Source organism: Patiria miniata, unplaced genomic scaffold (assembly GCF_015706575.1).
Source record: "Patiria miniata isolate m_02_andy unplaced genomic scaffold, ASM1570657v1 HiC_scaffold_19, whole genome shotgun sequence".
NCBI lineage: Eukaryota > Metazoa > Echinodermata > Asteroidea > Valvatida > Asterinidae > Patiria > Patiria miniata.
In genome coordinates this window covers 5,515,272-5,587,360 of record NW_024037057.1, presented here as the reverse complement: position 1 = coordinate 5,587,360, position 72,089 = coordinate 5,515,272, and the positions used below count along the sequence as shown (strand labels likewise).

At 40.6% G+C, this 72,089-nt stretch overlaps 2 protein-coding genes across 2 annotated transcripts; both read right to left on the bottom strand.

Annotated features, from left to right (window-relative positions):
* Window positions 1–11,928: 11,928 nt before the first annotated feature.
* On the bottom strand, window positions 11,929–27,626 carry LOC119725500 (secreted frizzled-related protein 3-like). The gene is made up of 7 exons (XM_038196905.1): window positions 26,509–27,626; window positions 17,144–17,218; window positions 16,663–16,731; window positions 16,161–16,273; window positions 15,389–15,550; window positions 14,223–14,374; window positions 11,929–13,279 (listed from the first exon to the last, which is right to left on the bottom strand). Exons 1-7 carry the CDS (start codon window positions 26,966–26,968, stop codon window positions 13,225–13,227), a joined length of 1,086 nt encoding a protein of 361 aa, XP_038052833.1. The 5' UTR covers window positions 26,969–27,626; the 3' UTR covers window positions 11,929–13,224.
* Window positions 27,324–51,126, bottom strand: LOC119726064. Its single transcript, XM_038197682.1, has 9 exons — window positions 50,802–51,126; window positions 50,426–50,585; window positions 50,040–50,217; window positions 49,622–49,721; window positions 47,814–49,340; window positions 46,558–46,680; window positions 44,538–45,506; window positions 43,969–44,069; window positions 27,324–27,755 (listed from the first exon to the last, which is right to left on the bottom strand). Exons 1-9 carry the CDS (start codon window positions 51,124–51,126, stop codon window positions 27,324–27,326), a joined length of 3,915 nt encoding a protein of 1,304 aa, XP_038053610.1.
* Between the last annotated feature and the right edge of the window lie 20,963 nt (window positions 51,127–72,089).

Sequence of the window (72,089 nt, the reverse complement as noted above, 5' to 3'; positions counted from 1 at the left end):
TTAAAATGTGCTCTTGTATAGTGCTAACTTATAGGCTAGAAAGAACTCTAATAATATTATTACATAATGTAAATGGACACCGAGGTGTAGACCTTGAGTTTGTTATCTGTGTTGTTTCCACTCGTTTGAGAAAACCAGATTTGACGATAAGGCCAAAAGAAAAAAGTCTCCGGTTTCTGGTATGCGCGCACGTCGCCGTAGCCATGCGCGTCGGCAAAATGAAAACGTTTTTTTTTTCAATGAAAGATGATGTCTCAAAACCGCCAAACTCACTGGTTTGACTGGAATCCTGCTGTTGCACAATTTTAACGTGTTTTTAGATGGGGTTATGATCGAGAATAAGCTTTATGTGGCCTCTCTGGTCTCCCATAATATTTGCACTAAGTTTAGTCGGGCACCATTTGCAGTCATCACCCGACATTTGAAGAAAAAAAAACAGGTAAAAAAAAAAAGCCGCGTCGCCGCACCACTTTTTGGGCAAGCTCCATACCAAAAACCGGAGACTTTTTTTTTGGGGGGGGGCCTAAGCCTATTATTTTGGTAAATGGCAGACCGAATAGGAGGAGGGCGCTGTTTGATTTTGGGTGAACTCTTTTGGTTGCACCAGAGTACATAAATTCCCATATAGCACCACTGATAAATCACCATACTTCAACAGTCTTTTAAAAATACTTGAAACTCTCACGGCTTTTTTAGGCTCCACAGAAAAATGAGGAACATGTCGTCTTTCATTTTTCGTTTCATTGTTTGGTGGGTTGACCTTTGACTTTTTGAAATATTCTCACCCAAAGAAGAACACCCCTAAAACGAATGATGTTTCCCCAACTGGAAAAGTAGCCATTTTGAAAAAGGATCCCTCCACAACATGGCTAAATAGCCCTACTTTCGGACCCAATTGCATCCAAAATGCTCAGAATTGGAAGCCCCAGGTCCAGGCCAGAGGTTCAGTGCCACGTGTCTTCAATTCCCCAATTCCATGGCTCTCAGAACTCTGTAATGTTGAATAATTTTGAGTGTATAACTTTTATTCGTGAGCTCGACGGACGGCTTTTTGGCAGATTTACTTGGGTGCACCCTTTTGTATTTTTCCAAACCAAACGCGCCCCTTGTGTCAAGTGGTGTCCCCCCCCCCCCCCCCCCCCCCCCCCCGCTTTTCGAATCTCTCCGGCACAGTCCCCGGCACAGATTTTTGGCCGACAGGGAGGGCTGACCGACTATCATTATCGATGTCAACAAATGTGAACACTTTCATTTATGTGCCACATACATGTACATGTACATGTACATGTACATGTACATGCAAGAGCGCCATCTATCTCATTCTCGCGGAGACCGGGCACAGAGGGCGCTGTTTTTATTTGCAGCACACATTGCCAATGGATCATGATTATGCAGCTAGTTCGATGTTTATTCATAGGAAAATTACAATGACGTCACACTTTTGGTTGTCACTCAGTCATGCATAATTATTATGTACATCAGCAAAGTATTTCAAAGGACGATTTTCATCGAGCTGCCACAGTGGCCTACTAGTGGATTGTGGGATTAACTATGGATCGCAAGATGTGTGGTTCGAACCTATGTCCATTTCTATCAAAAAGCTGGTTGGGATAGGTTTAATTGAAGGGAAAACACTACGACAACCCGTGCACAGCGTGATAAATATTCATGTCAGGGTGCGTGATGTGATTGGTTAAAATACGATGCATGCTGCAGAAAAAATACACGCACAGGGGACACATGTAAAACCGTTTTTCCTTCCTCCATGGTAAAACTCATTGGACCACAGGGGTCCACTGTACTAATTCAAGCCCCATTGAAAACAGTGTCAAATCAACAAAGTTCAGGGCCAAGTAACATGCAAGCCAACATCACTGGGGTTTCTCAAACAAAAATAAAATCATTGTCTTGTCTTTCATCTTTGCATTTCTTTTCAATTTAAGGGACATTAGCCAATTACATTTTTAAATATTCACACCCAAATAAAATCACCTCCCGAAAAGTGATAGTTTTCCAAGCCTGCATGTAGCCATTTTACAAGTGGCATCCTTCCACTTTCACCGGCAAATAGGACCCATTTTTCATCCGTGATTTTATCAAGCCTGCCCTCAGATGGATACCCAAAAACCAGGGAGTTGATCCTTGGGTATATTTACACAATTCCACCGTTTTTAAAGCCAAACGGTCTCCGTTTTCAAACGAAATTGCACTTTTTATGCTAATCAGCTGGCGTAGAAATTCTCGCTTGAATTAGTTTAGTGCACCCACAACGTCCGAGATCATTTCGAGCTGGTTGAAAATGGAGTATAATTAGGTTCAGATCTGGAAATGTCTCCCCCAAATCGTCGACAATGAAAGACGATTAATGAGCTTTAATTTGATGTATGTCTCAAATTAGACACCTTGGTGTAATAACTAGTGTTTATTCTGGCGAAGATGGCATTGGAAGACGATTTCTTCAATCATTGGAGTGTATTCGTACAGTCTGAAGAGGGCGCTATTACAACTTACTGTACCATATTCGCCATCATGTTGGGGGAAAGGAAGCGGTGTTGGATTAGTTGCAAGGGGTTAACCTTGAAAGATTTTAATTTTCCTTGGAAATTTTAAATTATAAGGGGTTAACCTTTCATTTTCATCAAAATTGGGCACTATTTGACATTTATGACAAGGTTTAAATTGTAAGGGGTCAAGGTTACACTTTCATGAACATTTGGCAAATCTTGACCTTTTTTTCAAAAGTTTACAATTGCAAAATTTGAAGTTTCTGTAAAAATTTAAATTGTAAGAGGATAGCCTTGCATTATATCAAACTTGGGCAAAATTTGACTTTTCTATGAAAATTAAAATTGTAAGGGGTTAACATTGCATTTTAATCAAAAATTGGGCAAAATTTGACTGCTCTGTGAAGATTAAAATTGCAACGGGTTAGCCTTGCATTTTCATCAAAATTGGGCAAAATTTCCCTTTTCTGTGAAAATGAAACTTGTAAGGGGTTATCCTTACATTTTCACTGTTCTGTGCAGATTAAAATTGCAAGGGGTTAGCCTTGCATTTTATTCAAAATCGGGACAAATTTGACTTTTCTGTGAAAATAAAAATTGTAAGTGTTAGCCTTGCACTTTCATCAAAATCGGGCAAAATTTGACTTTTCTGTGAAGATTAAAGTTGCAAGGGGTAAGTCTTGCATTTTCATCAAAACTGGGTTAAAATTTCAATTTTCTGTGAAGATTAAACTTGTTAGTGGTTAGCCTTGTATGTTCATCTAAATTGGGCAAAATTTGACTTTTTCTGTGAGGAGTAATATTGCAAGGGGTTAGCCTTGCATTTTCACCAAAATTGGCCAAAATTTGACTTTTGTGGAAAAAATTATAGTGCAAGGGGTTACCTTGCATTTTCATCACACTTGGGCAAAATTTGATTTTTCTGTAAAATTACGATTGCAAGGGGTTAGCCTTGCATTTTCATCAAAATAGGGCAGAATGTCCCTTTTCTGTGAGGATTAAAAGTCCAAGGGGTTGGCCTTGCATTTTCATCAATTTTGGGCACCATTTGACTGTTCTGTGAAAATTGAACTTGTCAGGGGTTAGGCTTGCATTTTAATCAAAATTGGGCAAAATTTGACTTTCTTTGAAAATTTAACTGGTAAATGGTTAGCCTTGCATTTATATCAAAATCGGGCAAAATGTCAATTTTCTGTGAATATTAAAATTGCAAGGGGTTAGCTTTGCATTTTAATCAATTTTGGGAAAAATTTGATTGTTTTGTGAAAATTCAACTTCTTAGGGGTTAACCTTCCATTTTCATCAAAATAGGGTAATATTTCAGTTTTTTTCTGAGGATTAAAATTGCAAGGGGTTAGCCTTGCAGTTTCATCAAAATTGGGCAAAATTTGACTTTTGTGGGAAAATTAAAATTGCAAGGGGTTGGCCTTGCATTTTCATCAAAATTGGGCAATATTTGACTTTCTTTAAAAAATTAACTTGTAAAGGGTTAGCCTTGCATTTTCATCAAAATTGGGCAAAATTATACTTTTTTGGGCGGATTAAAATTGCAAGGGGTTAGCCTTGCATTCTCATCAAACTTTGGCAAAATTTGACTTCTTTTTGAAAATTAAAAATTGCAAGGGGTTAGCCTTTCATTTTCATCAAAATTGGGCAAATTTGACTTTTCTGTGAGAATTGAAATTGTAAAGGGGTAGCCTTGCATTTTCATCAAAATTGGGCAAAAAGGAATTTTTCTGTGAATATAAAAAAATGTAAGGGGTTAGCCTTGCATATTCAAAAATAGGGCAAAATGTCACTTTTCTGTGAGGATTAAAATTGCAAGGGGTTAGCCTTGCATTTTCATCAAATTTGTGCAAAGTTTGTCTTTCTTTTAAAATTTTACTTGTAAGGGGTTAGCCTTTCATTTTCATCAAAATCGGGCAAAATTTGATTTTTCTGTGAATATTCAAATTGTAATGGGTTAGCCTCGGATTTTCATCAAAATTGGGCAAAATTTGACTTTTTTGGGAGGATTAAAATTGCAAGGGGTTAGCCTTGCATTCTCATCAAACTTTGGCAAAATTTGACTTCTTTTTGAAAATTAAAAATTGCAAGGGGTTAGCCTTTCATTTTCATCAAAATTGGGCAAATTTGACTTTTCTGTGAGAATTGAAATTGTAAAGGGGTAGCCTTGCATTTTCATCAAAATTGGGCAAAATGGAATTTTTCTGTGAATATAAAAAAATGTAAGGGGTTAGAATTTCATTTTCATCAAAATTGGGCAAATTTGACTTTTCTGTGAGAATTGAAATTGTAAAGGGGTAGCCTTGCATTTTCAGCAAAATAAGGCAAAATTTCACTTTTCTGTTAGGATTACAAGTGCAAGGTGTTAGCATTGCAGTTTCATAAAAATGGGCAAAATTTGACTTTTGTGGGAAAATTAAAATTGCAAGGGGTTAGCATTGCATTTTCATTAGAATTGGGCAAAATTTGACCTTTTTTTGGGGGGGGGAATAAAATTGCAAGGGGTTAGCCTTTCATTTTCATTAAAATTGAGCAAAGTTTGACTTCTTTGTGAAAATTAAAATTGCAAGGGGTTAGCTTTGCATTTGTATCAAACTCGGTGAAAATTGGATTTTTCTGTGAATATTTAAATTGTAACGGGTTAGCCTTGCAGTTTCATCAAAATTGGACAATATTTGACTTTTGTGGGAAAATTAAAATTGCAAGGGGTTAGCCTTGCATTTTCATTAAATTTGGGCAAAATTTGACTTTCTTTAAAAATTTAACTTGTAAGGGGTTAGCCTTGCATTCTCATCAAAATAGGGCAAAATGTCACTTTTTCTGTGAGCATTAAAATTGTGAGGTAAGCCTTGCATTTTCATAAAAATTGGGCAAAATTTGACTTTTTTGTGAGGATTTTTCTGCAAGGGGTTAGCCTTGCATTTTCACCAAAATTGGGCAAAGATGGACTTTTGTGAAAATATTAAATTGCAAGGGGTTAGCCTTGCATTTTCATCAAAATTGGGCACAATTTGACTTCTCTGTGAGTATTAAAATTGCAAGCGGTTAGCCTTGCATTTTCATCAATTTTCGGCAAAATTTGACTGTTCTGTAAAACTTTAACTTGTAAGGGGTTAGCCTTGCATTTTTCATCAAAATTTGGCACAATTTAATTGTTCTATGAAAATGAACTTGTGAGGGGTTAGGCTTGCATTTTCAGCAAAATAAGGCAAAATTTCACTTTTCTGTTAGGATTACAAGTGCAAGGTGTTAGCATTGCAGTTTCATAAAAATGGGCAAAATTTGACTTTTGTGGGAAAATTAAAATTGCAAGGGGTTAGCCTTGCATTTTCATTAGAATTGGGCAAAATTTGACTTTTTTGGGGGGGGGGGAATAAAATTGCAAGGGGTTAGCCTTGCATTTTCATTAAAATTGAGCAAAGTTTGACTTCTTTGTGAAAATTAAAATTGCAAGGGGTTAGCTTTGCATTTGTATCAAACTCGGGGAAAATTGGATTTTTCTGTGAATATTTAAATTGTAACGGGTTAGCCTTGCAGTTTCATCAAAATTGGACAATATTTGACTTTTGTGGGAAAATTAAAATTGCAAGGGGTTAGCCTTGCATTTTCATTAAATTTGGGCAAAATTTGACTTTCTTTAAAAATTTAACTTGTAAGGGGTTAGCCTTGCATTTTCATCAAAATAGGGCAAAATGTCACTTTTCTGGGAGCATTAAAATTGTAAGGGGTAAGCCTTGCATTTTCATAAAAATTGGGCAAAATTTGACTTTTTTGTGAGGATTTTTCTGCAAGGGGTTAGCCTTGCATTTTCACCAAAATGAGGCAAAGATGGACTTTTTGTGAAAATATTAAATTGCAAGGGGTAAGCCTTGCATTTTCATCAAAAGTGGGCAAAATTTGACTTCTCTGTGAGTATTGAAATTGCAAGGGGTTAGCCTTGCATTTTCATCAAATTGCGCAAAATTTGATTTTTCTGTGAATATTAAATTGTAAGGGGTTCGCCTTGCATTTTCATCAAAATTGGGCAAAATTTCAATTTTCTATGAATATTCAAATTGTAAGGGGTTAGACTTGCATTTTCATGAAAATTTGGCACAATTTGACTTCTCTGTGAAAATTAAAATTGCAAAAGGTGAGCATTGCATTTTCATCAAAATTGGGCAAAATGTAATTTTTCTGTGAATATTAATATGGTCAGGGGTTAGCCTTGCATTTTCATCAAATTTGCGCAAAATTTGATTTTTCTTTGAATATTCAAATTGTAAGGGGTTAGCCTTGCATTTTCATCAAAATTGGGCAAAATTTGACTTTTTTGGAGGATTAAAATTGCAAGGGGTTAGCCTTGCATTCTCACCAAAATTGGGCAAAATTTCAATTTTCTGTGAATACTCAAATTGTAAGGGGTTAGCCTTGCATTTCATCAAAATTGGGCAAAATTGGAATTCTTTTTGAAAATAAAAATTGCAAGGGGTTAGCCTTGCAGTTTCATCAAAATTGGGCAAGATTTGACTTTTGTGGGAAAATTACAATTGCAAGGAGTAAGCCTTGCATTTTCATCAAATTTGGGCGAAATTTGACTTTCTTTAAAAATTTAATTTGTAAGGGGTAAGCCTTTCATATTCATCAAAATTGGGCAAAATTTGACCTTTTGGGGGGGAATAAAATTGCAAGGGGTTAGCCTTGCATTTTCACCAAAATTGGGCAACGATGGACATGTGGAAAAATTATAATTGTAACGGGTAAGCCTTGCATTTTCATGAAAATTGGGCAAATTTTCAATTTTCTATGAATATTAAAATTGTAAGGGGTTAGCCTTGCATTTTCATCAAAATTTGGCAAAATTTGACTTATTTGGAAGGATTAAAATTTCAAGGGCTTAGCCTTGCATTTTCAAAATTGGGCAAAGATGGACTTTTGTGGAAAAATTAAAATTGCAAGGGGTTAGCTTTGCAGTTTCCTCAAAATTGTGGAAAATTTGACTTTTCTGTGTAAATTCAAATTGCAAGGGGTTAACCTCGCATTTTCATCAAAAGAGGGCAAAATGTCACTTTTCTGTGAGGATTAAAATTGCAAGGGGTTGGCCTTGCATTTTCAGTAATTTTTGGCAACATTTGACTGTTCTATGAAAATTGAACTTGTAAAGGGTTAGCCTTGCATTTTCATCAAAATTGGGCAAAGTTTGACTTACTTGTGAGGATTACAATTGCAAGGGGTTAGCCTTGCAGTTTCATCAAAATTGGGCAAGATTTGACTTTTGTGGGAAAATTAAAATTGCAAGGGGTAAGCCTTGCATTTTCATCAATTTTGGGCAAAATTTGATTTTTCTGTGAATATTAAAAGTGTAAGGGGCTAGCCTTGCATTTTCATCAAAATAGGGCAAAATATCACTTTTCTGTGAGCATTAAATTGGAAGGGTTGAGCCTTGCATTTTTCTCAAAATTGGGTCAAAATTGACTATTCTGTGAATTTAAAACTTGCAAGGTGTTAGCTTCGCATTTCATCAAAATCAGGCACAATTCGACTTTTCTTTGAAATTTAATTTAAAATAGTAAGGGGTTAGCCTTGTATTTTCATCAAAAATCGGGCACAATTTGACTTTTCTGTGAAGATAAAAGTTTCAAGGGGTTAACCTTGCATTTTCACCGAAATTGGGAAAAATTTGACTTTTCTGTGAAAATAAAATTGTAAGGTAATAACTTTGCATTAGTATAAAAATTGGGCAAAATTCGACTTTTCTGTGAAGATTAACATTGGAAGGGGTAAACCTTGCATTCCCATCTAAATTAAGCATCATTTGAATTTTCTATGAATATTAAAATTGCAAGGGGTTAGCATTGCATTTTCATCAAAACTGGGCAAAATTTTATGGTTTTTTTGGACGTTTAAAATTGTAAGGGGAAAACCTTGTATTTTCATCAAACTTTGACACAATTAAACTTTTCTTTGAAGTTTAAAATTGTAAGGGCCTAACCTAGCATTTGCATCAAAATTTGGCACAATTTGACGTTGGTGGGAAGTTTACAGTTGTAAGGGGTTAAGCTTGCATTTTCATCTTAATCAAGCAAAATATGATATTTCTTGGAAGATTTTAATTGTAATGGGTTTAATTGCATTTCTATCATAATTGGGCAAAATTTGACTTTTCTGGGAAGTTTAGAATAGTAAGGGATAAACCTTGCTATTTTTATTTTTAAAAAAAGGTAGCAATAAATACCGCCGTCATGCGTTGATAAAAAAAAACAAAGTAAATCGAGCACACAACCATTTGGACGCAAAACAAAGTGACCCTCGCCGACTCGCTCAAATTTCATTGTAAAGCCTATTTACAAATATATTTTTGCATCAGGGTGCACAAAATTATACGCCACACTTTATTTATGTAAAGTAAAGCACACCAATATAAGAAATACTGAAGAACATATTCAATCTCTTTGTTAATGAACAATATCAAAGCACTTTCACGCAACATAGTGTGGGAGCAATACCATGGCAACCGTTTATCGCCTTCCATGGCAACAACAGGCTTCCTTTGTTTGCCTTTGAAACGTTAACACTGTCCTCATCTTAGATTGATAGAGGGCGGGCTGCAAACATTTTCATTCAAGGACTTTTGGTCCAACCCACCTCAATCCTTGACCTTCTCAAGTGTGGTTCAATCATAGAGCTATCCTATGGGTTCAATAGGCCTGAGACCTAATGACGTCACGCGTTGTTTACATGTACACTTTCCTGTGTGGCAGACGGTCCATACTTCGTCTGGTAAGATTACCGCCCGCACCAGCCAACGGCAAAATACAATGTAAATGAAGCCCGGAAAGGGACAGGGTGGAATTTTTTTTTTGAATTTGCTAATTCGTTCCCATGAATTGCTATTTCATTCGCACTAATTACTAATTCGTTCCCACGAATTTGAATTGCTAATCCGTTCCTACGAATGACTAATTCGTTCGCACGAATTGTTAATTGGTTCGCACGAGTTGCTAATTCGTTCGCACGAGTTACTAATTCGTTCGCACGAGTTACTAATTCGTTCGCACGAGTTACTAATTCGTTCGCACGAATTACCAACTCGTTTCCACGAATTACTAACGCGTTCCCGGATCCACGAGTTAGCAAATCGTTCCCACGAATTAGAAAAATCGTGGGAACGAAATAGCAATTCGTGCGAAAGATTGAGCAATTCGTGGGAACGACTTAGCAATTCGTGGGAACGAAATGGCAATGCGTAGGAACGAAATGGCAATTCGTCCGAACGAAATGGCAATTCGCCCGAACGAAATAGCAATTCGTGCGAACGAATTAGTAATTCGTGGAACGAGTTAGCAATTCGTGGGAACGAATTAGCAAATTACAAACAAACTTTTCCACCCTGTCCCTTCCCGGGCTTCATAAATGTACATGTACCACGCAGGGCGCAATAAAAAACCGTCACCGACACCACGAAGTATAGTAACACCTTCTTAAAATACAATTATGCATGTACGTGTACTTGTCGAGGAATTAAGAGGCAGCGTGTTCTTGATAAACACTTTTTGTGTGTGTACCGTTTTGTTAATAATAATTGTATGAAATCATTAGTACACACTTGCGATTTGATCGCCATCTTACTAACATCAGTCGCCTCAATAACACTTCTTTTTTTTTACAAATCTAGCATATAACTACGATATCAAAAATTATCATAATGTGTTAAATCTTTACGGCAAAACTTTCGAAGAAGTATACATAATACGGTAAAACATTTACCTAATTCACTTTGCGAAAAAGGGTTAATTAAAAATATATATACTTTTCGTTTACAAACAAAGAAAAAGAAAACATTCCAACTGGGAAGAGTTCCTTTAAAATTAACGGGAAAAAAACATTCAAGTTGGGAAAAATTGTTGGTGTACTCCATGTTGACCAGACAGCACACAACTCAAACAGTGGCGTATCAAGCTTTTGATGTCGGGGGGGGGGGGGGGGGGGAGACCGCACTCGCACATCCGCGCTGAATGTTAGCATGTTTTTTTCAAGTCCGGACACTTGGCCTCCGTAAAATCAAAATGTTGGGTGTTGGGGAGGGGGGGGGGGGGGGCTGATACCCACCCATCGTCCAAATGGGGTCGCTCTTCAAAACTGAGCATTATTATGCATACTGGAAAATATATGCAGATTTTCACTGCGCATTGTAATGGTTTTGGAGCTTGGTTTTCTTTATTTGTTTGCATGTCAGAACTCTCTAACCATTAATGGAAATAGTTACTGAAAAAAATCTTTCACACAAATCCGCCGGCAGCCCCCCTCCCCCCCCCCCTTGATAAGCCACTGAATTCAGAGATAGCTGCATTGAAAACGATCTATATCGTGGTTCTCAACAAAATACTGGTTAGGTAGTTTTAAAAAGTCTATGCAAAAACAATGTGCGGCTGATCCAAATATTATTGCTTATCAATTGACTTTATCAGCAAGAACCATCCACACAGAAACAAAAAAAACAACAGTAACATGCTAGTACTTAAGCACACACAGGCAAATAAAAAGAAATACAATGCAAGGACTCCAAGTCAGACAAAACAGACGAATCCAGGCACGTGATCACTGCTCACTCACGAGGCCCCCTTCAATGGAGAAACCATTGTGCAAGCTATTGTACAAAGCCAACTGCCTCGTGTGAAGGGTAACCTAGACAATAACTAGCACAATGTTTTCGCCATTCGAAATAGAATTGATAGCGTGCTCGAATTGGTGTTTAGGACGGAATACAATGTATACAAAACTGGGCACCACAATGAATCAATGCCTCGTATAGTAACTTTTTTGAAATATGGCGGAATTATTTTTTTATAAGAGGACGCTAATTGGAGCATGGGTAAATGTCGATTTTAAAGGTAGCTTTCGAATTTCTTGTGTAGAGCTATTTCTAGGTTTTAGCCCGTTTCATCATTTACATGGCTGAGAAAGGTTGACTGTAGACGTGGCCTTAGCTACGGGATCTCGTTTAAAAACGGACCAACTACCCACTCCAACTAGAGCCCTCATGTTGTGTCCAACATAACTTTAAAATGGCTATTTCCGTGTGCATGGACCGTACACAAGCGTACCTTTTGGAAACAGGCAGGGTTTCACAAGTGTTGTATTAGAGTTCATTTTAATGAGTACGAGTGCTAGTACGAATACTTTGCCATAAGTACGAGTAGGAGAACGAGTACAAGTATGAGTACAAGTACAAGTACCAGAAGGCTACGAGTGCGAGTACGAGACATTTTCCCCATGAGTACGAGTACGTCGAGAACGAGTACTTTGTCATGAGTACAAGTACGAGTACTAGAACGAGTACGAGTACGAGTACGAATACAAGTACGAGTACCAGAAGGCTACGAGTGCGAGTACGAGACATTTTCCCCATGAGTACGAGTACAAGAACAAGTAAGTTTGTCATGAGTACGAGAACGAGTACGAGTATGAGTACGAGTACGAGTACCAGTAGGCTACGAGTGCGAGTGCGAGACATTTTCCCCATGAGTACGAGTACGAGTACGAGTACTTTGTAATGAGTACGAGTACAAGTACTAGAACGAGTACGAGTACGAGTACCAGTAGGCTACGAGTGCGAGTGCGAGACATTTTCCCCATGAGTACGAGTACGAGTACTTTGTAATGAGTACGAGTACGAGTACTAGAACGAGTACGAGTACGAGTACCAGTAGGCTACGAGTGCGAGTGCGAGACATTTTCCCCATGAGTACGAGTACGAGTACGAGTACTTTGTAATGAGTACGAGTACGAGTACTAGAACGAGTACAAGTACGAGTACCAGTAGGCTACGAGTGCGAGTACGAGACATTTTCCCCATGAGTACGAGTACAAGAACGAGTACCCCAAAAAAGTACTTGAGTACGATTACTTTCCACAAGTGCGAGTACTCTCCACGAATAGGAGCAAATTTTAAATGTGTCATGTATTTTCAATGGCTTTTCGCAGTCAACCTAGGCAGTAAACAATGAACAAATGCAGAAGCCTCCTAAACATTAAAAAACTGGTTCTTTTTTCTGCATTTAGCTCGAGAACATATCTGTAATTTTTGCAGGAGAACATGAGTGTAAGTACGGGTACTTTGTCCAAAGTACGAGTACGAGTACAGGGGTATATTTTCTTCTTGTGGGTAAGAGTAGGAGTACATTTTCATGAGTGCGAGTTCGAGTACGGAAAAAATGTACTCGAGTACGGGTACGGGTACGACAACACTGCGGTTTTGTTGCAGCGAGAAAAAATATAAAATGTGCAATAGGTATTGCACTTTCTTTCTAGAAGATAATTTTAAAACAATTCAAATTAAAAAGAATTCCACAAAATTTAATATCGTGCGCGCACATGGGCGATACTGCAAAAACAAAAAGAGCTTTCACAACGTTGGTCATTGTGATAAAGTCGCTGCTCGATATATAAGAATGTTCAATTTCTGTCAATTTAACATTGTCGTCAAAGAAAAGAAGAAAACCAAATCACATGAGGTTGAACCTCCGTTAAAAAAAAAAAAAAATCGTTTTAAAAATTGAAAAGCAAAACACAAAGTACCAGCTGTTTATGGTTAATCGCCAAACCATGCTTGCCGATTGTTTTGTTCCGCCAAGCAAGGCTGTGAAACATAGCCAGGTCACGGCGCAGGCATCCAAAGGTCACGACGCAGCTGTCAGAATCTGAAGAGCCGATCTTACAGAACAAGATGGCCTCTTCACAACATCGAATCGGAGACTGATTCAGTTTCAACGTCATCCAACAGATCGGCCCTATGTGGTAAATAGAGATTAAAACAACATGATGTATTACATGATATAAATCGGTGTGATTTAAAAAAATATATATATATAATAGCAAATATTGTTTTAAGATTTTTTCGCTTTGCATGATGCAGTATCAGTATTGTTTCGGTTCGCGGTAACACCATGTGGTAGTAACTACTGTCGCTCAGCAGATATTTAGTCTCCTGACTCCTGACGATGACTAGAGCAAGCTAGTCGAATGGTTCAGACCAAAGACAACTTCTTTTAGAACTTGAAACAGGACTTTTCTTATAAGAACTAAAAACTACTTAACGAAAGTTGACAATAAGCAAGACAAGTTCTGATCAGAACTAACTACTGAGCGACAGCAGATTTTACCACATGGTGTTACCGCAAACCGAAACGATAAAAATAGATATTGTTTTGAAACTTGTGGTTGCCATGAATGTTTATTCTTTTGTTAAAGAGATAAGCAGAGAAATTTCTTTTGGGGAAAAGGGAAACCCTGTAAAACGTGGGATATAGTCTGATTATAGGCCTAGAGTATATCCTCAAGATAGAAATTTGCATAGTTAGAAAAAATACAATTTTCTGTGCAAAATGCTAAGAACTTCCAACTTCAACAGGTAAGGAGTTTTACTGGTAACCAGACTTTGCGGTGAGTCCATGTGATTCTTAACTCGTTAATAGAAGAAACTAGACGGTGGTACAATACTGGTACCAAACAAAACACATACAACAGACGCCGGTATGTTTGATAAAAGTAACAGGTATGCTTGATAACACTGTGTTTTGTGACTTCTCCCTTTGGAAGTTACGTTTAAACATCGTGTAAACTTTGACTTTAAGCAGCACTGCATAGGAATCAATAGGCCTTGTTCCTCAGCGAATGAGGAATTAGCTCAAAATCAAAGCATTTTGGACGATTATATCTTGATTTTCGACTCACCGAGTTCGTCCTCGGTTTCTTCTATCGCGAGAGGGCGCCTCAGTGGGCTCAGGGCGTTGCCGCCGACGGCGCCTGCTGTTGCTGCCCGTTGGGGGCGCCTCTTTCTCCTTCTCCTCTCGGCGCTTGGCCTTCCGAAGCTTTTTATCCCATTTCTGGCATGTGTGAAAAAGAAAAGAAAAGTTCAATTACAAAAGAAATTACTTATCGGCCTATACGGAGTGTAGACAAGACTGCTTGTTACATGATCAGAGGGTCATATGTGTTCAAATCCAACTACTGGCCCAACTAATGTTCGCTCGTACCCCCCTCCCCCCCCCCCCCCCCCCCCGCCCTGCAAAAAAAGACGCTGGGAACCGCTGATGAATTTCATCTCTTATTGGATAGATTGTGCGTGACCTGTGACCTGTAAGTCATCACGGCCACGACCCCGTACAGTTTTAAACGGCCGTTAAGACCGAGTCAATACTCTTTTATTCCCATTCATACACGATTTTTTTTTCGTTCAAAAGCGTAATAATGAAGGAAAACCTGTAAAACGTATCTGTGTTATAAATGTTCAATTCCCGTCACTTGATCAGGCTCCGTTTCGAATTAACGAAGAGTCAAATTGTATATTATGCGACGCTCGAAAATGTCCATGTGTTCCACAATGAAAAAGAAATCACATCCGATATGGATTGTGTGCATTTCTGTAAGAAAGTTTTCGGATAGCATGTGCGCGCATTAGCTAACCGTGTCTTAAACAGCTACAGCTGTATGTCTTTTTTATAGGTCATGATAAGTTACCCAGAAATGTCATTCCCACTTCCTTCACAAGATTCTGTGAAGCTCATCAGCCCTTCCCAGCGCCCGGTTTGCGGGGCGGGGGTACGAGCAAACAGTTAATTGTGCTATGTCCTCAAGCCACTTCATTTTCACCAGCCTCTCTCCACCAGACTGGGAGTTTAAAATAGTTTCGTATACATTTCTATATACTCTATTATGGTTATTTTGAACAATGGGAGTAGTTTGGACTGGTTCCCTCCCCACATGCGAATGGAGGAATCGGGAACCAGTGCGTAGCTTCACTTTTTTTTGTACAACTCGGATTGGCCAACGAGTTATCCTGTTAAAGATATTTTTTTTGTATATGGAGTTCAGTGCTTCAGCTTGCTAGGGCGCCCCACCTTGACGAGTCTGGGCCAGTTGTCCTCCTCCCATTCCTGTGCCACGCATTCCTCCGTCAGCCGCAGGCGGCCGTTCTCCAGGTCTTGGTAACACATGATGACGTAGTCGACTCCCGCGGACACTTTTGGGCAGACGCACGGGCCCTCCGTTACCAGGTGTACCTAGCAAAAATAAAAGATGACGAACTGAATTTTACTGATAGCAACAGAGGGCGCTATTGTGAAGGTCCATTACAATGTATTAGGCCGTGTCCGAAACGGGTTTCCAGAGCTACGGCTACGACTATTGTCAGCGCGTCCCCGAGCATTTTCGATGGGCGCAGACCTAGACCTAGCTCTAGACAGCTAATTTGGATGCAGCCTCACAGTTTATAAAAACCTTTTCCCAATTCCTCTAAACCCAAATGCATTGTGAAGTGGCCTCAGCGAAGCAGGCCCAGCTAAATGCTGTCATCAGGACAAATGTTTGTGGAGAGTTCCAGATCAAATAGTATAATAGACCTAATTATCCACCTGTAACCAAAATCAAATCAAAAGCATATGATTCCATTCTCTTTCCAGAACCGCCAAACACAGCGCGCATGTGCAGCCCGATTTTTACAGCGCCCCCAAGAGACCATTTTAAACGCAAGAGGCGAAATGCCAAAACGTGACATCAATCATCATTGTCATCTAGGCTGGTTCCTTATTCCGTAAAAATAAATGTACAAAACTTTGTGCCCGCAGTCTACGTAGAGAACACCGGGTACCATCGAATCTAATGCATCCTTACCTCACCAATAGGGATGTTGATATCGGTGAACTTGAGCACGTCCCGTACGATGATTGTGGTATACATCAGGTTCTCGCCCACGGTAACAAATGACGTCACGGTGGCACGAACAACTGAAATGAATAACAAGGAACGCATCTTAGTGGATATAACAAGTAAACAACCTCGTCATCATGGCGTCGAGGAGTACGCTTCCACAAGCCGCTTTTTCAACTATTGTCCAGCTTGCAAGAGATGCTTTACAGGGCGAGTCAAAAACCCAAATGTCGGGACCATTATTTTAGTGAAGTTCTGCATGTAACACTTTAAAAGTCTTGGATATGAAAGCCCAATTCATGAGCTTTCATTTAGTACAAGAATCATTCAAATCAACCATGTAATTTTCAAGTTACGGAATTTTAATTTTCTCACACATCCCTTTGTGATTTTTTTTCGTTTTGCTGAAAGAACACTTTGCCCACGGCAAAAGTTTTTTTTCCACGGCAAAAGCTTTTTGACGTACCATACTCGTAGGCTTTCTCCATGAAGGCGCCCTGGTTTATCCTGATACTATCACATCGCTTACAGCTTCCTAGACAAGCCAAAGAAAAACAAATCTGTTAATAAAAACACGGACTTAGTTGTTGACTATTGACACTTCTTGCCCACCTTACCTCTCCAGAAATTTCAGAACGTGAGACGGCGCTACATGATACATTTTTGGATAACAATAATGGTTAAGTTTTGGGTACAACTTTGAATATTTTTTTTTATAAAGATTCAATTACAATTTCGAATTATTGCCAGTTACTTTCCACCTAACCACAGTGTATCAGTACAGGACTAAAAGTTACATATAAAAACGCCACAAAAGAGCGCCCTCTCAGAAAAAGGCGCCCTCAGTAGAAAGAGCGCCCTCCATACGTAGTGAGAGCGCTCTAGAGCGCCCTCTGTAGAAAGATCGCCCTCTATAGACGGAGATAACACTCGACTGGCCGCCTCACCTTTCCTCTTTGGCTTGGGCGGTTGAATGATGGCAGGCTCAGTGATGACGTCACTTCCGTTGTCTTCGTCTTCGTCTGGAAGTTAAAAAAAATAATTCAATTTTTAATGATAATATTAATAATATAACTTTGACTTGAGGGAGTTGAAAGAAACAAGCAATGCTTAACAAGAAACATCAGCAACAGCAAACCAATGCATGATTGGGGATCTAACACAAGTTAAAGGGAACATATAATAGGATTTTATAACTTAAATACATTTAAAACAGCTTTTTTGCCATGTAACTGTGTCTTTCCACCTCCTTTGTAGCAGTAAAAGGGAGAAATTTCAAAATTTTACTTTTTATGCTAATGAAAATTTCCATATTCACGAGCCAAAGCGTGATGTCATTCAAGGCAGAACAGTAGTGTCCTCATAGCTTTGTGCACAACTTAATATCAAATTTGCCTTCATTTTCTTGGAGTTTAGTTCCACTTTTTACTTGATTATCATTTTGAACAGTTTGTTTGGGCAATAGTAGTGGTCAATATTTCTTCAAAACTTCTTTTGCGGGTAATTTTGAAGGACTAATTTTTGTACTGTTCATAAAATTACGCACTTTTGACAAGGAGTACCTTGTGTGACAAAAGCAAAATAGCGCCTATGATGAAAGGATTTGCTAACAATTGAACAACTACCACTTTCTTGTCACTTCCAATGGAAACAAGTATTAAGATCTTGTATGTATTGCTGCAACACATAGTAATGTGCATGAAAACAAGATGAACTGAATGTCCACGGCATGTTTCCTTTAATGTTACGTTATTGGTGTTACACTGGGTGGTTACCGACACATTCAAGGAAATAACAAGAACATTCGGGCTGTGCTTTTCGTTCAAGGTGCCTATCCAGAAGTTACGGAATGTGTGCGTTGGCTGAGATCCAAACTGCAGTTGCACTTTGGGAGGTCCTCATATAGTAAAGGTTTCACTTGGTGTAGACAAAACAATAACCTGTTTTAGTTTAGACTTGGTGCCAAGTCGGTTATTTGTTTGCGTACGGTAACCGGTTACTGGCTCCACGCACGCAAAATATCGCCGCAATGCGCGAAGTCTGGTTCCCAGACCGAACGATGCTGACTACTGATATGTCGCAACCCGACCGATTACCTATAGTCTTACACCAGCCGCGCCGATGGAGTTCGACTGAACGGAGAAAATACAACTTGTCATGAAGTCTAGTTTTACTTTTAGTTGTTCTTCCTCTAAATTATCGAAAGGGTGAAACCCGGGGGTGGGGCCTCGAGGGGGCGGGGCCCCGAAGGGGAGGTCACATGCCTCACATGGAATGGGGAGGTGGACCGTTAAAATATAAATCAGTGGGGGGGGGGGGTCCTAGATCCCTTGTCGGTCTGTACAAAATATATCTGGCTACGCTTGATTAATAATTGCCCGATGAAAATTAGAAGTCCTTCATAGGTCAATCACAAGTTGAAGAAAGGTCAAAGAAAAAAAGTAAAATGAGGATCAACTATTTCAAAACATGCCTTTATCACAGCTCGTTGTTTCAAATAACCATGCAGAACCTTCGCATCACAGTGCGGAATTTCGTCAATAACCGTGAGCACTCTATATTTCTAAAAGTCAATCAATTTACTGATTGTTGGAAATCCACTAACATTTCTTGCTTTCTTCTCAACGACAGCAAGCCAGACGGAATCATTTCCATGTGTTTTGTATCAGTCCGATAGTCCAAGCAAGCTCCTTGACAATGATTTGGTAGTTTACTTTTGGGATAAATGCACATTTAAGTGTGAACTTGTGACAGTCTTTGGAGGCAGCCACACAGACAGGCCATGTCCTCCGACCTTCTTAAAGTGTCACAGAGCAAGATAGATGAGGCACTTGGATAGCAGTCCGCGGTTTCTGAGAATGCACAACCCCCCCCCCCCCCCCCCCGTCGATTGTGGGGAGGGGAGGGGAGGAATCACGGCGCGTCAGACTGTCTGATTACTAACCTTCGTGTCACGAGCTGTTAACCCAATGCAACGGGTTAACGGAGCTGAGTTGATGGCAATCTTTCTACACATGCGCATCGCCTTGGAAACAGGCGGGAAGTTTCACAATCACAACTCTTTTTTTTTAGGAGGGTTCTTCCAATGGTTATAACTAATGACAGTATGGGGTTCTTCCAATGGTTATAACTAATGACAGTATGGCTGCGGGCCAGGTCGATTCTGTGGTTCTTGGCAACTATAGATCAGAATATGGACGTGTAGGTGCGCCGGCAAAAACTCAACCTTGGCCCAGGACTCCATTTGAATGTTTTATTCTCCTATTTTGCAGCCAGTTTCGTGACAAACGCGGTTTAAGTTGCTGCGGCGGGGGAGGTCTATCAACAACAGATGAGCACAATCCAGTCTTGGGAATATTGGCAGCGCTACCCAGGAAATTCAGAGTATACCTCACAGGCATGAATTGGCTTGAATACAGCGCGAGTAAGGTATGCTCAGGGTAGCGCTGCCAATATTGCCAAGATTGTTTCATCTCATGTTGATAGCGACCTCGCATGTCGCGGACCGGTTGTGTAAGGGGAATAAACTCCAAATCCAATTTTGGACAAAGACCAGCAGAAAATAAGATGCAGGTCAAAATACGCGTACACATTCTGACGGAGTAAGGCAAGAGTAAGTATTCTAAAAGAAATACATTGCATTCTTGCTTAATTTCAGAAGCAGAAACATTTTCATTATTAGGTTTTGCCCTTCACCGCCGTATATATAAATACTGTATGTACTAATTACTGAGTGTGTTACCTCCCTAGTGAAAGTTGGGGAAAAATCACTCGGGTGGAACTCATGGAACCCACGACCTCCTGCTTATTTCTAGTAAAGACGTCTACCACTCGACCACTCGAGTTAAACCAAGTTTGTAAAAGGCACTCGCTTTAGGCATAATTATGATCATTGCCAAGAACACTGCCAAGACAAAACACATCTTGCGTAAAAGATTTGGTATGGGTCGATATCCCAAACTATACTTCAAGTGGAATGAAGTCATTTTTTTGAGACGCTGCCATTTTTGGTAGAAACCCAAATAATGTTCTTAAAAATCTGGCCCATCGATCAAGTTTGAGAATTTATACAGTATTAGTTTTAAATCATTCGGTATGCGGAAATTGAGGTTCGGGGTCTTTTTTTGCACTGAAATATCCTCTTTTTGAGGAGGGGTTATACTCAGGGCTTACTCTAAGGGTTTCAATGCACGTTACAAAGCTCGGTTTTTGGGGGCGTGAGAAAATCCTGTGCCAAGCAGAGAAATTGTTCTCAATGTTGCGGAAGAAAAAAAATGCGACTCCAAGGAGCAAATATAGTCTGCGGTGTCGTGAAAGTAAGTAGTTAATGACACCGCAACAGGCGACCTTATTGCCTTGCGGTATGACATTGTCGACTGCCTTTTTTTCCCCCTTCAAAATGTGTGTAGAACCATACCACACTTCCTTTCCCCGGGGAAAAAAAAGCTACCGAGACTTGCGGTTTCTCTCTGTACTTGATCATTTTTGTAGGCTTTAAAAACAAATTTGGTCGCCTGAAAGCATGATTTTTGGAACATGACTCATAGAACAGATTTCGTAAACAGTGATTTTTTTTTACTTTAAACCACACATGTAGACATATTAGTGCAGACAACCAGTCTAGCTCCAGAATTCCAGTGGAGGTCCATGCCTTCCCGTCACTGCACGATCCGACGGTCACGTGACTCAAAAACTATTCAGTATTTTACCACATTGAATCCAACCTTGCGATATGCAGCCAGTTCCCTGTTCTCCGGATAAAATACCAGCGCGTATATTTTTGGCTTCTGCGGATGTTTACAATGCCACCTGGGGAGAGTTTTGAGGGGTGTCCATTTGACTTGAGGGTGATGGATTGAACCACTTCATCGTGATAATACCTACAGGGCCCCCTCATTACTAAAGGTCCCGGAGGGCGGGTACAATTTGTCACAAATTGGGGCCGAAACCTGATTAGTGTGCCGGTCCTGCTAAAAAGCTAAACTCTGACGGTCGCGATTGCATGTGGCACTACGCTTACCCGGCACTATACTAACCCAATTTAAAGATTGAAATCGTTATCAATGAATTAAAGGGAACGTACAGCATCTTGCTTTTGCTGCAATTTCCAGAAATAAATGGATTTGGAGGATTAATATGTATATAGCAAATATTGTTAAACTGACTTGTTTCACGTTTTGGGCTTGTAGACGCTGGACAAACCAAGAAAACCGATCATGTTCTTGTGACCCAACTTACGATGAAACGGAGAAATGTAAAGACTTTTGGGAATTGTAAGGTCAAAGAATCACTCTAGCAGGCTTGTACCCCTTCACAGCTGTGTAATCAATTGGAAAGAAAATGCGGAATAACTAAATATGAAAAATTAGGAGCAGTTTTGGAAAAAAACCCAGTTTTTTTCCAACGCTGGTCGGCCGACCAGCGTTGGAAAAATACATTTTTTCTTGAAAATGTCAGCACACCAGAAGCCACAGTTTTACAGGATGCTTTAGACGGTCATTCCTATAACAATCCAGTAAGGTATTTCGTGATAATTTGATCATTTCGTTTTTTGATGTTTGCAGATGTTGTATCTTCCTTTTAAACCTTACTACATCCGATATTTGCATCAATAATTATGGGTACTATCCTAGAATTGAACTGTTACATCGCCCTCATTCATTGAAAATGCCTGGCATTTTCTCTAGGCATCAAATTATTTTTGTTCAAGTGTTCCATGTCGTCAAGTAGTCACTTTGAGTACTGCTCAGATTTTATTTTCAAAAGTGAACTCAATTCAAATGGACTGATATTGTGGGAAAATAGTTCTCAAATGAGGAACAGGTTCACTGAACTTGTGAGGGGTTGGCCGCAGAGCTATCAGAAAAAAATATAGAATTCCTGAACTAGAATGCCTTTCCTAATATGCACGCCTGTTTACAACCTGTTCAGTAAAATCTTGTTTGTTTTTGATTTACAAAAATGTAGGTCAACCATTTCTTCCGCCCGTGTTTGCGCTGGATTTTCTGAGTGCTGTTTTCTGCGAAGGTATGCCTTCATTCTTCTATATTAATATGAATTATGGTTTTGTTTATCTTAATTATTTTGTTTGTCTATTTTTTTCGTTATTGGATTATTTCCAGGACACAGGTGCAAAACCAAGGTATGTGACTTGGTGGGGGAAAAAAGAGGAGACATTCCCTATTGGTGCTCAAAACAGGTGAGGAGATGTGTATCGTCACTCAGACACCGTGCCGGTTCTTGATCCTACCACACCCCCATCAACGGACCGATCCATAATAGGCTCCACCCACTGCGCACCTGGGCAGCAACACAATGCACCTCTCCAATGCCATATTCCAGCTGCGCGCGTCATACGCGCGTAAACGCATGCCCGACTTTTGTTACGGGGGGAACTTTTATGTCAACCTCAGCCGTGTGGTTGCGAAGGCCGATTTCTAAAGGTTACGTAATGCTTTATTTTAAATGAAACAACATGCACACAGACATGTTCATGTTTGCGGGCGAAATCTTTGAAAATTGATTTCGCCCAACGCAACTTTCAGGGTTTGTTTCCCTTATAATGATCCAACTATGAGCAAAAAATCGTTTTGATACGTTCAGTACTTTTCGTTGAAATTGCAAACAGTAGGCCAAGATAGAGAAATACATAGATTTGGGAACGTTTTCGAACGATTTCTTCCCTACTTTAACCCTAAAAGGGCCGGGTTATTTTTTACCATCTCTCAGCCGGGGGTGGGGGGGGGGGGGGGGGGTGGGCGGAGATCTCGGCCATCGAGTGACGAACAATTTTAAAACTTGGTACATGCATAGAGCAATATACCCAAAAAATGTCATGACTATAGATCAAAGGGTTTTGGAGTGATGGCTAATTAATTATTCCTATGTACGAATAGTAATTCTGCTCTGTGTACACGACGTATATGGGCTATCGCAGACAAAATCGAAGGGGGGGGGGGGGAGCGGGTTCCGCGCGTCCGGGTAGACACGCGCGCCTTGACTAAAGGCTAGGGTCGCTGTGATGAAAGTCAAGGACATCTCCATTAAAGCTACTTGACCTTGTGATTAAAACCTGAAAGTCAATGGACGTAGCATTCGAACCTACGGGTCATAGAAAAAAAACGATAGCAGTAAGCGAATGAGGAAATATTCTCAGAGCTTGGATTTATATACTTAAAAGTGGGATTGATTCATTTTTTGGCAGGAAACTTTAATCTGGAAAAGGTCGCGAAAAAGTCTCAGGCGGGTTTTGACTCTCAGTTATTTTGTACCTGAACTTAAATATTGATGTCAATTGTCAAATACTTTCATCAAATGACGAGATTGTAGAATAGTGGTTGGACCCATTTTTTCTCGGAAAATTAAAAAAAATAATTGGACAAAGAGCGTTTTGAAGAGAAGCTTCAAAGATAAGGAAAATATTTCATGAAAAAGAGAAGATCGTTCCAGGACTTGGCAAGATTCAATTTTTCTCTGTGTGTATTCATTTGGACAAAGGTGTTTGGCCCGCCACACCATTTTGGTTATTTCAATAGCCCTTTTCACACTAGACAAATCTCGGGGTTGACGCAGGGTCGAAAACATGCATCGTTTCACACTTGAAGAATTTCAACCCTGCGTCGACCCTGCGTCAACCCCGAGAATTGATTTCAACCCGGGTTGAACTCAACACTGCTCCAGACAAGGGTTGAGATTTTCAACCCGGGTATTGAAATTCGTGCCAGGGTTCAAAACAGTAGTAACGGAGCATGATACGCTTGATTTGCATGAAACAAGTGTGAAACGATGCAGGGTTGAATGCGGGGTTGTAAAATCAAAAACTCAACCCGGGGCGGCACTGGGTTCGCCCCGGGGTGAGTTCAACCCGGGTTGAGAGGCTCTAGTGTGAAAAGGGCTTATGCGCGTTAGGGTCCCCGCCTGGCCTGGAGGCCAACATCCTCATTATGGTGATTTGTGGCTCATCAGACGTCCAATCCTTAAGGATTAGGCCTCCCCTCAGTGCTTGCCAAAAAAAAAAGACAGTGATTGATTTGAATAAAGCGAGACAGGACAGCAGTCTGTGGCAGGCCCTGTGATTTAGGGCGAGGAGCGGGACCCGATTTTGCAAGGCCGACCTGTCCAATCGGTTACACTTCGCTTGGGTAGGTACGGTAGGGGTCTGTGCTTTACTGGAAAGGGTCATTTCTCATCCTTTTTTCAGAAGATTTGAATTTGATGGGATCCCAAGGTTGCACAGGAACATCATTATTGTGCGCGGCTAGCCCCCCCCCCCCGCCCACTCGCCCCCCCCCCCCAACAAAAACAAAACAAAAAGGGGGGGGGGTTTGAAATCAAACTATAGCTCCATGGTCTAATTAAGGACTGTTACCTAACAAAACAATGCAAAAGATACCTTTATACCTCTCCTACAAAGGAATATTTTAAAAAAGGTCAATATGGCTTGTGTATTTGCTCTTTGCACGCTCCGCCATAAGCATCTCTGCATGCTCGATCGGGCAACTTTACAAAATAAAAATAGCTGGTTCATTGTGATTCCCGTGTATACACGTACACGGGAATCGCCCAACCCCGGCCCGACACGGGAATCACTCAACCGGCTATATTTATTTTGTAAAGTGGCCAGATCGAGGCTCTGCATATGGCGGAAGCGTGCAAAGAGCGAAGTTTGCTTTAAAAAAAAGATGGGATTCTCATGCTGCAAAACTTGTCGAAAATTAACAAGACTCCCCCGGCCCTCAAGATTTCAATGAGCTAGATCATAAGGGTTGTAATTTATACTAAATAAGAAAGCTGTCTCCCATTTTATATTGACCAATACATGTATTTCATATTACAAACTCAGAACTTGAGTTTTGTGACCAAAGTTTCAGACTTTCACAGCCCAGACAGAGTGTATGTTCAAAACTGCGTGTACATAATTCAATATCGCAATATTCTCGTTGTTCGCCAGATTTCCATGGCGCAGATACCCGGAAAATCTAAGCAAAATCTAAGCTAAAGCAAAATGATCCAAAACTAGTGTGGCACTTGTATTTTTTTTAAGTGGCAGTCTAATGACGAACCGATGACTTTTGTTCTGTGCTCAACTGAAATAAAATGCTTTGCAGCTACACGAGAATGTGGCCACGAGAAGTTGGGGTACTCGACATTCGGTCAACCGACTAGAACGATACTCCCCTATAGATAAAAGAGCCGTCGTCAATCAATGACGAAATTATCACAAATGCAAATTACAATTGGCCAACATTCCGTCTCCAGAAAGACACACTCAGAAAGGGCGCACTTGTAAATGTGTGACCGAAACAGATGACACAACCATTTGAAGAAAAAAAATGTGTTGATGGATTTCGTACAAAAATGGGGAACTCATAGCTTAAATATTGCATGTGCACGTGTTCTGTCATGTCTGTATACAGATGCACGTGGTATCAATAAAATAAATCTTTCTTCATGGTCAGAATAATTAATTTTCCAGGGGATTTGGTACATATTATCATGATAAATATTCATTAGGGTGAACGGGCTAGGGGGCTACTGCGAAGGTAAAGCGATAAGGGGACGCGTAGTCACGTGACTGAGTTTCAGGCATGCAACTGGGAAATCACAAAAAAAAGAGGAAATTCAAATTTTTCCCAGACTTTGTACAGTGTTTTTCTATTTTCAATGGCACACATGGGAAGTAAAAAAAAGAGGAAATCAGCTGATCCGAGGAAAAGGTGCATGTCTGGAGTTCGAAAACTTCATCTTGTTCGGCAAGCGCGCACATGGTTGCCAGTGGCGTATCCAGCGGGGGCACTTTGGGGCACTTTGCCCCCCTGGCGGATTATTTTTGACATTTTTTTGTCAATTTTGACAATTTTTTTAGTCAGCAATGATTGAAATAAATGTTTATAGAGTTCTTCTGACATCAATCCCACCTAAGAAAACCCGCTCAAAAACCAGTACAATGCGCCGTGATAATGTCCATATAATATGTAGTATGCATAATAATGGTCAGTTTTGAAGAGCGCCCAGATTTGGAAGATGGGTACCAGCCCCCCCCCCCCCAACCCCGCTTTTTGATTTTACGGAGGGCAAGTGTCCGGAGAAAAAAAATGTCTACATTTCGGCGCGGATTTGCAGTTGCCCCCCCCCCCCCGCCCCCCGCCCCCTGACATCAAAAGCTGGATACGCTGCTGATCGTTGCACTGAGCATGCGTTGTGCTTCCAACACATCACATGTCCAGTGACGTATATGTGCACGTCCTGAATTAGTGAATAGTTTATGACCAATAATTCTGGTTTAAGTACATGAAATAAAGCTGTTTTTTACCTGGCATAGTGTCGACGATAGCCTCGGGGGTCAGACACACGCCCCTCGTGTACTCGGGAAGATGTTGACATGACAGGTACTCGGGCCAGGTCACGTTGTACTTGAGCATGGTGGGTTCGCACCTCTGCCGGGCCTCCACGCACACCCCCTTGCAAGGCGGGATGGACTCCACCTCAAACTCCAGGCTCTTGGTGCAGATTGGCGCGTACATGGTGCACAGGAAGAACAGCAGCAACTCGCTGCAGTTGGTATTGACCAGGTCCTGGAACTGTTCGATGGACAGGCGGGCGTTCTCCTGGGCGCTGTGGTGCAGTAGGTTAGGCATCTGGGTCATGTTGTACTTCATTCCGGAGCACATGGGCAGCTGGATGGCTTCGCAGCCCGCAGCCTCCGCCACTGTGGAGCAGTGACCGACGAGCGCGATCAACAGAACGACCAGGCCAAGACCCACACTCGCCATGATGGTTGGTGAAAGTAGAATCCAAATAAATCCCCGTAGCTTACAGAGGAGGAATCGCAAGATGCTAAACTGAAGTCCGCACACCCTCGATCAATGCATTTAACAACTCCAGACTAATAAATGTTCCAGTACGTGGTTTTCAGTTGCTTAGCCGTATGGTCCAAACTCGTGCTAGAATTGAGAGGTTCAAATTCAAGGAGCAGTGATGGCACATGAAGCAGATCAGGCGACATGAACAGGAAACAGTTCAGTATATCTTGAAGAAGGGTAACGCTGAACTACTCAGTTCTTTACCAATGCATTTGATGGATATTCCTATCATTCCTATCACATGTACAGGATATGGAGAAATGTCCTACATGTCGTCTACGTGTTCCTTCCACGTCTTGTCCCAGACAGGCTTTAGCCGGGGCGTCAGTTTAGCCCCATTCCTATCACAGCTTGACTTATCGGAAGCCGCACTTGGAGCCGTCTGTTTCCATTGAGCAAAACCATCGAGATGTTTCTCCCCAGCAATAAGATGGAAGAGCGAAGGCAAAACACACACAGACCACGTGACTAAGCACTCCACTTTCCCCTGCGTGTTGTTACCGAGCCCCCACCACATGCGCCACACACAACTCGCGCGAACGGGTTTATCCTCACTGCGTGGCCACCCTCGTCTGTTCGAGCCCAGACGGTGGGGAGGTGTAGGGGGCCCGTCACCATGAATAACACGCGCGGGCTTTGACACCTGCCAATCAAGAGGCTGGCATGTGGCGCCCCGGCGCGATGTGACAGCTTCTGCCTGTCGAGTAATTGTTGGTTGTTTACCCAGCGCGAACTAATCGCCTGCTTATCAGGGACTTGGGTAGACCTTCTCAACTGGGACAATGGCTTGGGTTTATAAGCCGGTGGAGGGACACAGGAGAGTTGTTGGCCGCAGACTAGTTTACAATGGTGCGCTGACCCGTCAATCATGTGGCGCTGCTTCCACCAAGGTTTCTCTACCATTCGCCGCTGTCTTGCCCCGATTGCGCCCGTGTGAAGGCGCTTCAGTTAAACCATAGGCAAGGTATTTTGTTTAAGGAGACAATTCAGTTTCTTCCTCCATGCATGGTACAATACCCTCGGGCTATAGACGTTGCAGGAAAGAAGTAGCGATATATTGTATACCCTGGATTGGACTATTTTACGATGTCGGTGGAATAGTAGGCCTACGGCAGATGGGTATAAGATTGTTCATTATTTTTTTTTTATAAAAAACATGGAATTTGGCACATAGTCGGAGCGTAGAGCAAGGAACGAGCATGGAGGTAGTCGTGAGAAAGTATATGTGGCTGTAGGGCCATCACAGATTATTCCTTTGGAAAAAAATATATAGGTAGAAAAACAAGCAATGGCAGCTAAGTTGAAAATAGCTTGTTATTCTACCTGTAACTTTTTTAAATGGACAAATCTGCGATGGCCCAAGTAGCTAAACATCATTCTTAAGACATACTCTGACTGTGTACCGAATACCATGCTTTTTATCATCAAAGTGAACAATCTCGCAAATACTTATTTCTCCTATCTGCCCTATTATTTCCCATATCCGAATTTTGCAATATCCTCGGGTAAGATATCATAATATAGGGAAGACCCGGGTTTGGACTGTATCTTGTGTGCTAACGTCTGTGTTGTGCCGAATGGGATGTTTTGTCTGCTTTCGTTTCTGCTGGTAACAAATGCATTCTCTTTTTTTGTACGTCGTCTTTCTTGCTGCGCAGAAATACGTGCAATGTTGCTTTACAAATAGTTGCAAACTATTTTGTCTATCATTGGTATTTTCGGGTAAAAATACATTCATTTTTTCTATTATAAAAGTATACTATACAATACATGACGTGCTTCCGTCAGAAGATAAAAAAAAATTGTTGAGGGCGCTATTCATTCTTGGAAAGTACAGACATGACTTTCTTCCTTGCTGTGTATTTGCCGGCAGAAACGCGGAGAAAAAAAACATTTGTTTTTGACCCCCGGAATTCGCTTCGTAAAAGCGCCCTCATTTGTCCAAAAGGATCTTATGAGCTAATACTTTTCGTATCAACCATGGCATGATTTGCCAAGGTTTATTAAAAATTTATCATTATTGGTCCCTGACATTTGTCGACTCAATTGGGCTGAATATTTCCTGTGTGTGTGTGGAATGAACCAAACCCAGCATCCTGAAACGCTATTCGGTCAGTTCTCAGAGCATGATGTTATTCCAATCCCATTACAATGATATAGCGCCACCATTTTGCCATCACGAGTTTTTTTCCGGACACAAGGTGGCGCTATACATCACAAAGTAAAAGTGACCGGTATGGGCATAGACATATATTAAAACCGGGTGACCCAGTATTGGTGAACTCAAGCAAAAAAATTCCCATAGGCACCTGTGTCATTACTCGGTACTCTCCAGTGTTCAGGTTGCATTAAAAAATGTTGATCAACATGTCTTGTCATCTTTTATTTTCGTATACAAGTTTTGGTTGGTTGACCTATGGCTTTTTGGAGAAATTCTCACCTAAAGAAGACGACCCCTAAAACGAGGCGAGTGATAAAGGAGCCATCTTGAAAACGGTCCTTCCAAAAAATGGCTAAATAGCGCACTTTCGGGCCCAATTACATCCAAAATGCTCCGAATTGGAAGCCCAAAGTCCGGGCCAGGCTTGGCTCTCAGAACTCTCTAATATAGAATATGTTGAGGGTATGCTTTTATTCATGAGCTCAGCGGACGGATGTTTGGTCTATTTTCCGGGTTGAACCCCGAGAGCATTACTATTCCAAGCCCATTGTTACAGCATAGAGCAGGCCGTTTTGCCATCTTCGCTCGTACCCCCCGCCCTGCAAACAGGACACTGGGATACTCTGATGAATTCACGCTCTGAATGGTTGGATTTTGCGTGACCAGTGACCTGCGCGTCATCAAGGTCATGACTCTGCAAGGTTTGAAACGGCCGTTTAAGACTGATTCATTACTCTTTTATTCCAGTTTAGAGATGTTTTTCTCTCGTTGAAAAGCGTAATAATGTAGGAAATTCTGTAGAACTTATCTGTGTTGTAAATTTACAATTCCCGTCACTCGCTCAGGCTCCGTGTCGAATCACGAACGGTCTGATTGCATTATGCGATGCTCAAAATTTTTTCCACATGGTCCGCAATGAAACAGAAAACACATCCGGTATGTGCGGAATTCTATGGGAAGTTTTCGGATAGCATTTGCGCACATTGTCTAACTACGGTCTTGAACAGCTGCAGCCAGATTCAAGTATACAAAGGTCATAGGCCATTTCCTTCACAAGATTCTGTGAAGCTCTTCAGAGTATCCCGGCGTCCTGTTTGCAGGGCGGGGGGTACGAGCGAATTTTGCCATCCCACTTTTTTTCCCGGACACAAGGTGGCGCTATACAACACAACGTAAAATAGATCGGTGCCCAGTCTGACTTGGGAAGAGCCTTTGCATTTGTGATGGTTTATAGCTAGTACAGTAAGGGTCGAAGCTCTGAACCGGACCCGAAGTTGCTGTGTTTTGCAATGGATTCTTTAACCAATAGATAGGAAGTGTGAGTAAAAGTACGCTGCGCGTTGCATCCTGGGACTGTGATTCAGCGCAATGATTTCCCACAATGCAGCGTAACATATCACGGTAAGGTCTATGGAGTGGAGGTATTTTTTTTCAAAATGGCGATGGCTTCATGACTAGCTTTTGGGGTGGTTAAAGTGGCAAACATCATTCAGATGCTATTGATCCCTCTACCGCTCAAACAATGTAAGTAGGTAAATAAAGGTTTTATTTGTCAACACGGGATGCCCATAGTTATGAAGAGAGGGTATTTATCCGTGGTATTTACATGTATGACAATTTATTTACAGTATCCACTCCGTTCACAAGTACCCCCTCACCGGCAAAGAAAGTACAGTTGGGGGTGACCGACCGACGCCATCTTGCCTGACTTCAAGTTTGCCGCAACGCGCGGCCGTACCACTGCGTATACATAGTACAAATCCCCTGGTGTACGTGCGTCTCACACAAGGAATGGTGCGCGTCAACCAGCGAAATGTCCCGCTCATGGGACGTCGTTGCTAGATAAAAGGGCGCCCTCTTTCGTTGGCGCACGGAGCCCATGCACCCAACAATGTTTCTTTTTGGCAACGATTATATAGCAATTTACAAACAAGTTGAATTTTTCTTTTTCCCATTCAAACAATACATTTTGTCAACCAATTTTCCATTAAGGCCTTTATTTGGCAACTTAAGTCCAATAGATTCACATAAAATATTAATTACAAATGTATGAAATGTATGTAATTCTATCGAGATAAAATGAACACAATCTTTACACCATACACTTTCTTATGAATGAATTTAATCCTAATTCTATTGGAAGGCAAAAGTGCAAACACTGCTATTAAAGGGAACATGCAGTGAAAATGCAGCTCATCTTGTTTTCATGCACGTATGTGTTGCAACGAAATCTCAATACTTGTTTTCATCGGAAGTGACTAGGAAGTGATATGTTTTCAATTGTTAGCAAATCCTTTCATCAATACATGTAAGAGGGCGCTATTTTGCTTTTGTCACGCAAGGTTCTCCTTGTCAAAAGTGCATATGAACAGTACAAAAAAATTAGTCTTTCAAAATTACCCACAAAAAAGTTGTTAAACTAGTAGTGGCTACTGCTATTGTCCAAACAAGCTGTTTAACATGATAAGCAAGTAAAAGGTGGAACTTGCTCTAAGAAAATGAAGAAAAATGTGATATTTATTTGTACACAAAGCTATAGAGACATTACTGTTCTGCCTTGAATGACATCACGCTTTGGCTCATGAATATGGACATTTTCATTAGCATAAAAAGTAAAATTTTGAAATTTCTCCCTTTTACTGCTACAAAGGAGGTGGAAAGTCATAGTAACATGGCAAGAAAGCTGTTTTAAATGTATTTAAGTCATAAAAATCCTATTGCATGTTCCCTTTAAACTATGCATTTGTAGCTATTTCTGTGTCTACATCCCGCGTAACGTTATAACTATAAATCGAACATGACACAGCCAAGCGCTGCCATCGTTAATTGGTTCCCCCCCCCCAAATGAAAAAGGTTAAATCAAGTTTTTATTTGATGTAATGATGTGGTGTCCCGATTTTCGAAGAGAGGATATTTCTCGTTAGTATGACAATTTATTTACTGATATGCGACCTTCAACTGTTTTCTTCCGGCCGGCATTAAAAGAATAACACACAAGTTCAAATTATTCTTTGTTTTTTCTCCATGACAGAATTTATTTGTCAATTACTTATTTCAGGCAAGTCCAAATGATTCGCATAAAATATCAATTACATGTACATAGGTATCAAATCCCTTGTTTCCATCAGGATAAAAATCAAACATTGTTTCAATACTGTTCATTATACGTAAAGTGAACTCATACTTAATTGAAAGACAAACTTTCACAAAATACACACATTGCAAACTGGCAATTGTTGTGCTTACAGAAAATTATTTTCGTTTCAAATTATTAACTGTTTCTTTGATTGTTTTGATTGTCAACAGTATGTTGTCAAAATTCTGAACAATAACTACAAAAAAATGCAAATCATTTTTTTATTAGTGAGTGTCCAAAAATTGAAATGTTTTTCTTGATATTAGGCTTAGTGTCTTAGAAACTACAGGCAGCTAAAATCTTCACTTTAGAAAAAGTTGGCTTTTATTTCAACTATCACCAATAAGGTGTCTTTAATAAGGCTGAGGGCTTTTGGCAAAATAATGCAATTTCGAATATTTTTCCCCATAAGATACCATTTAACATTAATAAAATATTTATCTGGTTTAACTTTCTAACGTAGTCAACGTAAGCATAACATGAACACCCACGTAGAGGAATGGCGGGGAGTGGCCACATTATACAGGTATACTGTCTACGCATGCGTACATATTGGGTCTTTGAAGACCGGTCGCATTGGAAAGGTTGCCTCTGCCAAATTAATCAAATACACAATTTTAACGGTACGTGTATGTAAATACTTCAAGTCATTAGAGACTTGGTATTTGGTCTTTGAAGACGGTCGCATAAAAATAATTGCCTCTTCAAAATTAATCAAATACACAATTTCAATGGTACGTGTATGTAAATACTTCAAGTCATTAGAGACTTGGTATTTGGTCTTTGAAGACGGTTGCATAAAAATAATTGCCTATTCCAAATTAATCATATACACCATTTCAATGGTACGTGTATGTAAACACTTCAAGCCATTAGAGACTTCTTTGATACAAAAATAAACGGTTATGGATAAGCACTTCTTGTGGCACAATCAATATTTACGTATAAATATGTACACTTTCAAACTTTCAGTTCGATTCCTCAGACAAAGTTTAGTTTATCAAAGATATGTACAAGTTATAAACAGTATGGCACATTCTGGAAATCTTGAGATTTCCTACTGACTGCATGCCATAATCTCATTGGTCCACATATTAATATTCGCATTAAATTCCATATTGAGTAATTTCTTTACCAGGCGAACACAAATAATAAGTCAACGGAAACATAACGCGGTGATTAGATCATCCAATTATTCAGGTACAATTATTGCAGAATATGTTGCTCACCAAAGAGGCTTTACCAAATCAAACAACCGCAGTCTATTTTCATTGTAACTGTATCTTAATATGTTTACTAAGATGATGTCGTTAGAGAGAGCATATGAACTGAAATATGTATCTACAATCTTAATCATTTTGTTTGGAGGATTTCCATAGTTAAACATTTATTTCAGGATTCACAAGCCGTCCTCGATTCTATTACGATGCCATTTACACTGAGCCTGCATTGGACTAAACTCTCAATTACACTTTATGTAATAGTCACAATGTCGATGCGTGTTGGGTATTCCTTACTGTCAAACCGGTGAAGCGGATGCCAACTATTCGGCCCGTATACAAAAAAGAGCGTAGAACGTACGCTTTACGATTTTCTTCCCCGGAACTATCAGGGGTCCACTTTGCTTTGTTAGAAACAGAGGAACGTTCTGCAGTGTAGAATGATATTGCAGGTGTGTAAAAGCATTACATTCACTGTGTGGACTTCCGAACAAAAGATGTCCACATAAACCTGGTAGCATTGACGTTGTGTGGACTTGCCCACGTCCACAAAATGTTGCTCCTCTCTGGAAACATGTTTAGAGGCATTTTGGGGTAAGGTTTATCCGTGGCAAAATGAAGAGAAAAACTAAAGGGAATCGAAGCAAAGAAAATCGGGTTGAAAGAGTTTTCACAGTTTGAGTAAAATTTTTTTTTTCACTGGTTTTTCTTAACTCCACGAAAACAAAGGAATGTCCACACTAGGTATGCAAAACAAACATGTATGTGTCTGTGTGTGTTAAGAGAGATCTATTCTTACACATCCTGCACCAAGCCCCTATTTATCAACCATTTTGCTTGAGTGCCAAAACTAAATTCTGAACAGGACTTCGTATCGAAAAACTCGATCCAGGTGATTCGTGAATTGGCCCGGGGAGCGATGAAAGTAAAAGTATTATCAATAACAATACCCGTCTCAAATTTACCTGTTATTTTTTTTTTAGTTAGAAACGGATTAGCTTGATTACGACTACTTATTTATTTTTCAGTTATTGAATGAATATGCATCATTTCTCTGTTTCAACGCGTGTTTCGATTATCGTGTAATACATTATGTTCACACAAAATGACTGGATCCAGTAGAATACTGCGTTTCCTAGGTTTCTCACAACAACTTGTGACTTTAAGACCGGCTCGATCGAATTGACTTCAAAATTGCATCATGTACTCGTGCTCGCTCATCTTACAGGCTACTTGGGCATGCGCATCACATAACCTGTCTATCTCAGCACAGACATACATTAGACATCTAGTTAGAAGATTCACTTTCCCATTCCACGTCATATTCAGAAGATTCACTTTCCCATTCATAGTCATCTTCAGAAGATTCACTTTCCCATTCCTCGTCAGATTTTAAATAAACTCCGCTTCCCCGTGCCTCAGATATCTGTTTTTTATCTTCTCTTGTCAACGAACAATCACCCAATTTCAGGCTTCTTACATGCGTCATCTGTTTCAGGCAGCGAGCCCATGTTTGTGCAGAGCCACTCAAAGAATCATTTCCCTCAAGGCTGAGGAATTCTAAGGTTGGCATTCGACTTACTGCCGCAGCAAGGTGTTCAATGTCAGAGCTCTGCAGTGAGCATTTAAATAAATTCAGCTCCTGAAGTTCCGTCATGTTTTGTAAGGGTGGGGTCCAGATTTCTGCGGAACCACTCAGACCATCAATGTTACGAAGGGTCAAACTGACCAAATCTCTCCGATTAATGAATGACTGTAATATATCCGCCATACCCTTGCCGGTTAGTGAGAACCTCTGAATGCTCAGCTGTATGCCATTCACGCATGACTGAACACGACACTCCTCAGCGGACCTATCGCGACTTTCAATGCCAGAATTTCTCATCAAACGGTAAAACTGCCTCTGCACACCAGCCGGCCACTTTCTTACGATACGACTAAAGTCCCATTTTCTTGAAAGGATAAGATCGGTCAAGTTCGGCATCTCCGCAACAGATAATGCTATATGTGGTAGATCTTGTTCATTCATGCCACATTTCGATAAATTTAGTGATTTCAGGTAAATCATCTTCCGCAAACAAGCTGCCCACGTCTTGGCGTTACCGCCCAATCCTTCATTGTTTGAAAGGTTAAGATCGGCCAAGTTGGGCATGTTCCCAACTGATGATGCAATATGTGATAGATCTTGTCCATTTATGTTGCATCCCCAAAAATCGAGTGATTTCAGGAAAATCATCTTCTGCAAACTAGCCGCCCACGTATTGGCGTTGCCGCCCAATCCCTCATTGCCTGAAAGGTCAAGATCGGCCAAGTTTGGCATCTCCCCAACAGATGAAGCTACATGTGGTATATCTTGATCATTTATGCCACATTCCGATAAATCGAGTGTTTTCAGGTGAATCATCTTCTGCAAACTAGCCGCCCACGTTCCTGCGTGACCACCCAATCCCTTATTATATAGAAGTCTAAGATCGACCAAGTTAGGCATCTCCCCTACTGATGATGCAATATGTGATAGGTCTTGTTCATTTATGTCGCATGCCCATAATGCGAGTGATTTCAGGTGAATCATCTTCTGCAAACTAGCCGCCCACGTTCCTGCGTGACCACCCAATCTCTCATTGTATGAAAGATCAAGATCGGCCAAGTTGGGCATGTCCCCAACTGATGATGCAATATGTGATAGGTCTTGTTCATTTATGTCGCATGCCCATAAATCGAGTGATTTCAGGTGAATCATCTTCTGCAAACTAGCCGCCCACGTTCCTGCGTGACCACCCAATCTCTCATTGTATGAAAGATCAAGATCGGCCAAGTTGGGCATGTCCCCAACTGATGATGCAATATGTGATAGATCTTGTTCATTTATGTCGCAAACCAACAAATCGAGTGATTTCAGGTGAATCATCTCCCGCAAATTAGCCGCCCACGTCTGGGCGTTACCACCCAATCCCTTATTGCCTGTAAGGATAAGATCGGCCAAGTTTGGCATCTTCCCAACTGATGATGCAATATGTGGTAGATCTTGTTCATTTATGTCACATGAAGATAAAACGAGTGATTTCAGGTGCATCATCCTCTTGAAACTAGCCGCCCACGTTTTGGCATTGCTACGCAAGTTAAAATTCTGTGAAAGTTTAAGATTAGCCATGTGTGGCATCTCCCCAACCGATGATGCAATATGTGGTATATCTTGTTCATTTATGCCACATTTCGATAAATTGAGTGTTTTAAGGTGCGTCATCCTCTGCAAACTAGCCGCCCACGTTCCTGCGTTACCACCCAATCCCTCATTGCCTGAAAGGTTAAGATCGGCCAAGTTGGGCATCTCCCCCACCGATGAAGCAATATGTGGTATATCTTGTTCATTTATGCCACATGAAGATAAAACGAGTGATTTCAGGTGCATCATCCTCTTGAAACTAGCCGCCCACGTTTTGGTATTACTACTCAAGTTAAAATTCTGTGAAAGTTTAAGATTAGCCAAGTGTGGCATCTCCCCAACCGATGATGCAATATGTGGTATATCTTGTTCATTTATGCCACATTTTGATAAATTGAGTGTTTTAAGGTGCGTCATCCTCTGCAAACTAGCCGCCCACGTTCCTGCGTTACCACCCAATCCCTCATTGCCTGAAAGGTTAAGATCGGCCAAGTTTGGCATCTTCCCAACCGATGATGCAATATGTGGTAGATCTTGTTCATTTATGTCACATGAAGATAAATCGATTGATTTAAGGTGCATCATCCTCTTGAAACTAGCCGCCCACGTTTTGGCATTACTACTCAAGTTAAAATTCTGTGAAAGTTTAAGATTAGCCAAGTGTGGCATCTCCCCAACCGATGATGCAATATGTGGTATATCTTGTTCATTTATGCCACATTTTGATAAATCGAGTGATTTAAGGTGCATCATCCTCTGCAGACTAGCCGCCCACGTTCTGGCGTTACCACCCAACCTCTCATTGCATGAAAGGTTAAGATCGACAAAGTTGGGCATCTCCCCAACCGATGATGCAATATGTGGTATATCTTGTTCATTTATGCCACATTTTGATAAATCGAGTGATTTAAGGTGCATCATCCTCTGCAGACTAGCCGCCCACGTTCTGGCGTTACCACCCAACCTCTCATTGCATGAAAGGTTAAGATCGACAAAGTTGGGCATCTCCCCTACTGATGATGCAATATGTGGTATTTCTTGTTCATTTATGCCACATTTCGATAAATCGATTGATTTAAGGTGCATCATCCTCTTGAAACTAGCCGCCCACGTTTTGGCATTACTACTCAAGTTAAAATTCTGTGAAAGTTGAAGATTAGCCAAGTGTGGCATCTCCACAACCGATGATGCAATATGTGGTATATCTTGTTCATTTATGCCACATTTTGATAAATCGAGTGATTTAAGGTGCATCATCCTCTGCAGACTAGCCGCCCACGTTCTGGCGTTACCACCCAATCCCTCATTGCCTGAAAGGTTAAGATCGGCCAAGTTGGGCATCTCCCCAACCGATGATGCAATATGTGGCATATCTTGTTCATTTATGCTGATATTCCGTAAATCGAGTGATTTCAGGTGAATCATCTTCTGCAAACTAGCCGCCCACGTTTCGGCATTAGTACCCAATACCTCATTGCCGGAAAGATTAAAAGCAGACAAGCTTGGCATCTCCCCAGCCGATGATGCTATATGTGGTATATCTTGTTCAATTATGCCGCATTCAGATAAATCGAGTGATTTCAGGTGAATCATCTTCTGCAAGCTAGCCGCCCACGTTTCGGCATTAGTACCCAATCCCTCATTGCCGGAAAGATTAATAGCAGTCAAGCTTGGCATCTCCCCAACCGATGATGCAATATGTGGTATATCTTGTTCATTTATGCCACAGTTCGATAAATTGAGTGTTTTAAGATGCATCATCCTCTGCAAACTAGCCGCCCACGTTCTGGCGTTACCACCCAACCTCTCATTGCATGAAAGATCAAGATCAGCCAAGTTTGGCATCTCCCCAACTGATGATGCAATATGTGGTATATCTTTTTCATTTATGCCACAATCCCATAAATCGAGTGATTTCAGGTGAATCATCGCCTGCAAACTAGCCGCCCACGTCCCTGCGTTACCACCCCATCCCTTATTCCATGAAAGATTAAGACGGGTCAGGTATAGCATCTCCCCAACTGATGATGCAATATGTGGTATATCTTGTTCATTTATGCCACAGTTCGATAAATTGAGTGTTTTAAGGTGCGTCATCCTCTTGAAACTAGCCGCCCACGTTTTGGCATTGCTACTCAAGTTAAAATTCTGTGAAAGTTTAAGATAAGCCAAGTGTGGCATCTCCCCAACTGATGATGCAATATGTGGTATATCTTGTTCATTTATGCCACAGTTCGATAAATTGAGTGTTTTAAGGTGCGTCATCCTCTTGAAACTAGCCGCCCATGTCTTGGCGTTACCACCCAATGCCTGATTGCCTGATAGGTTAAGATCGGCCAAGTTCGGCATCTTCCCAACCGATGATGCAATATGTGGTAGATCTTGTTCATTTATGTCACATGAAGATAAATCGATTGATTTAAGGTGCATCATCCTCTTGAAACTAGCCGCCCACGTTTTGGCATTACTACTCAAGTTAAAATTATGTGAAAGTTTAAGATTAGCCAAGTGTGGCATCTCCCCAACAGATGATGCAATATGTGGTATATCTTGTTCATTTATGCCACATTTCAATAAATGGAGTGTTTTAAGGTGCATCATCCTATGCAGACTAGCCGCCCACGTTCCTGCGTTACCACCCAACCTCTCATTGCATGAAAGATCAAGTTCGGCCAAGTTTGGCATCTCCCCAACTGATGATGCAATTTGTGGTATATCTTTTTCATTTATGCCACATTCCCATAAATCGAGTGATTTAAGGTGAATCATCGCCTGCAAACTAGCCGCCCACGTCCCTGCGTTACCACCCAATCCCTCATTCCATGAAAGATTAAGACGGGTCAGGTTTAGCATCTCCCCAACTGATGATGCAATATGTGGTATATCTTGTTCATTTATGCCACAGTTCGATAAATTGAGTGTTTTAAGGTGCGTCATCCTCTGCAAACTAGCCGCCCACGTTCCTGCGTTAGCACCCAATCCCGCATTGCCTGAAAGGTTAAGATCGGCAAAGTTGGGCATCTCTCCAACCGATGAATCAATATGTGGTATATCTTGTTCATTTATGCCACATTTTGATAAATCGAGTGACTTCAGGTGAATCATTCCCTTCAAACTAGCCGCCCACGTTCCTGCGTTACCACCCAAGTTCGAATTCTTTGAAAGGTTGAGATCGGCCAAGTTTGGTGCTTGACCTAATGCTGCAGCAATGTGTTTAATGTCAGCACTTTGCAGTGAGCAATCACTTAAATCTAACTCCCGCAGTCCCGTCAGGTCTTGCAAGGGTGGAGCCCAGATACTTGCAGAACCACCCATACCGCAAACACCGTTAATGGTCAAACTGACTAAATCTCTCCGATTATTGAATGACTGCAACACATCCGCCATATCCTTGAAAGTGAGTGAGAACTTCTTGATGCTCAACGCTATGCCATTACCCAATGACTGTACACACAACAGCTTATCGTAACAATTTGTACTTAAATCACAATCCACCAGATTCCGCATGCGACTTACTGATTCAGCGATATATTTAAAAGCGCGACTGTTAATGCCACAACAGTTCATGTCAAGCTTCTTTAAGTGAATCATCGACTGCAAACTGGTCGCCCACTTTACGGCGTTTTCACAAAATCCCTTATTGCCTGAAAGGTTAAGATCGGCCAAGTTTGGCATCTTTCCAACCGATGATGCGATATGTGGTATATCTTGTTCATTTATATCACATTTTGATAAATCGATTGATTTAAGGTGCATCATCCTCTGCAAACTAGCCGCCCACGTTCCTGCGTTACCACCCAAGTTTGAATTCTTAGAAAGGTTGAGATTGGCTAAGTTTGGTACTTGACCTAATGCTTCAGCAATGTTTTCAATGTCAGCACTTCGCAGTGAGCAATCACTTAATTCTAACTTCTGAAGTTTTGTCAGGTTTTGCAAGAGTGGAGTCCAGATACTTGCAGAACCACCCATACCGCAAACACTGTTAATGGTCAAGTTGACTAAATCTCGCTGATTATTGAATGGCTGCAACACATCCGCCATATCCGTGACGGTGAGTGAGAACTTCTTGATCCTCAACTCTGATGACTGCACATACCACTCCCCAGTGTCATTACTGAAATAACAATCCACGAGATTCCGCATGCGACTTACTGATTCAGCGATATATTTCAAATCGCGACTGTGAATGCTACAATTTCTCATGATAAGCCTCTGTAAGTGAATCATTGACTGCAAACTAGTCGCCCACGTTTCAGTGTTACCACCAAACCCCTCATTTCCTGAAAGGTCAAGATTGGCCAAGTTTGGCATCTTTCCAACCGATGATGCAATATGCAGTAAATCTTTTCCATTGACGCCACATTCCGATAAATCGAGTGATTTCAGATGCATCATTCTCTGCAAACTAGCCGCCCACGTTCCTGCGTTACCACCCAAGTTTGAATTCTTTGAAAGGTTGATATCGGCCAAGTTTGGCGCTTGACATAATGCTGCAGCAATGTGTTCAATGTCAGCACTTTGCAGTGAGCAATCACTTAAATCTAACTCCTGAAGTTCCGTCAGGTTTTGCAAGAGTGGAGTCCAGACACTTGCAGAACCACCCATACCGCAAACGCCATTAATGGTCAAACTGACTAAATCTCTCCGATTATTGAATGACTGCAACACATCCGCCATATCCTTGAAAGTGAGTGAGAACTTCTTGATGCTCAACGCTATGCCATTACCCAATGACTGTACACACAACAGCTTATCGTAACAATTTGTACTTAAATCACAATCCACCAGATTCCGCATGCGACTTACTGATTCAGCGATATATTTAAAAGCGCGACTGTCAATGCCACAACAATTCATGTCAAGCTTCTTTAAGTGAATCATCGACTGCAAACTAGTCACCCACGTAACGGCGTTACCACCCAATCCCTTATTGCCTGAAAGATTAAGATCGTCCAAGTTTGGCATCTTTCCAACCGATGATGCGATATGTGGTATATCTTGTTCATTTATATCACATTTTGATAAATCGATTGATTTAAGGTGCATCATCCTCTGCAAACTAGCCGCCCACGTTCCTGCATTACCACCCAAGTTTGAATTCTTAGAAAGGTTGAGATTAGCCAAGTTTGGTGCTTGACCTAATGCTGCAGCAATGTGTTCAATGTCAGCGTTTTGCAGTGAGCAATCACTTAACTCCACCTCCTTAAGTTTCGTCAGGTTTTGCAAGAGTGGAGCCCAGATACTTGCAGAACCACCCAAACCGCAAACGCCATTAATGGTCAATCTGACTAAATCTCTCCGATTATTGAATGACTGCAACACATCCGCCATATCCGTGACAGTGAGTGAGAACCTCTCGATGCTCAACGCTATGCCATTACCCAATGAATGTACACGCCACACCCTAGGGTAACTACCGAAATCACAATCCATCAGATTCCGCATGCAACTTACTGATTCAGCGATATATTTCAAATCGCGACTGGTAATGCTACAATGTTTCAAGTCAAGCTTCTTCAGGTGAATCATCGACTGCAAACTAGTCGCCCACGTTACGGCGTTACCACCCAATTCCTTATTGCCTGAAAGATTAAGATCGGCCAAGTTTGGCATCTTTCCAACCGATGATGCGATATGTGGTATATCTTGTTCATTTATGCCACATTCCGATAAATCAAGTGATTTCAAGTGCATCATCCTCTGCAAACTAGCCGCCCACGTTCCTGCGTTACAACCCAAGTTTGAATTCTTAGAAAGGTTGAGATTGGCCAAGTTTGGTACTTGACCTAATGCTACAGCAAGGTGTTCAATGTCAGCACTTTGCAGTGAGCAATCACTTAAATCTAACTTCTGTAGTTCCGTCAGGTTTTGCAAGAGTGGAGTCCAGATGCTTGCGGAACCACCAATACCGCGAACGCCATTAATGGTCAATCTGACTAAATCTCGCCGATTATTGAATGAATGCAACACATCCGCCATATCCTTGACAGTGAGTGAGAACTTCTTGATGCTCAACTCTATGCCATTACCCAATGACTGTACACGCCACAACTCATGGTCATTACTGAAATCACAATCCACGATATTCCGCATGCAACTTACTGATTCAGCGATATATTTCAAATCGCGACTGGTAATGCTACAATGTTTCAAGTCAAGCTTCTTCAGGTGAATCATCGACTGCAAACTAGTCGCCCACGTTACGGCGTTACCACCCAATTCCTTATTGCCTGAAAGATTAAGATCGGCCAAGTTTGGCATCTTTCCAACCGATGATGCGATATGTGGTATATCTTGTTCATTTATGCCACATTCCGATAAATCAAGTGATTTCAAGTGCATCATCCTCTGCAAACTAGCCGCCCACGTTCCTGCGTTACAACCCAAGTTTGAATTCTTAGAAAGGTTGAGATTGGCCAAGTTTGGTACTTGACCTAATGCTACAGCAAGGTGTTCAATGTCAGCACTTTGCAGTGAGCAATCACTTAAATCTAACTTCTGTAGTTCCGTCAGGTTTTGCAAGAGTGGAGTCCAGATGCTTGCGGAACCACCAATACCGCGAACGCCATCAATGGTCAATCTGACTAAATCTCGCCGATTATTGAATGACTGCAACACATCCGCCATATCCTTGACAGTGAGTGAGAACTTCTTGATGCTCAACTCTATGCCATTACCCAATGACTGTACACGCCACAACTCATGGTCATTACTGAAATCACAATCCACGATATTCCGCATGCGACTTACTGATTCAGCGATATATTTCAAATCGCGACTGGTAATGCTACAATGTTTCAAGTCAAGCTTCTTCAGGTGAATCATCGACTGCAAACTAGCCGCCCACGTTTCAGCATTTCCACCCAATCCCTTATTGTCGGAAAGATCAAGAGCGGCTAAGTTTGTCATCTGCCCAACCGATGATGCAATGTCTACTGCATCGCGCGGGTCTAAGCAACATCCATTCAAACGAAGTGTCTTGAGGTATTTCATCACTTGCAACTTGACCGCCCAGTCTTTGGCTGAGCCGCCCAAATTATTTCTTTCAAGACTTATTTCTGTCAAGTTGCCTCCATTTCGAAATGATGACAATAGTGTATTAGCATTGCTACCAGTTAGTGTGCATCCATCGAAATACAACACGCGCAAGTTTTTCATTGTGGTCAAATGCAAAGCTACGACTTCACTCAACCTTGACAGGTTACACGCCCTGAAGTGAATTTTACTTACTTTAGCAAAGTAATCTACTCCTGAGGGCTCTGTCTGCTCGGCAACATGCTGCAGCAACCACACGAACGAGTTCACGCAGTCGTTACCACTTAACGTTATGTCTCCAGTCAAAAAAGACTCAATGAAATCTACCGATAACAAACCTCCTGCTTGACTTTCAAAGTAGCAATTTAAGGCCAATTCCTTTACTTTTTTAAGTTCGATGCCTTTATTTTGCAGATTTGTCTCATGCAGTATCTGCAAAATATGCCTTGTGCATTGTTGATTGTCGCCGCAGCAGAAGCGCAACATGTGCTCAAAATTCCAAGGATCTCCAAGTCTATTAAGAATCCTCTGAAATTCCCCATCGCCTTTGCTCAAAAGACTCTGACAGTACATAGCTGCGCAGTACTCTTGAAGTGTCTTATGAATGAATTGCACGTTATTGTGCGTGCCGCACCACTTCATGACCCTCTGGCTAGTGAGAACACCCGCTTGTATTGCTTTATCAAGTGCACTCTTCTCAAACTCTCCCTCTTGAAATGAAAGCCTTTGCTCTGGGGAAACAAGCCCTGCTAAAGCAACTTTACCGATTGAAATCACTGCTTCCAATATTGCTTCTTCTGATAATTTATGAATTTTTCTTCGAAATATGTATCTAATTGCCTCACTGAACAATCTTGATAGAGTATCAGGTAGTGTTGCCTTTTCCTCCCATAGTCCACACATTAGCAGGAGCAGCATGGGACTCCTTGCTAAATCAGACAGGACATCCGATGACTGAATCCTATTAAGAAGTCCCTCAGCCTCATCAAGCTTAGCAGGGAAAAACTTTCTCACATACTGCCCAATATCTTCCATCTTAAATCCCAAAACCTTCACATGGGTGAAAGGTTTCTCAATGAGTGATTTGCTTTTCAATTTAGCCAAGTGAGAGGGGCGTGTTGTTACAACTACAAAACATTTTTTGCCAAATTTGCGATTGAGCATTCTTAAAATGGAACCAAATTTCTCTGGTTCGAGGTTTGTTGTCCTGAATTCATCAAAACCATCTATGAGAATAAGCACACTACTACCATTGTCTTTAATGAATGCTTCCAAACCACCCTTAAATACTACTGTATCATCCGCTAAAAGTTGAGAAAACACTGACTCAACAAGATCCGACGTTTGATCGAGAGCGGACATTTTCAAGACAAACAAAAGTGAAAACTGTCCGAGTGCAACACCTGTAGCCCAGTCGTATGCCATTTTGTCAATAATGGTTGACTTCCCCATCCCAGCTGACCCACACAAAATGGCGCGTTTAATCACATTCCCGTCTGTAGTTTTAACGAGGAAAATGTCCCCATACTCCCCAACATCGCCCTGTATGTCATCCTGGTCACCCTTTTCTAATTGCAACTCTGTATATATGTCCCTTATATGTTTCATGTTGTCATCGACCCAGGGTATTAACTGAACGTAACTACCTGTGGTAGTATACCGGTCTTTTAATTCACTCCTGCACTGATCAGCTGCAGCATCACTCGGACTGGATTGCGCTCTTCCCACCTCGGCTGTTAAAAAGAAAAGAAATTACATCAGTGGTGTATTTTTCAGCGGTAAAAAAAAATGGTTTTCAATATTTTTTTCTTTTTGTTAAGGTTTTTAAAGGGCCCATGCAGTAAAATGTTGGTAATGCAGTCCTTAAAAATGCACCTTTGTATTCCAGTGAACCTTATTTTCAATTTTCATTTTGCTGTTTTTAAGAGTATTATGGTGTCTTTTGTGGATTTTATGCTCATGCCAATTTTTTTTATTTGTGAGCAAAATGTGATGTTATATCAGGCAAAAATTTCAATGTTGCAATTGGTTTGTGCCCAAAAAGGTGCAAGAATTTTGCATTTGAAAGCGTTCCCTTTTTCAGTGATTTGTGTTGGTACTTGGCAGTAAGCCAATGGGCAAACCTTTCTCAAAACTGTTATAAATGAGCAGATTTTTTGGTTCACTTTGTGCACAAAACCCCTAAACTGAACACTGTCTCCCTGAAATGACATCGCAGCAACAGCGCCCCCAGTTGTTGAAAAAACATAGAAAATATGTGTTTTAAAAAATGCACTTTTGCATTTGCATTTTTCTTATTTCTTAGGCACACAACTTTCTACTCCCTTAAATGTATGAACACTATTTGACATCCCTTTTGATTGAAAAGTGTACTTCTTTAAACACTTAAAATGTTCAATGTTGAGGGCGCTGTTGCTGTGATGTCATTTTAGGAAGACACTGTTCAGTTTAGGGGTTTTCTGTTCAATTAGGCACCCATTATTCAGTCATTGAAAACATTTTTGAGAAGCTCATTGGCTTACTGGCATGTAATGACACAACAACGAATACCCAAAGAAAATTTACTTTGAAAAATGTTTTTGATCTCTTCCCCTATTAAGGTGCATATTTTCAAGTCCTACCTCTCGAGAACTACAAGTACAGCTTAATAAGTCATGGGACTTTGTTCAACATATAATATGCTAAAACAGTACACCATCCTTCCCCTGCCCCCCCCCCCCCAATACATTAACACTTAATTTAGATATCAAAATACTTTATCGTATTGAACAAGATTATATTTACCTGGTCCTTCCAATGGCGAGTTGTAAGTGATATTAACTCGACTTGAACCAACAATGACAGGGTTCTGGTTACCGCTGATTGCTCCGATGCTTCCTATGCTGGCTCCACTTTGTTGTGGGTAATCTACAATCAAAAGCAAGAATTAAAATATCCTTCAATTTAATTCAATTCAATAATTAGGGAGTAACAGTGTGATGACCCGGTCTTCACTGAGTGACAATGACCGTGTTGGGGGATGGCTGCTGTTAAAGGTACAGTCCATCATTTGTAATTTGTGCATTATGTTCGTTTGAAGTTTGCAGCAACAAAAGTGCTCAAAATTTAAAGAAGGGTGCTGAACAACTAACCTGACGAGTGCTGAGCAACTAACCCGAAGAACAATACACATTTTAGACGTATGTACTAATGTTGTGCATCAGGTCGGGTTGACCAGGCCAAACCGACCACAAAACTGACCCAAAACATTAAAAATATTAACCGAATCCGAACCGAAAGCAATGTGTGCTCTTTAAGAAACCGACCCGATCCGACCCGACCTGACTCTACTAAAATCAAGGAAAACTGACCCGAAAAAAAACACGACTATCTGGCTTGGGCGACTGTGTCTGCATGTTCCTCAACTCATACCTGCGCTGCGTGAAGATCTCTCAGTATTAAACTGAATCATACCATATTAAACTGAAACACAACCGCGCGTGCTAGACTGCAAACAATATCTTTATTGCCGAATGATTCAAGATGTCATGTCGGTGCTTATATATTCTTGTAAAGATTTTCTAGTTAAAGAGATTTTCAAATTTCTATTATGTCTATATCTAACAAAATTACGTTAACTTTTACTTTCTACTTTTGAATGAGATATCGAAAAAGAAACACTCATATGTTTTGAAAATGATTAGTTCACTTAATTATTTAAAGTATAATCAATTATTGCACGCGTAAGTTAGTAAGGGAATGGTTGTCGAATTTTATCTTCCCTTAAAAAGCCTACTCGCTAACCGGATATACATGCGCTGAAAAGGAACCAAGAATCGGAGGTTTGCAGCCGCCCAAAACCAGAAGTAAAGTAGTTTTATCTTAAATTGATAACATTAAAGTTGAGCACTTGCTGGGAGCACAAGAGCAAATTTGTTGAAGAGCCCGACAGTGCATATTTAACACATTTGATTCTTGATAATAGAAAGGAAAAACAATCGAAGGAAAATAGCAAGCGAGAGAAAGATAAAACATATAATGGAATATGTGTAATTGTTTACCTGATCTGCTTTCTATCCCAGTCACTCCTACTTGTACCGGTGGTTTAGGTTCGTCTCGATGAGCAACTTCCTCTTGTTCTGGTCTATGGTCCTCAGATGATGAAGCCCCTTTCCTCCTGCTCTGTTCTTTAGCCCCTCTCACTTGTACCTTTGGTTGAGGTTCGTCTCGATGAGCAACTTCCTCTTGTTCTGGTCTCTGGTCCTCAGATGATATAGCTCCTCTCTTCCTGCTGTGTTCTTTAGCCCATCTCACTTGTACCTCTGGTTGAGGTTTGTCTCGATGAGCAACTTCCTCTTGTTCTGGTCTGTGGCCCTCAGATGATGAAGCCCCTTTCCTCCTGCTGTGTTCTTTAGCCCCTCTCACTTGTACCTCTGGTTGAGGTTCGTCTCGATGAACAGCTTCCTGTTGTCCCCGTCTCTGGTCCTCAGATGATGTAGTCTCATTCTGTTTGATCTTTTTTTTAGCCACTCCCATTTGTACTGGTGGTTGAGTTTTGTCTCTATGAGTAACTTCCTCTTGTTCTGGTCTCTGGTCCTCAGATGATGTAGCTCCTCTCTTCCTGCTGTGTTCTTTAGCCCCTCTAACTTGTACCTCTGGTTGAGGTTCGTCTCGATGAGCAACTTCCTCTTGTTCTGGTCTCTGGTCCTCAGATGATGTAGCTCCTCTCTTCCTGCTCTGTTCTTTAGCCCCTCTCACTTGTACCTTTGGTTGAGGTTCGTCTCGATGAGCAACTTTCTCTTGTTCTGGTCTCTTGTCCTCAGATGATGTAGCACCTCTCTTCCTGCTGTGTTCTTTAGCCCCTCTCACTTGTACCTCTGGTTGAGGTTTGTCTCGATTAGCAGCTTCCTGTTGTCCCTGTCTCTTGTCCTCAGATGATGAAGTCCCTTTCTCCTTGCTCTGTTCTTTAGCTCCTCCCATGTGTAACTCTGGTTTAGGTTCGTCTCGATGAGCAATTTCATCTCGTCTTGGTCGCTGTCCCTCAGATGTAGTCCCTTTCATCGTGCTCTGTTCTTTAGCCCCTCTCATTAGTATCGATGGTTCGTGTTTGTCTCGATGTGTAACTTCCTCTTGGCTGGTTCTCTGATTCTCAGATGATGTAGTCCCTTTCTTCTCCATTTGTTCTTCAGCTCTTCTCAATTGTACCTGTGGTTGAAGTTTATCTCGATGAGCAGTTTCCTCCTGTCTTGGTCTGCGTCCCTCAGATGATGCTCCCCTTTTCTCCCTATCTGCAACTTCTTCCTGTTCCATCCTCCGTTGCTCTTCAGAAGGAATTATTAGGGCCAGCTCAACATGCCCGATTGAGTTTAACGCATCTTTCAAACTCTGAAATCCTTGCTCGCAAGTTGTTTGCTTTCTCCACCAAGAAAGCAGCATCTGTAGGCTCCTTTCTTTGTTTTCTTGGCCGATTTTTTGGAATTGCTTGATTTCGTCTTCACCGTATCCCAGGGATTTGGCCAACTGTTCCCAGGATGATTCAGTTTTCGAAGCCAAGTCCCGAAAGAACTGATCATCAACAGGGTATTTGCCTGCCAAATAAAAACGAAACCTCTTCGTTACTACATCATAAAGAAATAGCAAGCAAATAATTAATCTGATTTCCTTAGTATTTGTTTATATAATGTGTTGGTCCTTGTTGAATTACATCGGAGAGGGAGGCGATGACATTAATTTACATCCTAACACTTGTACCAATGATAATATATAACGTTAGAGCATCAAATTGTTTTTAATCATTTCCTTTCCAGGAGACATTTTGATCGTTTGCTTTTCTCCATCTTGCAAGGTAATGTTTCTCATAAGCATTTACCTTTTGGTCCACCGCCCAGTAGGCCATCGGTACACAGACGTAGTGAGATGTTCTCGTCCTGATGAATTCCACAGTCGTGTAGTGTCAGCAAGTTATGGAGCTGGCAAAAGAAAGAAGTTTCTTAAAGAACATTTTTTTTCGAAGCAAAGGTTTAAACGACAGTTTAGGGTTTCAGATTATACTACACTGGTAAAAATAACTACATATAATTGTAACTTGTTATGGTGCAGCTTCACCTTGAAACTAATAAGTGCGTAAACTCCATTGTGCTGACATAAAAAGCAGCACTATATCTGTACACGACTACTGAATCAGAAGAGACTGTCACAAAAACCCACAATGCATGGTCTTTAAATCAATAGAATGTTGATGGTACTTCGCAACACGGCTGCTTTGTAAAATATAGAGCAATCTTTACCTCAAAGTTACGAAAGTTTCTTCGGATGAACAGACGCTGTTGTTGAGGCAGCACACCGATTTTCTCGCTCATTATCACTTTTAAGAGCAAGACAGATGTTTCTGGATCCACTTGCAAGCACATTATCCTCGGTCTATGTGAGCAGTGACTTCTGATGAAGACCTGCACATATCTGCGACTGTCAGAAAAAAGGTTCTGATGGTGAGGCTTTTTAATTGTTGGAATTGACATAAAAGTTCAGGAATAAAGGTAAAGACTAATGGCGTATAATCATTCTCTACGCCATTATTTAAGTGAGGAAATTTTGTTTTCAAAGGGAGCTATATTTATCTTTAAAAAAACCAAAATTGCAGTTGTAGTACGAAAAGCAGCATATCGTGTTTTACCTGATTAGCTGAGGTTTGTCTTGATCACAAACTCGTTCCTTTTTCGGTTTCTCTTCCTCGGTTGATGCCACTTTGTTTAGTTTGCTCTCCTCGTCAACTCCTGCATCTTCACGCCTTTCTGGCTCGGGTCCAGCTGCTTCGTCTCTCGATTCGCTCGTTACTGATGTTACAAGCAAAATAGAGTGCAAAGAATTGTTTACAAATGACTTTCCACTGATTTTTCTTTTAACATTTTTAATTTGTTTAAAAAATTAACAAGGTAGTTTTTTGTAATAGCTTATTTGCTGTATAAAAAAAGATCGTGTGGTACCTCATCAATTCTTTTCTGTGTCCTGAAAAATAAGTCTAGTAAGTCTAGTTTTAACTTTAAGCTCACCCGGTGCATTTTGGGCCAAATCAGTCAGCCCGATGGCCTCCAATGCTCGTCTCAGCTTCTGAGCTGCTTCGTTGCGATCTGTCATCTTTTCCCACCAAGTGAGTAGCATGTGACGGCTCCCTTCAGCGCTGCCTTCGTTGGTGGTTTGGATGTCTGCTATTTCCGCATCTTCATATCCTAAGTGTTTGGCAAGTTTCCTCCACGATGATTCAATTTTCGGGGACAAGCCCTTGAGGTACTCATCATCAATGGCGGCCTTGTCTGCCAATAGAATTTTAAATTGTTCCTTCAGTGAAACATTTCTTTTGCGTCCACAGGCGTACATGGTATCAACGTATAGCAGTAAGCTTATACTATTAACTACAGCCGCAACAAAAATAGACCGTTGTTCTTTATAAACAGCTCAACTAAAGATAGCAAAAACTGCCTAGGAGGTCGTCTGTTCACTTGGACATATTAATTTGTTTCCCCAACTTGGTCTTTTACCTTTTGGTACCTCGTCGTTTTTCACATGTTCTTCTTCGGTTGATGCCACCCCATTTTGTTTGCTCTCTTCGTCAACTCCTGCATCTTGATGCTTTTCTGGCTCGGGTCCAGCTGCTTCGTCACTCGATTCGCTCGTTACTGATGTAAGAAGGAAAACAGAGTGCATCATAATTGTATTGTTTACCAATCACTTTTAACTATCTTGACTATTTTGTTTTACAATCAACGAGGCCGTTCTTCATTGCTCGGGCCTATTTATTCGTTTAAAGAGCTCTGTGTGAGAGTAGGGTACCATACCAATATTTTTTGTCCTAAAAGAATTGAGTCCAGTCGAAAATCACTTCTGAGTATTAGAAAATACTTGTTTACATTAATTAAGCTCACCCGGTACATTTTGGGCCAAATCAGTCAACCCGATGGCCTCCAATGCTCGTCTCAGCTTCTGAGCTGCTTCGCTCCGAACTGTCGTCTTTTCCCACCAACTGAGTAGCATGTGACGGCTCTCTTCAATGCTGCCTTTGTTGGTGGTTTGGATGTCTGCAATTTCCGCTTCTTCATATCCTAGGTGTTTGGCAAGTTCCTTCCAAGATGATTCGATTTTCGACGACAAGTCCTTGAGGTACTCATCATCAATGTTAGCTTTATCTGCCAAAAACATTAACTTTTAACTTCTGTGAAACATTTTACTTATAACTTACAACTTATTAACTTATTAACATCAGCTACAACAAAAAGCAACTCTTGTTCTTCATTAATAGTTTACATTCAGATTGTTTATTTATTTGAACATTTATTTGTAAAACTCTATAATTTACCTTTTGTGTCTTCTATTGACAGCCGGAGAGAGATGATTTCGTTCTTGTCGACACCATTCTCCTCAAGTGTGAGCAAGTCACAGAGCTAACAAAATGGATAATGTAAGAAAGTAAATTACATAATCAGGAGAAACAGGGACGATAAGATGTTAATTATTCAAACTTCCAGCAAATTACGTTCGTTGAAGCCTTTCATGGTGTGGAGGGAGGGGTTGTGATTTTTTGAAAATAGTGTTTAAAACATGAACATAATATGAGATCTTGCATTCCACATTACCCTTTCTAAAATACCAATGCGAAAATCTAGGTGTTGATATTTCAAATTGAACAACTTATCCGTATTACCGGAATTATGAATGAAAGTATACCTACCTGGAAGATTTCCCTGATGTATAGACGCTGATGTCGTGCTTCCACACCGATCCTCTTCTGGATTGTTTCTTTGAGAGATGAGACGAATGTCTCGGGATGGAGTTCGAAATACAGTGTCTTGGATTGATGTGAGGAGGGAGTCCGGACAAAGACCTGCAGTTTCTGTTTTACATGTTTGGTATTACTGTAAAAACAGAGAGAAAATCTGTTTAGTTTTAGAAATGCATTATTCTAAAATAGAACGGGATCTGTGAACAATTCCTTATGAAACTATGGTCAAAGTCACATCCACTGTCATGAGTCTATGAACAGTATTGCACAAGTTCACTCCAGTAGCTGTAAAGCGTCAATGATTCAACAAATCCTTCGATATTAAGCTACAATTATGACCTTCATTTGAAATGAATCACTGTCATTGCTGTTTACCTCTGACTTTCATGTGTCTGCTTTGATTGTCTTCGGATCCATCGTTTCGATAGTCTCCTTTTTCTAAGAAAAACCCGACTGGCGTTTACCACAGTAATCGTCGATAGTTCAGTAGTTTCTAGAAACGGTTTGGCGTGGCGAGCAAAGTAAAATATCTCCTTTTTTCATTACGGACACACTCTCGCAAAATGTGGTCCAGCAGCTTTCTATACAAAAACCTCGTTGTCTTGGGGTTTTGTACGTAAACCTTATCAGTCAGCCGATCACGCTCAATTGACTTCGGCCAAACCGCAGTCCCATCATAAGAAATAAGTTAACAATGTTATCCAAACCATTTTTTCCGAGAGTGTGTCTCTAATGGTTGATGGGCTTTTAAAAAGAACTTTTGCAAATGGGAAAGACACTTTGGAAACATCCAATCAGTTTGAATATGCTTCATGAATTTCTGAATAAACGAGCACATTTTTAACAGTATTTAATTACCATTATTTTTCGGTGTGGTGGTGGGGGGGGGGGGCTGTGGGGGGGGGGGGGGCTAAACAGAAGATATATCAGAATGGCGCAATAAGACCAACAGCGGGCGCAATCAATTTGATTAGGGTTTCAAAATTTCTACGCGTCCGCGTCGTTAATTTGCATAAAAAGTGCCCCCACAATTTTTTGCAAAAAACGAGACCGTCTAGTTTAAAAATCGGTGGAATCATGCGAATATAGCCGAGGATCATCTCCCTAGCTTTTGGGCTATTATCTAAGAGCAGATTTGATAAAATTAGGGTCCAAAATGGGTCCTATTTGCACGAGAAAATCATGTAGGGATGCCACTGGTAACTTTGGCAGTATGCAGGCTCAGCATTACCGGCAGGCTTCAAGCATTACGGACACACTCTCGCAAAATGTGGTCCAGCAGCTTTCTATACAAAAACCTCGTTGTCTTGGGGTTTTGTACGTAAACCTTATCAGTCAGCCGATCACGCTCAATTGACTTCGGCCAAACCGCAGTCCCATCATAAGAAATAAGTTAACAATGTTATCCGAACCATTTTTTCCGAGAGTGTGTCTCTAATGTTGCTCAGGTTTGTACGTTAAACCGACCACAACAACTGCGGGGTCACATTAAATTACATTTGTGTGGCTGGAGTTTTCTTTCAGAAAGATGTTTTAAGAAAAAAAAAAGCTCTTCCTTCAAAGGTTTACTTTTTGGTTTTTGCTTAATGAGAAGGCGGGTTGTCTGTACAGAATTGCAGAGAAAAACGCCCTCTTCCTGAATCCAAATCCTGAATGGTCTTTCGCAGCATTTTGGTATTTGCCGAGTTGAAGGAAGGTGTGAAGTTCACTCGCTGAGAGGAAAATTATCTAGAAGTTGTCTATGTACTGGCGTTCAATGCCCTACTGCGATGGATTGTATGTAAATCAGCTATACGCCCCTCTCAGTAAACACAGTAGATAATATTAACTGTAACTCGAGATACGCATAACTATTTTCGTTTTGATAATGAACTCTTGCAAGGTAACACAGACTACGTCTGACCTGATTTTGCTTCAATTGGTTTTAACATGACGAGGCGGGACACCAGATCATGGGTTTATCGCTGGTGGTTTTCCAAACCACGGATTCATCCCGGGTACGGCTCCGTCTCTGACTTCAGAATAATTCTTGGGGTTTCTAATTTCACAACCAAATGGATATTCTTCCAACGTTGGTTTGGTGTGTAAAACAAATATAAATAGCAAACAGGTTCACAGTGAATAAATATATCTTACTTGCTTAAAGATTGTATTTTTTTTTATTGATGTATTCATTTTCTATGTATTTCTGTATTTGTGTAGTTTTTACATTCGTGCTTTCTGGGTGTTTTAAAATTTGCCTAAAAAAGGCCATTTACTTTCCCACAATGGGATAATACATTTGATTTTATTGTATTGAAACTAAACAAGGGCCTGTACGGAGACGGATTCCCCTAGGTAAGGGACCTCCGACTCTCCCGAAGTCAAAACAGAACCGAAGCCGCGCACTGCAAACCCACTTATATTTGGTTTTATCTAGCCAGTGCCATCATACTATGTAAACATTCGCATGAACGCCGTAAACACTTCGGTTTTGGACCTTTGATACATGGCGTGAACAGTCAGTAAACTCTTAAATTTCGGGTTACAATCTTTGAGACTCTCAGGTTAGGGTAGCATGCCCCCAGAGCAGAAAATCATTCCAATATAGCAACTCCAAAAACCTTTGTTGGGTGAATTTGAATGGTTCAACGCCTTTTAAAAAAGATACTTTTCCCGTGCTATTTTTGTACTCCATCCTGAATTTTGTTTTTATTGCTTGCTTTTAATTAGCAATACAGAAGTTTGAAGTTGAAGGCTTGCATATAGCGCATCGAAAGAAAAAAAAATGACATTTTGTTGTGGAATAATTACCAAATGTTGACAATTCAGCCGCGTTTCTTTTCTGATTTTTGTTCAAGTGACTTGGAGACGTTCAAAAGAGAAAAAAAAGGTTTCTCTTAAAAATGCACAAGAGCAGGGACCACAATTGTGTATTTTAATTATAAAATTAATAGCATGGCCCCTTCAACTCTTAACTCGTGATGCGCATAATTATTTTTGTTTTGGTATTAAATGCTCCCTGGCAAGGTAGCACAGACTACACCTGACCTGGTTTTTTTTTTTAACATGGTTAGTACATGACGAGGCGAGATACCAGATCATGGGTTTATCTTGGGGGGGGGGGGTTCTCAAACCACGGATTCGTCTCAAGATGTTGCTTCTGCTTTGACTACATAATCATTTTAGTTTTTCTAATGCCACAAGCGAGTGGATAGCCTCCAAACTTTGGCTTCCTGTTATTCGATTTAAAGTTGCTAAAGCGAAACCAGTGCATACTGAGCCTGATTCCCGTTAGTCAGGGGCTTCGAACTCTCCCGAAGCTAAAACGGAACGGGAGCCGAGCCCGTGAAACCCGCCTATATTTGGCTGTATCTAGCCAGCAGCATCAGACTATGTAAACATTCGCAAAAACACCGTAAACACTTCAGTTGTTGGACCTTGGAAACATGGCGTGATTTTAGATAATAGGCTCTAGTCAGTGAGCTTGTAGGGGCCCATATTCCTTTTTGGGTACAATCTTTCAACTCTCAGGTTTTCAGTATAGCATGCACTCAAGGCATAAAATCATTCCAACATGCAGCCTCACAAACCTTTATTTTGTTGTGAAACAATGAATGGTTCATCGCCTTTTTGTTTAAAGTCACTCTATTTTCGAGCTTCACGGCGAATATTTTTTTCTTTTTTGTATAGCAAAATAAGATGTGTTCACTTCGCATAATGCATCTAACAATTTCAGAAAATCGTGTTTTAGCATGAAACAATCAGTTACCGAATTGCGAACTATATCCGGCCTGACCACACACAAAAATAGAACAGACGCCCACATTGAAATCAAACGAATTCTTTTAAGATATAATTTAATTGTTTTGGGTTAAAAACAAGAGCAATTGGTGCATATTTATGCACCCATCACGCGTGGGGTTTGAAAGCTAAGTGTCGCGGACAAGGTGGGAATCTGCGCAACGTTGGAATTCACATTTTGTCCGGATGTCGGAATTCCAATACCGCCCGGCAATGTAGGAATGCATCCAAAACTTACACATTGACGATTGTACGAAGTTTTCAATTTACTCTGATGATTGTCATGCGAACATTTACGCAGAAGCATATTATGCCCAAACAGCCAAACTGCCCATTGTTAATATTTCTTCATTGCACGGCTACTGACCCTGGTCAAAGTTGGAATTTGTAAATTTGATGTACTTTTCTATAGATAAGGTGTGCTGAAGTGACCCACTGATAATATTCTCACATTGTGCTATTACCGAACCTGGCCAAAGTGGGAATTTCGTGAAATTTTGATTTAATTTGCCGTAAAAAAGGGGTGTTAAAATTACCCATAATTAATATTCCTACATCGCACTACTACTGAACCTGGGCAAAGTGGGAATTTACGTCAATTTTGATAGTACTTGTATATATCAAAATCGCTTTTATGAGAGTTTTAATAGTAAAAATATTCCAATGTGATTACAGTTAATTATTGTTTATTACAAGGCATTACCTCCTCCTCTGATCATACACATATCTTTTTTTTATCATGGGATTCTCCAGGAACTCTTTCAAAATACTCGACCCGAATTGTACGGTACAAATGTGTTAAGATGTATTAAGCTTTGCTTTGAATCTTAAAAAAATATCATCTTTAGCATTTCCAAAACCAAAAATATACATTATACATGTACAAATCATTATCCTTACAAATGATATTTAATGGACACAGTTTAAATTCACGAATTTTGTACGGGTTGTGATCGATGATATGTTCACTTTGCCCTCTGAACACTTTAGTGTGGCTATACTCCAATCTTATTTATTGGCCTCGAACTTAAGAATCCTTACGAACTCATCCTATGCAGAGCACACTTTATATAATTTTCTTGAAGTACAATGAACTTAAGGAAAACAATCAAAACCAATTTCCTTTATTTATTTCTAAGGTGATTAAAATAGTCTTTAAATGGTTCATAGTCCTCGATCAGCAAATCAAGTTCCCAAATTTAGAACTTCCTTTACTCATGTTAAGGACTCCAAAACGTGGAATAGTCTTCTATCTTTCCGTCAACATATATTTTTGTAGCACTATTCAATCTAATTACTCAAAATATTGTCGTATCTAAACAAAGATTTAAACAAACTATCACTGTTAGTAAATTTAGATTATTTATTCATGTGTGATGTCTTTCGATGACTGGTATCAAATAATATGAAAAGGAAGAGAAATTGCGAAACATTAAGTGATACAACTGCTCAATGTCTGTTTAGGCAAAAAAAGTCTCCGGTTTCTGGTATGGAGCTTGCCCAAAAAGTGGTGCGGCGACGCGTTTTTTGTTTACCAATTTCTTTTTTGGCTTCAAATGTCGGCTGATGACTGCAAATGGTGCCCGACTAAACTTTGTGCAAATATGTGGGAGTCCAGAGAGGCCACATAAAGCTTATTCTCGATCGTAACCCCATCTAAAAACACGTTAAAATTGTGCAGCACCATGATTCCAGTCAAACCAGTGAGTTTGGCGGATTTGAGACATCATCTTTCATTGAAAAAAAAAACCTTTTTCATTTTGCCGACGCGCATGGCTACGGCGACGCGCGCGCATAACAGAAACCGGAGACTTATTTTTGTTTGGCCTTATGGACAGTCATTCACTTTTACTTTTAACGCCTTCTGCTGGGAGTGACGCACAGCAGTTTGTCCAGATTAACAATAAACGTTTGGACGTTTGTTGCCCAGCCTTAAACTACATCACGTCATGATGGAATGGTGCGTTTAATGTGAAACTGTGGACACTTTTACATTCAGATCTGACAGAACTTGGGTGTATAGACTATTGCTGTTGTATCAAATTGTATTTCAATTGGAAATATTTTGATTTATATCGTGCTCAATAAAACGATTCAAAAATAAAACACGATGCGAGCGTAGAAGAGGAGTATTTTGGTATAATGTATTTTCGATAAGAGGGAGGAGAGGCATCGGGTGCCTGATGTATATTCTGGTCAAGTACCACTGGAGATTCAGAGAAATTGACAGGGGGAGGGGGTACGGGTACACAGTGGCGTGAATCTGTGCCGGCGAGTGGGGGATGATGGATGACAAGAATCCAAAAATTGCCCGGCCGTGGAACTTCAAAAAGCGGGGGAGGGGTGCTGGCTGGACACCACATTACACTAGGGGCGCTCTTCAGAAATCTTGCATATCAACATGCTCACATCAAAACAGCGCAGTTTAAAAGCTTTTGTACTTCGTTTCTCCACTTTTCAGTGCTATTGAATACATTTGGGTTGTTGGGATGTTCGAAAAATACCTCACAATCCGATTTTGTTTTCTCATCACGAACAAGTGTGGGGGAGGATGATTCAATAGCCCATTCCCCTGGTCTAACTTGTGGGGGAGATATACACCCCCATCCCCCCTGGATTTGCGCCCCTGCGGGTACATCATAACCCAGCTGTGTAGCATTACGTTGTCTATGTACACTGGCGTTCGATGCCCCACAGCGACGGATTGTATGTAAATCAGCTATACGCCCCTTTAAGTAAACACACTTAACTCTAACTCGTGATGCGAATAGTTATTTTGGTTTTGGTATTTAAGGAACCCTGGCAAGGTAGCACGGACTACACCTGACCTGGTATTGTTTCGACAGGTTTGTACCTGACAAGGCTGGACACCAAATCATGGGTTTATCTTGAGGGGCCTCCCAAACCATGGGTTCGTCTCCAGCTGCGGCTTTGTCTCTGACTTGAGGGTCATTCTTGTAGTTTTTAATGTCAACAGCAAATGGATATATTCCTCAAACTTTTGCTTCGTATTGAATGATTTAATGTTGCTGAAGCAGAACAAGGGCCCGGATTGAGCCAGATTTTCCCAAATCAGGGGCCTCAAACTCCTCTGAAGCCAAAGTGAAAAGGAAGCCGTGCACTGGAAACACTCTCATATTTGGCTTTATCTATCCATTATCAGACTTAGTAAATATTCGCATAAACGCCGTAAACACTTAAGTTTTTGGACCTTGGAAACTAGGCGTTACTTTAGATAATAGGCCCAAGTCAGTGAACTTTTCGGGGCCCATTTTCATTTCTAAGTACAATCTTTGAAACGTTCAAGTCATCGGTATGCCCTTAGAACACAGAAAATCATTTCGAAATGCAGCCTCGAAAACGTTTTATCGACGGGTAAATTTTGTGCAACAATAATTGGTTGAACGCCTTTTTGCAAAGTTGCTCTCTTGTGCTATTTTTTGAGTTTCACCATGAATTGGTTTTTTTTCACTGCTATTTTTTTAGCAATATAAAATGTCTTCACTAAACACATAACTCGTCGAACGAAACATTTCGAGTATTTGACCACAAAAATAGAACAGCCACGCCCAAAATAGAAAAAAAACCGGTTGCTCTTAAAATAAATCAAATTCATTCAGGAAAGAAAAATAAGTCCAGGGGCATAATTGTGTCTTTTTTCCTATTTCAAATGAGGCCTCCAATCTTCGTGGAGTTTGAGAGCTATATAATTGATATGTTTTCCCGGCTATTTGAAAAGATTATTCATTCAAATTCACCAACTCTATCATTTAATTTCGTCCACGAAAAATCTGACACGATTTTAACAAAACCAATTCAGTCATTTACCATTCAATTTTAAAGTTTGGTCACCCTCTTGAGTCGCCTGGTAAAGAATATTCGTCAAATTCATCTAAGCTGTTGCCGAATGGCAGCATTCAGAGATCGAATTCGTCTTATATAAATCAATTCATTGGATTTCTGAATAACAACGTTTGGCCTAGACGAGACGAAATCGAATACTCCGGGACAAAAACGTGTGCTCACTGTTTGAATTTGCTTCAACTGACGTTGGAATTGTCTAACAAAAGACAATATTAAACATTGGAAGTGCACTAATTGGCGATTCAAATTCCAGAACTGACAGAACGAATTTGCGTGTCCCAATATGACATTTTAATTTGAATGCATTATTTTTGAATTGAAAAGTTGAAAAGTGAAATCGCATGCCTTTAGATTTAAATTGAACGATCTATTTAGTTAACTGATGTTGATATAAACGTGCATCCAAACTCGTGCGTAAAAAAGGTGATTCGTCATCAATTTAGCTGCCAAGTCTATTAAATTGACCGGGAAAATTAAAATTTGGATCCTATTTATGGGCATCGAACTGAACATCTTAAGAACCCATCCTTCCTAGTCTAGAGAACATACTCCCTTTATTTTATTCTCTGAAAATACTCAAACGTTAGGGAAGCAATCAGTACCAAGTTTCTTTATTTATGGCCAAGATGATTAAAATGGTCTCCTTCGGTAAATATCTGAAGAATTTTAAACAGTGTAAACATACTGATATTCGAAAATTAGAACCTCCTTTTTTTGAACGTTTCATTTTGTTTTGGTCCTAACAGATATTTTCCTCAAATATGATTTTTAAACGTTCCATGAAGCACATTTGTCCCTCTAATTACTCAAAATGATTGCCGCGTTCAACACAGACTAAAACAATTCAAGCAAGTTATGTTTCATGTTTCTCCAAGTGACCCTACCTAAGAAATTGCTACATTTTCCAAGGTAAATATATTGCTATTGATTGGGAAATAAATTAAATTTAAACCTGGATCAGATTTCTTGAGCAGATATCGAGCCGACAAGTAGGATAAGACTAGCTCAAGGAAAACTCAACAATATTGTAAATGATGACAACATGACTGACAAGAGTTTTACTTTCACCGAGAAAAACTTATGTAATATTTTGTTGATTTTTTTTTAAAGAAAGAGATTAACACTGATTCATTTGATGTGGAATAATGTTGTTTTTTGTTAAATGCAGAAGTTGAAAGAAAGAACGAAAGAAAGAAAGAAAGCAAGAAGATCTTTTAGGGGGGGGGGGGCTGCCAGGCCCAACCATTTATATAATGTATTGAACCGTCTTGGAATGGTGCACTCGGCGTTTGTTTATGGTGTAAATCGAGGACACACACATGCCACATGATCGGCGAATCGAGGACAGGAACCAAATCGAGGACGACCTCGATTAGAAAACGTGTACAAAACCAATGAAAGTTGTTGCGAGAAACAAAGGAAAAGTCAAACAAAGGAAAAGGGAAGAGAAACAAAAGAAAATCCTCTATTAACGCCATAAACAGACGTGCTGGCTCCTGTCGAGTTTTTCACTGCTGTAGCGTGTTTCAATTCAGTGCCCGCACTGACTTGCTTCCAGGACTCGCAGAATTAATCGGCATTGCCTGGAAAAGGATGGAATATTTGTCTTGAGTTTAAATTACTGAACGATTTCGGACTGATGTGGACTTTCACTGGGATATCCCGAGGAGAGGGCAGCGGCCAATCAAATAATTTGAAGAGGAACAGAAATTGCAAAATCATGAAGTGATAAAACTGCTCAATAGTGTCCGTTAGTGGACAGTCACTCTCTGTTACTGTTAACGCCTTCTGCTGGGAGTGACGCACAGCAGTTTGACCTGATTAACAGTAATGTACGTTTGGAATTATTGCCCAATTATTGGGTAATTATGCAGAAAAACGCACCACGCAAAGCAGCAGTGAGCAGTTTTAGATTGTAAATTTACAACAATAAAGGTACCGTACAGTAAAATATGCATAGAACGAACAAATTCATATTTTTGCTGAATGTTGTTGCCCAGCATCAGTTGGACGACGAGTATTCGGCATTCACAACTGAGGAGGCTCGTGTGGGTTGCATAAGATGATAAATGTTTAAGGCTGTCCACACTACCAGAACGGAATTGATACACAGTCACCAACCCGCATCTCTCCCATTCTTGGAGGACCCTAAAGAGTCTTAAGATGTGGATCTCCTTGCCTTCTGCCAAGAACTACACTGACTCCCATTGTCACCTATATATAGGCTCTTTCACGCTTCTTTTCGCCGCCCCATACTTCCACTCCCCATAAAAAGTAGACAAGGCAGTCCACTTCTGTGACCCAACGTAGGCAAAGTTTTCAGCTAGAAGGGTTGCAAAAATTAGAGGGATATCTGAAGACGAGGTATCATGCCAAACACTGTAGAACACCGGGGTATACGGTATCCAGTTTGAATTTCTTCTGTTATCTCACAGGCGAACTACTTAAGATAAATATTTTGCCCTGCATTGTTTTGCAGCGAATCATTTCTGGCTCTCAAGAATGGGTGAACTAAGAAGACAAAAAAGTGTATAAATGTATGAAAACGAAAAGTGTGTTTAGTGTTCACTCAGACAAAATATCAGATGAGAACGATGCCGAGTTTTATATACGTATATATTTATATATGAGTCCAAGAAAGAAATGGAACAAAATGGAAATTAGAAGAGAAAAAAGGGTTTATAAAATGGTAATTTATATACGTTCAAGAAAGAAACAGACAATAGAAAATGGAAGTAGCCAATAAAATAAATAAATAAATAAATAGTTTTTAAAAAATTACATACAATGTCCTCTTCGGAGAAGCATCACATAATCATCCCCACCTATCTGACCACTGTGGCACACATTGCAAGAAAACAAAAAAAAACAACGAGACGTTTCAAGAAGATTAATGCCTCATCGTTGGACCTGCGCTGTTTTACTAGAGAGATGTATTAACATGTACAGCACTGACGAGAGGTCCACGAGCAGACATTTTAAATTTCAATACATTTCATTTGATTTTGCTTCTAAATTTCGTAAATATATTGTAAATTAATGTTACTATATTGGGAAATGAGGCATCACCTCCCATTGTGTAATTGAATGCTGATCATTTCATGTCTTGGTTGGACTGCCGGAGGTCAATCTCTTGGGAAGGGCCAATCCCGGAGATGTGACATCGAGTTTAAGTCTCTGCAAATTTAAATACATATGTTAAGAGAGCTGGAGTTTTCTTTTAGGAACATCCTTTACAAAGTCTCTTACCTTTCTTTCGCAGGTTTGCGTCTTGGTTTGCGGGATGATGAAGTCCTTCTCTCATGGGAGTGGTGATCAGACGACGGTTTCCTGTATGGAAGCACAGAAAGAAACGCTTCCTTCCTACGCCTGCTGACTTTAGTCTTCCTGCTGACGAGTTTGGTGTTGGAGTGGTCGTACACGACGGCTGTTGCCTTAATGTAGGCATTCAAATCCTGAATGGTCTTTTGCGACATCTTGGTATTTACCGGTTTGACGTTGGAAGAAAGAGTTGAAGATGCACTCACAGAAAGTAAACTCAATGGTAATTGTCCATGTACTCAACTGGTGTTCGATGGCCTACTGCGATGGATTGTATGCAGATCTGCTATACGCCCCTCTAAGTAAACACAATTATGATATTAACTGTAACTCGTGATCCTCATAATTAGTTTCGTTTTGATAATGAACCCTGGCAAGGTAGCACAGATTACACCTGGCGTGATCTTTTGTCAACTGGTTTACACATGGCGAGGCAGGACACCAGATCATGGGTTTATCTTTGGGGGTTTTCCAATGCACGGATCCGTTCCCGGCTGCGGCTTCATCTCTTACTTGAGGATCATTCTTTGAGTTTTAAAGTCACAACCAATTGGATATTCTTCAAATTTTTGCTTCGTATTAATCGATTTAATCTTGCTGAAGCAGAACAAGGGTCCGAATTGAGCCGGATTCCATTGAGTCATAGGCCTCAAACTCTTTAGATGCCAAAATGGAACGAAGCCGATTACTGGACCCAGGGGCGTTAAGCCGCGGGACATGGGGTATAAATGCCCAACTTTTTTGAAACGTTCCCTCTCACTACAATTTCTTAGTGAGAAACCAAAAAAGCGGATTTTGAAGAATTTTTCGAAAGTCCCTATGTAGCCTATTCTTTAGCACTGATAAATGAAGTAAAAAAGTACAAAAGCTTCAAATGCGTAATTTTGATGTAAGCGGGAGTATACATTAAAGATGTGCCTCTGTATCATGATCAGCGCCCGTGGTGTGATGTGGTGCCCCCCACCCCCCTCCTATCAAATTTCCAAGGCCGGGCAATTTTCTTGATTTTGGTCATCCCCCATTCCCCCACTCTCCGTCACAGATTTACGCCACTGCTAGAAACACACCTAGTACGCTCTTTCGGCGGCATCAGACTCTATAAATATTCGTTTAAACACTTCACTTCTTGACTTTTGGAATATTGCGTGAATAGATAAGCGCCCATGGCAAATACTGCCGTGGTCATAACGCATTAATGGCGCTTTAACAGAGGCGTAGCCAGGTCAATTTTACTGGGGGGGGGGTAAAAATTTCTTGAAAAGGGCACTTGCACATCCGTGCTGAAATGTACACAAGTTTTTGTTTTTCTCCGGACACTTGGCCTCTGTAAAATCATAGGGGGGGGGGGGGGGCTGGTACCATCTATGATTGGGGCGCTGTTGAAAACCTACGAGTATGCAAACTAATGGACAATATATGCCGCTGTTCACGGCTATGTGTAACCAGTACAGCCAAGCGTAACCAGAAACTATACATGTACTTGTGGGACAAAAAGTCCTTAGAACCGTTAATATATAACAACTGAAGATCAAACAGCCTGTGCACAAGTATCTATTGGGTGGTTTTGGAAGACCGCAATGGCACTAGTCAAGACGACTCTTCCAGCATGCAAGTGACATACAGAAATAGACCAATACGCGGTCAATGATCGTAAGTAACATATCATCAACTTGACGCCAAAATCGATTTCAGAAAAACACAACTTTACTTGTTCTTTAAATTAGGTGAAATAGTGTAGATATTGTTGAAAAACGTTTTCTCGTTGTCTTGTCCTCTACACCAATTGTAAATCAAAATTTAATGCTCCTGGATCGTCATAAAAAAAAAGTACAGACGTTGATGTGCTCAGGTGTAAAAAAGAACTTCTCTTTCGTCATTAGTTTTGCGTATGTTTTGTGTTGACTGTGATGTTGCAACGTAAGTTATCTGCACAAACACATTCAGTTTTCTTATTCAACGTTGCAAGACAATTTTCTGTCATCTTTTTATTTTGGGTAGAAATACATCTATTTTTGCTTCAAACTATTTATTTGTTTGTTTTTATGACTCATCTTCTGATTTGTTTTATTATGTTAGCTATTTAGTCATTTATTTAAATGCATTGGTATTTTGTTCGGTGTTGACATCCAGCGTCACGTTATAACTAACAATCAAACATGACACAGCAAAGCCCTGCCCTCGTTAATAAAAAAAAACAAATTCAAGAGATTAAATCAAGGTTTTATTTGAGGTGAAGATGTGGTGTTCCGATTTTCGAAGAGAGGACATTTCTCGTTAGTATGACAATTCATTTACTTATATGCAACCTTAAACTTTTTCTTCCGGTCCGCCTTAAAGAATAAGACACGAGTTCAAATTGTTCTTATTCTTTCTCCATTACAAAATTTATTTGTCAATTGCTTATTTCAGGCCAGTCCAAATGATTCGCATAACATTTCAATTGCATGTACATAGGCATCAAATCCCTTGTTTCCATCAGGATAAAAATCAAACATCATCTCAATACTGTTCATTATACATAAAGTAAACTCATACTTAATTGAAAGACAAACTTTCACAAAATACAAATATTGCAAACTGGCAATTTTTGTACTTACAGAACATTATTTTCTTTTCAAATCATTAACCGTTCCTTTAATTGTTTTTATTGTCAACAGTATGATTCCTTTCAAAATTCTGAACAATAACAACAAAAAATGCCCACCATTTCTTTTTCATAAGTGAGTGTCCAAAAATTGAATTGTTTTTCTTGACATTAGCCTTAGTGTCTTAGGAACTACCGTCCGCTAAAACTCAAAACTTCAGAATTAGTTGGTTTTTATATCAACTATCACCAATTAGGTGTCTTAAGGCTTAGGGCTTTTGACAAAATGTTGCAATTCCGCGTATTTTGCCCCATCAGACACCATTTGACATTAATACAATATTGATCTGTTTTAACTTTTCTAACGTTGTCAACGTAAGCATAACGTGAACACCCACATAGAGGAATGGCGGAGAGTGGCCGCATTATACAGGTATACTGTCTATGCATGCGTACATATTTGGTCTTTGAAGACTGGTCGCATTGGAAAGGTTGCCTCTGCCATTTTAAACAAATACACAATTCAAATGGTACGTGTATGTAAACACTTCAAGTCATGAGAGACTTTTTTGATACAAAAATAAACGGTTATGGATAAGCTCTTCTTGTGGCACAATCAATATTAACGTATAAATATGTACACTTTCAAACTTTCAGTTCGATTCCTCAGACAAAGTTAAGTTTATCAAAAATATGTACAAGTTATTAGAACAGCATGTCACATTCTGGTAATCTTGATATTTCTTACTGACTGCATGCCATAATAATATTCCACATATTAATATTCGCATTAGATTGAGCAAATTCTGTAACAGGCGTACACAAATAATAAGTCAACGGCGACATCAACCAGTGATTAGAGTATACAATTATTAGGTACAATCATACATGATAGGCTGTTCACCAAACAAGGCTTTACTAAATCAAACAACCGCAGCCTCTTTTCATTGTTACTGTATCTTATTATGTTTACTAAGATAAAGTAGTTTGAGAGAGTCTATGAATGAAATATGCATCTCCAATCTTGCAGACGTGTGTGTTTACATTTGTGTATGTGTTTAGAGAGATATATTCCTTCACAACCAGCACCAAGCCTCTATATTTCAACCATTTTGCTTGAGTTCCAAAAATATATACTGAAGAGAACTCGAGAAAAACAAAATCGATCCAGGTGATTCGTGAATTGGTCAATAACAATACCTGGCTCAAATTTACCTCTTTATTTTTAATTAGAAACGGATTGGCTTGATTATGAATACCAATTAATTTTAAATATAATGAATGAATATGCATCATTTCTCTTTTTGTTTCACCGCGTGTTTCGATTGGTGCGTAGTACACTTTGTTCACACAAAATGACTGGATTCAGTAGAATACTATGTTTCCTAGGTTTCTCACGACAAGTTGTGACTTTAAAACTGATTCGATCTAATTGACTTCAGAATTGCATCATATACTCGTGCTCGCTCAAGTTATGGGCTACTTGTGCATGCGCTTCACATAGCATATCTCAGCGCAGACATACATTGGCCATGACTAGATGCCCAGGGCATCTAGTAAGAAGATTCACTTTCCCATTCATAGTCATCTTCAGAAGATTCAGTTTTCCATTCATCGTCATCTTCAGAAGATTTTCCTTTCCATTCCTCGTCAGATTCAAAATCAACTCCACTTCTCCATGCCTCGGATATGTGCTTCTTATCTTCTTCTGTCAACCCACAATTACCCAATTTCAGGCTTCTAACATGCATCATCGGTTTCAGGCATTGAGCCCATCTTTGTACAAAGCCGATCAAAGAAATATACTTATTTCCCTCAAGGCTGAGGGATTCTAGGGTTGGCATTCGATTTACTGCTGCAGCAAGGTGTTCAATGTCAGTGCTCTGCAGTGAGCAATTGATTAAATTCAGCTCCCGAAGTTCTGTCATGTTTTGTAAGGGTGGGGTCCAGATTTCTGCGGAACCACCCGAACCATCAATGTCACGAAGGGTCAACCTGACCAAATCTCTCCGATTACTGAATGACTGTAATATATCCGCCATACCCTCGCCCGTTAATACTGAGAGCCACTGAATGCTAAGCTGTATGCCACTATCGCATGGCTGAACACGACACACCTCAGCGGAACTACCGAGACTGTCAATGCCACAATCTCTCATATAAAGGTGAATCCTCCTCTGAAAACTAGCCGGCCACGTTCCTGCGTTACGACCAAAGTCCCATTTTCTTGAAAGGTTAAGATTGGTCAAGTTCGGCATCTCCCCAACGGATGATGATATAGGTGGTAGATCTTGCTCATTTATGCCACATTTCGATAAATCGAGCGATTTCAGGTCAATCATCTTCTGCAAACGAGCCGCCCACGTCTTAGCGTTACCACCCAATGCCTCATTGAATGAAAGGTTAAGATCGGCCAAGTTGGGCATCTTCCCAACCGATGATGTTATATGTGGTATATCTTGTTCATTTATGTCGCATTCGCATAAATTGAGTGATCTCAGGTAATTCATCTTCTGCAAACAAGCCGCCCACGTCTCGGCGTTACCACCCAATCCCTTATTGTCTGAAAGGTTAAGATTGGCCAAGTTTGGCATCGCCCCTACTGATGATGCAATGTGTGATAGATCTTGTTCATTTATGTGGCATTCCCATAAATTGAGCGATCTCAGGTGAATCATCTGCTGCAAACAAGCCGCCCACATTTCAGCGTTACCACCCAATGCCTCATTGAATGAAAGGTTAAGATTGGCCAAGTTGGGCATCTCCCCAACCGATGATGTTATATCGTCGTGTGCCCGGCAGAAGGGCATATGTGCATATGCCCTTATGCAATAGCGCATAATGACTAAAATGTTCCCAGCAAAAGGGCATATGCAAAAAAACTGCCTCCATTTTAATGAGATTTAAACATTTTCGTCAGAAATTAACGTGTAAAGTTGTTCCAAAACTTATGATTCATACGTGTGACAAATTTCAAATTCGTACGATTGATATTACGTGGGGGAGAGCATTGGATACAAAATGCGCGCGGAGGGAACAATGGCCCGAAAGGTTAAGATCGGCCAAGTTTGGCATCTCCCCAGCCGATGATGCAATGTGTGATAGATCTTGTTTATTTATGCCGCATTCCCATAAATCGAGTGATTTCAGGTGAATCATCTTCTGCAAACTAGCCGCCCACGTCTTGGCGTTACCACCCAAACCCTTATTGTATGAAAGGCTAAGATTAGCCAAGTTTGGCATCTCCCCAAGCGATGATGTTATATGTGGTATATCTTGTGCATTTATGCCGCATTCCGATAAATCGAGTGATTTCAGGTGAGGGTGAATCATCTTCTGCAAACTAGCCGCCCACGTATTGGCGTTATCTCCCAATCCCTCATTGCATGAAAGGTCAAGATCGGCCAAGTTTGGCATCTCCCACACCGATGATGCAATATGTGGTATAGCTTGTTCATTTATGTCGCATGCCAATAATGCAAGTGATTACAGGTGAATCATCTTCTGCAAACTAGCCGCCCACGTCTTGGCGTTACCACCCAATTCATAATTGTATGCAAGGTCAAGATCGGCCAAGTTTGGCATCTCCCCAAGCGATGATGTTATATGTGGTTTATCTTGTTCATTTATGTAGCAGTTCCTTAAATCGAGTGATTTCAGGTGAATCATCTTCTGCAAACTAGCCGCCCACGTCTTGGCGTTACCACCCAATTGATTATTGTATGAAAGGCTAAGAACGGCCAAGTTTGGCATCTCCCCAATCGACGACGCCATATGTGGTATATCTTGTTCATTTATGTTGCAATTCCTTAAATCGAGTGATTTCAGGTGAATCATCTTCTGCAAACTAGCCGCCCACGTCTTGGCGTTACCACCCAATCGATAATTGTATGAAAGGCTAAGATCGGCCAAGTTTGGCATCTCCCCAATCGATGATGCCATATGTGGTATATCTCGTTCATTTATGTTGCAATTCCTTAAATCGAGTGATTTCAGGTGAATCATCTTCTGCAAACTAGCCGCCCACGTCTTGGCGTTACCACCCAATCGATTATTGTATGAAAGGCTAAGATCGGCCAAGTTTGGCATCTCCCCAATCGATGATGCCATATGTGGTATATCTCGTTCATTTATGCCACATTCCGATAAATCGAGTAATTTAAGGTGCATCATCCTATGTAAACTAGCCGCCCACGTCTTGGCGTTACCACCCAAATCCTTATTGCCTGAAAGGTTAAGATCGGCCAAGTTTGGCATCTCCCCAACCGATGATGCCATATGTGGTATATCTTGTTCATTTATGCCACATTCCGATAAATCGAGTAATTTAAGGTCCATCATTCTCTGCAAACTAGCCGCCCACATCTTGGCGTTACCACCCAGTCCTTCATTGCCTGAAAGATTCAGCTCGACCAAGTTTGGCATCTCCCCTACCGATGATGCAATGTGTGGCATATCTTGTTCATTTATGCCACATTTCGATAAATCGAGTAATTTAAGTTGCATCATTCTATGCAAACTAGCTGCCCACGTTCCTACGTTATTACCCAAGTTCGAATTCATTGAAAGGTTGATATCGGCAAAGTTTGGTGCTTGACCTAATGCTGCAGCAAGGTGTTCAATGTCAGCGCTTTGCAGTGAGCAATTTCTTAAATATAACGTCTGCAGTTCCGTCAGGTTTTGCAAGAGTGGGGCCCAGATGCTTGAGGAACCACCAAGACCGCAAATGCCATCAAAGGTCAATCTGACTAACTTTCTGTGATTACTGAATACCTGCAGTATTTCCGCCAAGTCCTTGACAGTGAGTGAGAACTCCTTGATGCTCAACTCTATGCCATTACCCAGTGACTGTACACGCCACACCTCCAACTTTAAACTCCACACCTCAGGGAAACTTGTGAACTCACAATACTCCAGATTCCGCATGCGACTTACTGATTCAGCGATATATTTCAAATCGCCACTGTAAATGCTACAGTAGTTTATTTCAAGTTTCTTTATGTGAATCATCGACTGTAAACTAGACGCCCATGTTCTGGCATTACCGCCCAATCCATTAATGCCTGAAAGGTCAAGATCGGCCAAGTTGGACATCTCACCAATCGATGATGCAATATGTGGTATATCTTGTTCATTTAAGCCACATTCCGATAAATCAAGTGATCTCAGGTGCATCATCCTCTGCAAACTATCCGCCCACGTTCCTGCGTTACCACCCAAGTTTGAATTCTTAGAAAGGTTGAGATTGGCCAAGTTTGATACTTGACCTAATGCTGCAGCAATGTGTTCAATGTCAGCGCTTTGCAATGAGCAATCACTTAACTTTAACCTCTGAAGTTCCGTCAGGTTTTGCAAAACTGGAGTCCAGACACTTGCGGAACCACCCAGACCGCAAACACCATCAATAGTCAATCTGGCTAAATCTCCCCGATTATTTAATGACTGCAACACATCCGCAGTATCCTCGCCGGTTAGTGGGAAACTGGAAATGTACAGTTGTAAGCCATTATCGCATGGCTGAACAAGCCATTTCACCTTATACATGTATCCTGAGGTAGAGGTCCTGATACATGAGGAACTATCAAGGGTCAAACTGACTAAATCTCTCCGATTACTTAATGACTGTAATGTATCCGCCACATCCTCGCCGGATAGTGAGAACCCGGTAATGCTCAGTTGTATGCCATTACTGCATGGCTGAACACGGAACGTTTCATACCGACTACCAACATCACAATGCACCAGATTCCGCATTCGACTTACTGATTCAGCGATATATTTCACATCGCTACCTATAATGCCACAATCACTCATGTCAAGCTTCTTCAGGTGAGTCATCGACTTCAAACTAGGCGCCCACGTTCCGCCGTTACCACCCAATCCATCATTGCGTGAGAGGTTAAGTTCTGCTACATTCACCATCTCTCCAACAGATAAGAAAATATCTCCCAAATTACGCGGAATTAAATTACATTCCTTAAAACTGAGTTTTTGAAGATTTTTCATTGTAGT

Coding starts and splice junctions, on each gene's coding strand:
- LOC119725500 (XM_038196905.1), bottom strand. CDS start 26,968: ATGGCGAGTGTGGGTCTTGGCCTGGTCGTTCTGTTGATCGCGCTCGTC. Junction 16,732..17,143: donor GCCCAAGCCAAAGAGGAAAG/GTGAGGCGGCCA, acceptor TGGCTTGTCTAG/GAAGCTGTAAGCGATGTGAT. Junction 14,375..15,388: donor ACTGGCCCAGACTCGTCAAG/GTGGGGCGCCCT, acceptor CACACATGCCAG/AAATGGGATAAAAAGCTTCG.
- LOC119726064 (XM_038197682.1), bottom strand. CDS start 51,126: ATGTACGCCTGTGGACGCAAAAGAAATGTTTCACTGAAGGAACAATTT. Junction 50,218..50,425: donor GACAAACCTCAGCTAATCAG/GTAAAACACGAT, acceptor TTTTTCTGACAG/TCGCAGATATGTGCAGGTCT. Junction 46,681..47,813: donor TGGGATAGAAAGCAGATCAG/GTAAACAATTAC, acceptor TTTTGATTGTAG/ATTACCCACAACAAAGTGGA.